This window comes from Diaphorina citri, unplaced genomic scaffold, assembly GCF_000475195.1.
Source record: "Diaphorina citri unplaced genomic scaffold, Diaci psyllid genome assembly version 1.1 scaffold682, whole genome shotgun sequence".
Taxonomy (NCBI): Eukaryota; Metazoa; Arthropoda; class Insecta; order Hemiptera; family Psyllidae; genus Diaphorina; species Diaphorina citri.
Window position 1 is genome coordinate 36,766 of NW_007378115.1, and position 69,366 is coordinate 106,131.

Here is a 69,366-nt window from a genome sequence, read left to right on the forward strand (position 1 = left end):
ACTTCGAGGAGGTCCTGTATTTTCTTTAGAAGGAAGCTTAGTTATTTGTTTTGTCTCTCCTACTTCTGACTGTTTAGCAGGTAGACACTTTGCAATATATTCACTGCTCTTTGTCACAATGTTCAAATCCTTGTTGGAATGATTCACCTTTTGTTTTTTAAACTGATCACTCATTTCATGTGTTGGTTTCCGTTTTATACTTTGAGATGTGATGGTTTTGGCGCAGGAAGATTGGACGGAGGTTAAAGTTGTAGCAGCAGGCAAGCGGATCATCAGGTTGTTAGAATGTCCATCGGATAATCTTCTGTAGTGTCGAACATTTTCATAAGAATGGTTCGCTCTAAGAATACCAGACTGATTCCACTGTCGATTTTGTTTGGATTTGGTATCCAAAATTTGATAAACACGATGGAGTCGTGTTGTCTTGTCTAATGTGCTTAAGCTTTCATTGGTGTCGTGTTTCGGAGGATATTCAGAAGTAACAACATCAACAGAGTTCTGAGTTGACGTTGAAGGCATATTGAGAAGATCATTGGCTTGACCTCGTGTTTCGGAGGATATTCAGAAGTAACAACATCAACAGAGTTCTGAGTTGACGTTGAAGGCATATTGAGAAGATCATTGGCTTGACATGACGCTTCTAGTTGAGATGAAATGGTTTCAATGGAGGAGGCAGCGGTAGCAGTATCCGGCAAAACTAAACTGTCCAAAGGGTTACTCGCCAAGATATCTTTGGGTATTTGAAAGTACTCATCTAGTACCCAATCCGTTAACGCTTGAAACTCTGCTCCTGCATAATTTCCATCAATGAGAGATTCTTGCTTTTCAGTTTTATTACTGGCTGAAGCTTGATTTAAAGAACTTTCTAAAGTTTGTCCTGAGAACGTAGAGTAGTTATACAGGTTCTCATTTTTGTTATCAGGAGCCGTTGGGATGCTGGGTGAAGGAACAGGTATGTTGAATTTCGCTGTGTTAATTGACATTTGAATGGGGGTTGCAGGAATAATATTAATATCATTGTTACTGGGTACTTGAAACACTGGCAAAGTGGAATTTAAACTCTGAATAGGCGGCAAAGGACTCAACTTAATCCGCTGTGTTAATTGACATTTGAATGGGAGTTGCAGGACTAATATTAATATCATTGTTACTGGGTACTTGAAACACTGGCAAGGTGGAATTTAAACTCTGAATAGGCGGCAAAGGACTCAACTTAATTTTATCGACGCTAGGACAATATTCATTGGGAATGTTTGGACTGAAATTATTTGAATACGTGGATATAACACTATTGATAGCAGAACTGTAACAGCTCGATGATACACATGGTGATTTTCTTTTCTGAGCTTTACGTGGAGATTTTGGACTAGTCTTGTTACTTGGGGATGCTTTATTAAGATCACTTGTTTGTTGAGATACCAAACTATCAGGAAATGAATCCATAGGTTGAAGAAAACTATGATTGACTTGTTGTGTGGAATATTGTGTTTCTTTCTGACGGGATTCAAACGTGTTGTACGTAATGACATGAGAGGTTCCATAGTTGTCTTGAGAGGAAATATTTGATCCAAACTTTATAGCATTAGATTCGGTAAGAGTGATTGCAGGAGCTGTACTATTCAAACTATTGGCTTCCATATTGGGCACAAGCAAAGAGTTTTCCATGTTTAAACATTGTTCATTTGAATTGAAAGACATCATCGGGTTGGGCTCTTGGGGGACAATGGTCATATAAGATGTGGAAGAACTAGGAGCCATGTTGTTAAAAGATGTAGCACAACTACTCACTGGAGTAATATTGAGAATATGTGAAGTGTTGGAAGTAGAAGCTACTTGTAAAGGAGAGTTAGGACTTTTTTGTTCTGAAACAACACTTAGAGAAGATGTTGAAGGGCTACCTACTATATTAATGTTGAAAAAAGTTATGGGAATGTTAGGTTCTGGTGTAGAATTTACAAGAGATATGGAGGGGATAGGGTTTGAGTTAATGTTTACGAAAGTTTTAGAAGGACAAGATAATGAAGCATAACTTGTGGAAAGGCTACTGGGCACCAGAAAAGATGTAGAAGAGTTAGATGGTGGAGTAGCATTTACATCAGGTTTAGGGTTAACAGCTGGTGATGATGGAATGGAATCATGAAAATTGATGTCAAACATATTGGATGAAACTTTAACATCATATTGAGATTGATTTGAATTAGAATTCAAACTCTCACTCGAGGATAATGGTTCATCAAGTGTAGCTTGTTTCGAGCTTTCAATACTAGATGTACCATCCTCTTTAGTAAGAGCTGTCGAAGATGTTTTATTTTGTGAAGAACCCTGAAAAGGTCTTAGAGCTCTTAACTTTTGCGTAAGGAGCTTGGGGGACTTTGTGTTAGAAGGATCAGAGTTCATCTGGTGAGATTTTACAGGAGGCTCAAGAACTACATTGTTAAACAAAGAATCAGGTGGGTGAGGCGTCGCAACAAAAGTATTTATGTTCGTCTGAGCCTGTGACTGGTAAGTAGGAAAAGCAATACTCGTGTCTGTAACTGTTGAGGTCACTTGACTGTCAACCTTGGAAACTTCTTGTAAATTCAATAAAAGCTCGGATGATGTAGCCTGGGGAAAAAGTTCTGTGGTATTCAGAACACTATCAGGAAACAAATCTTCCAGAGCATCGGCTTCTACGTAAGGAAAAGTATCTTGAAGAGTTGAGTCACTGATGTCAAGTTGCAAGTTTGGGTTGGAACATGAACTTTGCAAGGAAGTGGAAAAAGTTCTGTGGTATTCAGAACACTATCAGGAAACAAATCTTCCAGAGCATCTGCTTCTACGTAAGGAAAAGTATCTTGAAGAGTTGAGTCACTGATGTCAAGTTGCAAGTTTGGGTTGGAACATGAACTTTGCAAGGAAGGTTTTGATGGAGTAGGAAAACTATGGTCAAAATCAACAGAAAGTTCATTCAGATTGGTCATCTCTGAATATTTGGCGACAGATATACCATTACTCTCAGGTTTATAATTTTCATTTTGGGCTTTGACTTGACAGGTTTTCTCAAAGTGCTGAGGGGGTGTTGATCCACAGGGCGCTGTCGTTTGATGTTGAGTCAACATACATTTGACTGATGGCTCTTGTAAGATTTCATTATCTTTAGTAGAAGTCTCTGAGATTTTTGTCTCGTCAGTTTTTTTGTTTTGGCTGGGATACATATCTGAAAGTTTTCTATCAGTTGCCGGACCCTTTTCTTTCTTATTAAGATGTTCCACGATTACTTTTTTAATTTGAGGTCGAATCAATTTCACACGGGGTTTTCCTTTGACAACATTGGTAGTTGAAATAGCTGAGACATTGGTTTTACTACACGATGTGTTCTTGGGAACTGTTTTTGTTAGTGTGACATTTTTGAAAGGTGGAATTAATTTTCTTGGCCTCCCGAGCTTTATAGGAATAGTGTTCAACTGTTTGGATGGAGTGCTTGTTTGACAATTAGAAACACAAGAAACTGCATTAACTGAAGTGGCATTTTGAATGCTCTGTTGCAAGGAAGGTTTTGATGGAGTAGGAAAACTATGGTCAAAATCAACAGAAAGTTCATTCAGATTGGTCATCTCTGAATATTTGGCGACAGATATACCATTACTCTCAGGTTTATAATTTTCATTTTGGGCTTTGACTTGACAGGTTTTCTCAAAGTGCTGAGGGGGTGTTGATCCACAGGGCGCTGTCGTTTGATGTTGAGTCAACATACATTTGACTGATGGCTCTTGTAAGATTTCATTATCTTTAGTAGAAGTCTCTGAGATTTTTGTCTCGTCAGTTTTTTTGTTTTGGCTGGGATACATATCTGAAAGTTTTCTATCAGTTGCCGGACCCTTTTCTTTCTTATTAAGATGTTCCACGATTACTTTTTTAATTTGAGGTCGAATCAATTTCACACGGGGTTTTCCTTTGACAACATTGGTAGTTGAAATAGCTGAGACATTGGTTTTACTACACGATGTGTTCTTGGGAACTGTTTTTGTTAGTGTGACATTTTTGAAAGGTGGAATTAATTTTCTTGGCCTCCCGAGCTTTATAGGAATAGTGTTCAACTGTTTGGATGGAGTGCTTGTTTGACAATTAGAAACACAAGAAACTGCATTAACTGAAGTGGCATTTTGAATGCTCTGTTTCGCTGTAATCGTTGATGTTTCAACTGTCTTTAAGTTTATTTTTGAGACAGGCATTTTTGGGACACTTTTACCCGACTTAACTTGTCCACTTACGACATCTGTTGAAGTTTTACTTGATTCTTTGATGCTAATGTTTACATATTTGGGGTTGTTTTCAAACCTCGTCAAAATATCTTGGCAACCTGAGGGTTTATTTTTAGTTGGTACAATGCTCTTGGTATTGAATTCCATTGTTTTACAAATGCTTTGAGTAGATGGAGAAAGAGTTGTTTTGATGTGTTTAGACAAAAAGTTTGTCCTATTAATAAATTGTTTTTTCTGTGGACAAATTTGATTGGGAGCTCCAAATTTGTCAGATACACAATTCAAAGATAGCGGACCAACTTTTTTAGTGGAATTACTGGTACAAATTTCTTTACTGGGCGTTTTAGAACAAACATTCCTATTCTGAGTTTTAATTTGGATCAGCTTCTTACCTTTACTAGGAATATTAATAATTTTGCATAAACCATTGGTAAAACTTTCAAATTCAGATTCAAATGCATTTTTTGGCAAACTGTTTTTAGTATTACATAAATTTGTATTTGGACCTATTTTTGTGGAAGTGTTAATACATTCCGATACAATGTCATTGTTCCGAATATTACCATTACCTGAAGTCTTAATATCTTTCGAATGAGGAGTTTTCAATAGATGTTGAACACTTTTAGGACTTTCTTTGTTTTCAGATCCGCTATACTTCTTTTCCAGATCAACGTGTAGGGTTGATTTTCTTTTATGATCAAAAGGAACTTCTGTTTCCGAACTAACTAAACGTACATTTGTATCTTTTCTCAAAAACATTTCGATTTCTTTATCTAGTGCCTTCCTTTTCTCCTCAAACTCTAAAGTCTTAATTACTTTAGGGTCATGTTGAATAGCTTCACAAGGCGGATTTACAATAGGATGAAATCTTTCATTTTGACATTTAGAACGTACTTTCTTGATGGTTAATTTAGGATGTATTTTTTGTTTGACTGTATTTTCTTTAGAAGGAAGCTTGGTTATTTGTTTTGTCTCTCCTACTTCTGACTGTTTAGCAGGTAGAGACTTTGCAATATATTCACTGCTCTTGGTCACAATGTTCAAATCCTTGTTGGAATGATTCACCTTTTGTTTTTTGCTGTATTTTCTTTAGAAGGAAGCTTGGTTATTTGTTTTGTCTCTCCTACTTCTGACCGTTTAGCAGGTAGAGACTTTGCAATATATTCACTGCTCTTGGTCACAATGTTCAAATCCTTGTTGGAATGATTCACCTTTTGTTTTTTAAACTGATCACTCATTTCATGTGTTGATTTCCGTTTTATACTTTGAGATGTGATGGTTTTGGTGCAGGAAGATTGGACGGGGGTTAAAGTTGTAGCAGCAGGCAAGCGGATCATCAGGTTGTTAGAATGTCCATCGGATAATCTTCTGTAGTGTCGAACATTTTCATAATAGGCGGATTTACAATAGGATGAAATCTTTCATTTTGACATTTAGAACGTACTTTCTTGATGGTTAATTTAGGATGTATTTTTTGTTTGAATTCGTCCATAGAGTTGTTTAACATTTCGCTAGGTTTATCGGATTGTGAGCAGAGCTGATTTTCTTTATTTGCAACTTGAATACCTTTATTGATCAACTCTTTACGTTTTACTTTACAAGCCAGTTCTTTCAGAATTTTTGGGTTTAATTTTATCGAATTATTTTGAGCTAATAAATGATCTATTGGTTCCAACATGACTCGAACATTTTTAATATCCAAGTTTTGCGTAGATTTTGTATCCCTCGTGTCGATTTCATTCTCTTCACTTTCACTATCTGGCTCATTAGATAAAGGACCATCACTACATAGTGAATAATTATCATCACTTTCCTCACTGTCACTGCTGCTACAATTTAAATATTTGATCACTTCTTTGTTTCTCAGGGATACAACAGTGAAAAATTTACCCTTTTGTTCATGTCTTTGTCTCTTGTAATTTTCAACAGGTTCTTCATCGCTAAAAACATAGTCATCATCAGATAATACGTCTGGTTTTATAGACTGATTTCTGTTGAGTTCTCGTTTCAACTTGGCTCGTTGGCAAATAATTCTTTTTTCTTGTTTATTCCTGCATTTCTTCAATAATTTTTCCAATAATGTTCCCGACACAGTATTTCCTTCAATGTGGATGGTATCTAAATTGACATAACAATGCTGGATGCCATATCTGTCTAAATAGTTCACTTTTTCTTCAGGCGCTTCATTTAATGCACATGTATCTCCTCTATTCGAATTTGATTCATTGTTGGATTCCTCATTTGCATGATTCACTATTGACATCTTTTTCAAATCAATTTTGCTTGTCAATCTATTCTGATGACTTAACATTTTCTCTACTCCACTGAGATCAGTAGACGTAGGAGATATTGTTCCCCTGTTGTCTTCGTGTTGTTCAGGAATAAAATTTTTACTATCTAAAGCTGTTTCAAAGGTTCCAGTAGAACTACTTTCAGTAATTTCCAAAGAGTTTTGTGATCTAATTCCTGTGTCAATAACTGGCGCATTTCCTGAATCAACGGTTTTGGAATCAGTTTCAACCTTTCCATAATCCATAATGTTTTCTGTGATAATCTTTTCAGAAGCAGTAGGGATAGGCAATTCAGTATTGTCAAATTTATTTTCCATTTCTTGAGAATTCTCAGGAATGTTTGGCTCTCTGCTAAAGTTTTTTGAAGACGTCAGAGTTTCCACTTTCGTGTTTTCCAATACTTTTTCAATGCTTTTAGGAATATTTATAGTTTCTCCCTCAATGTTTTCAAGAATATTTACAGTATTGTCGATATTTTCAGGATTTGGGTTAGATTCTTCAATATTTTTTTTCGTGTTTTCCAATACTTTTTCAATGCTTTTAGGGATATTTATAGTTTCTCCCTCAATGTTTTCAAGAATATTTACAGTATTGTCGATATTTTCAGGATTTGGGTTAGATTCTTCAATATTTTTATGAATTGGTTCGCACTTTTCAATATTCTCAGGAATTGGCACAAATGCTTTGGTCTTTTCTAAAATAAGAACAATTTCTTCAGTGTTTTTAGGTATTTCCAGAGAATCTTCAATGTTTTCAATAATTTTTAAAGATTCTTCAATGGTTTCAATATATTTCAAAGATTCTTCAAGATTTTCAGGAATTGTATCACATTCTTCAGTGTTTTTAGGAATTTCCATAGCTTCTTCAATGTTCTCAGAAGTTGCTACAGACTCTTTCAAGTTCTTAGATTTTGCTACAGATGCTTCAATGTGTCTAGGAACTTGCTTAGATTTTTTAATGTAGTCAGAAATGGACAGAAATTTTGCAACGTTTGTGGGAATTGCTGTGGAAGCTTCAACATTTTTAGGAATTTGAACAAATTCTTGAATGGTTTTAGGGACTGCCACAGATTTTCCAACATTTCCGGGGATTATCAAAGAGTCGTCAGTGCTTTCAGAGATTATGTCAGACTCTTCACTGGTTACTTCAACATTTTTAGGAATTTGAACAAATTCTTGAATGGTTTCAGGGACTGCCACAGATTTTCCAACATTTCCGGGGATTATCAAAGAGTCGTCAGTGCTTTCAGAGATTATGTCAGACTCTTCACTGGTTTTATGAATTGCCACAGACTCTTCAACTTTTTCAGGAATTGGCTCAGAACCATCAGTGTTTGCAAGAACTGGCACATATTCCTCAGTGTTTGCAGGAATTGGCACATATTCCTCAGTGTTTGCAGGAATTGACATAGATTCTTCAATATTTACAAGAATTGGAATAGATTCCTCAGTGCTTTCAGGAATTGGCATAGAATCTTCAACTATTTCAGATATGATCTTAAATTCTTCAGTATTTGCAGGAATTGGCTCAGATTTCTTAGTGATTTCAGGACTTGGGACAGATTGATCAGTGTTTTCAGGAATTATCACAGAGTCTTCAACTTTTTCAGAAATCGTCTTAGATTCTTCAGAGTTGTCAGGAATTGGCTCAGATTCCTCAATGTTTTCAAGAATTGGCACAAATTCCTCAGTACTTTGAGGATTTGGCATAGCCTTTTCAATGTTGTCCGAAATTGGTACAGATTCTTCCGTGCTTTCAGGAATCACCACAGAGTCTTCAACCTTTTCTGGATTTGGTACAGATTTTTCGATATGCTCATGAATTACCACTGATTCTTTAACGTTTTCAGGAATGGCCAGCGGTTCTGTATCAATAGAAAGCTTGGGATGAATTCCAATGTTAGAATCGTTATTTAGTTCTTTTTCAGTATCCCTTTCAATAGTAATGTTTTCAAGAATGGGTACAGATTTTGTGTCTGCGGATTTAGAATCTATAATTCCGATTCCCGAGTCAATCGTTTCCGAAGAGTGTAAAATATCTTTTGTAAAATCTTTCGACTTTTTTCCAGTTTCTTTTGAGCTTTTCGGAAGGTTTAGAATTTTAGAAGCACTATCGAGATAATTTTCACCATCTTTTTCAGACTCTTGTTCACAAAATTCGGGAGATTTTTGACATTCTCCCCCTTGTTCTGGCATAATTTCCAAATCACCGACTTTTTTCCAGTTTCTTTTGAGCTTTTCGGAAGGTTTAGAATTTTAGAAGCACTATCGAGATGATTTTCACCATCTTTTTCAGACTCTTGTTCACAAAATTCGGGAGATTTTTGACATTCTCCCCCTTGTTCTGGCATAATTTCCAAATCATTCTCTGCTAACACTTCACTACTTTGAACCTCATTTTTCTCTGCACACACTTCACTATTTTGTACCTCATCTTTCTCTGCTAACACTTCACTATTTTGAACCTCATCTTTCTCTGCTAAAACTTCACTACTTTGTACCTCATTTTTCTCTGTTAACACTTCACTACTTTGTTCCACATCTTTCTCTGCTAACACTTCACTACTTTGTACCTCATCTTTCTCTGTTAACACTTCACTACTTTGTTCCACATCTTTCTCTGCTAACACTTCACTACTTTGTACCTCATTTTCCTCTGCTAACACTTCACTACTTTGTACCACATTTTCCTCTGCTAAAACTTCACTATTTTGTACCTCATCTTTCTCTGTTAACACTTCACTACTTTGAGCCACATCTTCCTCTGCTAACACTTCACTACTTTGTACCTCATCTTTCTCTGATGACACTTCACTACTTTGAACCTCATCTTTCTCTGCTAACACTTCATCTCCTTGCTTATAAATACTAGTATTTTCGGAATTAGAGATCAAGTCTTTTTTATGGCATCCTTTGTTTACTTTTTCTTCCTTGAAACTTTTTAGGATTTCCATTTGCCCTTGTTGATTTTCCTGATTTTTCATAATATTGAAAAGATTACTAGTTTAGAAAAACCCCCAAAAATATTTTTTACAAAAAAATAAATTAAAAATAAACAGAAAAGCAAATTTTTTGCACATTCTTGCACCTGTGCAGTGTCGGAAAATTCCGTTAGTAGCGCTGCCTGCGTTATCTCAGAAAATATACAGGGTAGTGCAAAATCCTGAGCATTTATTTTTTAAGCCTGTTGTGCAATCAATAAACTTTTTAAATCATCACTCACCAAGCATTAATTCATTTATTAATTTTCTGCGATTGTTAATTTGTAGTAAATAAAAAAAAAGTATTAAAAACAGCAACGACTCATTTAGACTGAAACTCATCTGTGAACTCCTCGAGTAGAGAAAACATTGATAAACAAAAAACAACAGTTATTTCTAGAAGTGCAAGGGTAACATTACTAACATTCAAAATTCAAAGTGAGACGACCGTATATGGTCCGACTGGTCCGTAAGATCGCGGTTTGTCAGGTGGTCTGAGCGTGAGTGGCTGGCCTAATCGTTCAATAGCCTGCAGTGGTTTTGGTTTGATTACTTTATGCCCGCCACTCATGCTCAGACAGTCTGACCGCGGTCTCATGGACCTAGGTCTGTCAGACCGTCTGAAAGACGTGGGTATCGAGCTTTTACCACTTCACACGTTCCGACGTATAGACCATGGTCTGTCAGAAGGTATGAGTGTGAGTGGTGGGCATTAAGCATTGGTTATTTGCCATAAAAGAGCTACGTGCGAAACGCTACATTGAAAATGGAGGACAGAAAGTACAAAGCCACTGATTTTACACCTCCATGGGCTCCAGAGTAGTGCAAGTTTTATTCACTAGTGTCGCTGTGTCGCTAAGAATCAGCTGATCAAAGTAAACAAAAACAAATTTCATTCCCATTTCTGGGGATCTGGCACAGGGGAGCGTGTTGAGGACGAGATTTTTGTGGGAATTTTGCTATAAATCCCACCATTAAAAAAAATACCCTGATAATTTTAGAAGCACTATCGAGATGATTTTTACCATCTTTTTCAGACTCTTGTTCACAAAATTCGGGAGATTTTTGACATTCTCCCCCTTGTTCTGGCATAATTTCCAAATCATTACTATCTTCACTCATTAATATGGACTCTTTCTTACTGATTGGTAGACAGTTTGTAGGAACTTCTTGTGAATTCTCTTTTAAAGTTAGGTTAGATGCACAGCTTTCCTTGGTCTCCGTAACATTAAAAACAAATTTCTTACTTTTGGGGCACAGTTTTCTTACTTTCACTGAAGATACTCATTAATATGGATTCTTTCTTACTGATTGGTAGACAGTTTGTAGGAACTTCTTGTGAATTCTCTTTTAAAGTTGGGTTAGATGCACAGCTTTCCTTGGTCTCCGAAACATTAAAAACAAATTTCTTACTTTTGGGGCACAGTTTTCTTACTTTCACTGAAGATCTAGTGCAAGACTTTTCAACAACACTAGAATCAGATACTTTTACTCCGGTTTGGGTTGAATCTTGATCTTTTTTGAGTGTGCAATCTTTTGTATTTTCACTGATGTGAACTGATAAGTCTGCCATATTTTTTGTGTATGATTTGTTTCCTTCAAATTCACATGTTGCTGAAAGTTGTGAGTTATCTTGATCAAAATGGGTCAATTCTGTTTCATTTTCGAGAGATTGTTTTGCCTTACTTTTTGGACATGGTTTCCTTTTATTTGGAGAACTTTGATCAGACGATAACTCGGTTTTATCAAGCTCAGTGCAGGTATCAGTTTTAGTTTTTGGGCCTAGTTTCCTTATAATGACTTCAGATTCGGTTGGAGATCCAAGTGGCGACTGTGATCTATTCAAATCGATAGTCCCTAATGTTTCCGTTCTACTTTTTGGGCCAGGTTTCCTTACGTTGCCAGATTTTTAGTTTTTGGACCTAGTTTCCTTACAATGACTTCAGATTCGGTTGGAGATTCAAGTGGCGACTGTGATCTATTCAAATCGATAGTCCCTAATGTTTCCGTTCTACTTTTTGGGCCAGGTTTCCTTACGTTGCCAGATTTGTGACTAGTTGACATTTTTTCTGATTGAGCTACTTCACTACGTTGTAATACATTGTTGTCATCTAATACCTCACTGTTTTTCAACTCGTCTTTGACACTGTTTTCTATATTCCTCTGTGATTCTTCTTTTTGTTGATCCGAATCTGAGTTTTCAGATTGTTTTAGACTTTCACCTGTTGGAATTTTGTTGAGATCCGATGATTCATTGTCTACATTTTTCTGCCTAGTATCTGATGTTGTTTTCAAATTTTTACTGGGAGGATTGTTTAATTTGATTGTTCCTTCTGTACTGACAAGTTTTATATCTGATAAATTTATCTGATTACTTGATTGATCTATAACTTCTGTCTCTAGTATTCCTAGAGACTTTTTCTCTAGATTCAGTTCTTCTGACAAACCAATGTCCAAATGTTTCTCTGGCATATTATCTCTGGGTACTCTTTCCAATTCTTCACATTTGTTTTTTACCTCACATTTGCTTTTTCTTTCCAATTTCTCTACAGAACTGTTGCATTCCTTTACAGTTTTCTCAACACTTTCTTGTTCACTTCTGGTTAAGTCTTTTTCCTTAGATGATGTTTCTTCTACTTCTCTACTCTCTTCCTCTGGTAACACTGGTTCAACTAAAACTTCACTACTTTGTACCCTTTCTTTATCAGCCATAATTTCAGTACTTTTTATTACATTTTGGTTATTTATCATATTATCATTAGGTTGACCACTCTCACACTCTACTTGTGTGGGTTGTTCTGCATTGGTATTTTTCAACAAATCCACATGATTTTTGATACATAATCTTAGAGCTTCAGTCCTTTCTAATACAGGGTCTATTTTATCTGACTTTCTTCTTTCCTTCTTTCTTGATTCAGGCAAAGTTCGATTTGATTTCTTACTATTAGATGGCACTTGGTTATTTTCAATCCTAACACTAGGAGTAACATGTTTTGGGGATTTGCTACGTTTATCTTGTGAGATCTTAGCACTACTATCAATCTGTACATTGTTTATACATGGTTCAGTCTTTGGTGTTTCTTCCTCAGTCAATTGAATCACAGGTTTGATATTTACTGGTGGTACTCTCGTCTCCTTATCTTGATTTGCTATTTGGCTGCTCACTGATGTTGATGTGAAAGAAGCTAATGCTGGTAACGATGGTCGAAAGATACGAAACCCTTTCAACAGTTCAATATTAGCAGATAAGATAGGAGGAGGTTTGGATATGAGATTCCCCTTTGTGTCTAATATTTTGATAGGATAGTTTGAAGGTAAAATAACTTTCACACAACTCCCTTGAACAGACTTCTGGACTGGTAACTTGTTGGAAATTATTAGACTTTTGTTTGTACAAAGTTGAGCATCACTTGGTAAGTTCTTAGGTTCTTGCCTAGGAATTACAAGTTTAGATTGTACTTGATCATTAGAATCATCTGGAGACTGTTTCTTTTTAACAGTATTCTCTTTCTTTTTGCCAGAATATGTTTTCAACCAATGTTTGCTGATGGGTTTTAAACCAGTTATTGTAGCTGTTTCTTTTTAACAGTATTCTCTTTCTTTTTGCCGGAATATGTTTTCAACCAATGTTTGCTGATGGGTTTTAAACCAGTTATTGTATGTGATGTTGAACAGTCAGCATCTCTTTGATCAAATGCTTGTGTATCTATTTTTCCAGATGCTTCCAGACAGTGTTGGTCAAACAACTGATCCAAAATATCCCCTTCAGTGACTGTACTATCTAATTCATTTGACTTGGCAACAGATGCTTTATCACTTTTCTCTATATTACTTTTAGCAGTTGAATTACATTTATCAGAACACTGAGATGGTGCATTCATTGTAACTTTACAAGTAAAGACAAATAGAAAAGCTCACTTTTAAAAAGAATGGGGGACAAAAGGCAAGAACTGTGGTATGCTAGAGTGTGAAATATCAATAAACTATTTGGAAATTCTCATTTTTTCCCCACTGGTTAATCACTCTAATTCATTGTAACTTTACAAGTAAAGACAAATACAAAAGCTCACTTTAAAAAGAATGGGGGAAAAAGGCAAGAACTGTGGTATGCTAGAGTGTGAAATATCAATAAACTATTTGGAAATTCTCATTTTTTCCCCACTGGTTAATCACTCTACAAAACCTATACTAAGATTTATACTTACAATGACTAATATCATAAACTGATATAAACAATGATGTTAGTTAAAATAAAATAAAAAATAAATATCTTGTTTCCAAGTGAGGTTAGTTCACAATCTGTTTCCAATATGTAGCATTCCTCCTTGATATTGCACTTGTATGGCTATATCTCCTCTTCTAGTTGTAAATGGTATACTGTCAGTTCATGTTATCTCCATTATTTTATCAAGTCTGCTAAATTTTCTGTAGAAAAAAGGAAATATGACCAAATGTTAAAATAAAAAGTTAATCATTATTTTCTTTCTCTCTTGTTCACACAGGCCCATCCAATAAAACTATGCTACCTACAACAAATAATCATTATAGTAAACAAAGCAGCCTCTTCCTTGAATCTTATTATTACATTAAGGTTTTGCTTACCAACTTCATCACAAAATTTTGAAATTCATGAGAATATTCTTACCATTTCTATTGTGCAAGAAAAAAGGAAATATGACCAAACGTTAAAATAAAAAGTTAATCAGGGGTATTTTATTTATGTGAAATGGAAATTTTTCCTAATCCAAAATATTCCACTGTGGTCACTTTTTTTATCCCCACAATTTTCTGTTGAAAAAAGGAAATGTGACCAAACGTTAAAATAAAAAGTTACATCATTATTTCCTTTCTCTCTTGTTCACACAGGCCCATCCAATAAAACTATGCTACCTACAACAAACAATCATTATAGTAAATAAAGCAGCCTCTTCCTTGACGGTGTGTTTATGTAACGGGCTAGGATGAGCTCGGACGACGTGAGATAGCTGTCCCGGCGGCAATTTTTAAAATTCATTTTATATTTATTTTTGTTTGCTTTGTAATTTGCTTGTTTTTATAGCTAATATAAATGAAAAGTATAATATAAACGTGCAAACTAAAGATAAAAAAGGAATTCAGATTGTACAAGTTGCGGAAAAAAAATCAAAAATTCGAATTTCCCGCCAACTTTACACGCAAAAAAGTCCGATGATGGCCTATCTCAGCCCTGTACATAAACACAGCCTGAATCTTATTATTACATTAAGGTTTTGCTTACCAACTTCATCAGAAAATTTTGAAATCCATGAGAATATTCTTACCATTTCTATTGTGCAATCCTTTGGAGGATAAAAAGCTTGTTCTTGTCAAACTATAGAGGCAATACTTTACACATCAGCCTTGTGCATTTCAGAGTTTTGGTATGAATGGTCTATCTGCAATAGTTCACCATCATTGACATTGGATGGAATTGTCTGAGTGTGAATTATTTGTTTTTCCAATCCAAGTGTAAAAATTTAAGAATCCATTGCTTGTCACTGAAACAGACAAAATGCATATTTTTTGAGACAAGATGATAATTTTTTTTCATGTTGTTAGTAACATAACTTACATGACCGAGTAGATACAAATGGGTAGATTTGTAGTAGCTTAACTCATCCTTTATGGCTGTTTGCCCCCACACCTAAGCCTCAGAGTGGTCTTTTTGTGTAATCTAAGTTGTGTAATGCTGTGATAAACACATACCTAGATCTGATTTTCTGGAGAGGCATTTGTTTCTTTACATATCTTTGGTGGAGTCGAAAGAAGTACCCAGTTACTTACTTCTAAATATACCAGCATCATCCGAGTTGATTTAGCAGAGATTATCTCACAGCCTTTGGTAACACAATCTTATCAGACCAGATCTGCTGATTCTGTTGCCTGCAAGTTCCTTCGGCTAGTGATTTTGGTCAAAGGGGTAATGTTAGGTCCTTGGATGTTCAAGTGATTCACTAGCTATCCTTTTCCATTTTGTCTGAAACTTCTGTTTTACTATTGGGACCTTGTTTACTAACTTCAAATTTAGATTTAGTGGGACATTCTATATTTTGATCCGATTTTTGTGTCAACTCTAAATTCTTTGGACCCGGTCTCCTTAATTTGACTCTGGATTTAGTAGGAGCTATGTTTTGATCAAATTTACGTTTGGGTGACAACTCTGATTCATCAAGTTCAATTTGAACTGAGGTATCCGTTTTACTTTTTGGGCCTGGTTTCCTTACAATAGCTGCAGATTTGGTTGGAGATCCGGTTTTTTGATCAATTTTAGTTGCCGGCTCTGATTTATCAAGTTCAATGCAAGTTATGCTATCTTTTTTACTTTTTGGGCCAATTTTTCTTACGTTGGGTCCAGTTTTTTGGTCTATTCCAAGTGGTGATTGTGTTCTATCCGTTTCATTTTTTACTAAAGAATCTGTCTTACTTTTTGGACCCGGTCTCCTTAATTTGACTCTGGATTTAGTAGGAGCTATGTTTTGATCAAATTTACGTTGCGCCTGTGTTTTATCTTCTTCAATGTTTACTGAAGTTTTGGTCTTACTGTTTGTACATTCTTTACTTACTTGGACTAGAGGTTTATTGATGTTATCTTTTTTACTTTTTGGGCCAATTTTTCTTACGTTGGATCCAGTTTTTTGGTCTATTCCAAGTGGTGATTGTGTTCTATCCGTTTCATTTTTTACTAAAGAATCTGTCTTACTTTTTGGACCCGGTCTCCTTAATTTGACTCTGGATTTATTTTACTAAAGAATCTGTCTTACTTTTTGGGCCAGGTTTCCTCACGTTGACGCCAGATTTTGTAGGAGATGCTATTTTTTGACCAACTTGAAGTGGTGATTCTAATAATGGATCCTTTTCCATTTTGTCTGAAACTTCTGTTTTACTATTGGGACCTTGTTTACTAACTTCGAATTTAGATTTAGTGGGAAATTCTATATTTTGATCCAATTTTTGTGTCAACTCTAAATTCTTTGGACCCGGTCTCCTTAATTTGACTCTGGATTTAGTAGGAGCTATGTTTTGATCAAATTTACGTGGCGCCTGTGTTTTATCTTCTTCAATGTTTACTGAAGTTTTGGTCTTACTGTTTGTACATTCTTTACTTACTTGGACTAGAGGTTTATTTTGATTAAATTCGAACAATTCCTTTTCTTCTTGTTCAATCGAGATTGAGGTGTCGGTATTATGTTCTGGATTCGACATTTCAAAATTGTTTGATTCACTATTGTCACCGTTCGTCTTTTCTAAAGATTTTGGTACAAGATGTTCAGGATTGGTTGAGCTATCCGGTTTTCTAATTTGTTTGGTCATTTGCAAGTCAGTAGTACCGTCGTCGATGGAAGTTTTAGATCCAACTCCAGCTAGGTCGATAACTTGTGCCTTTTCAGGCGAATTAAAATCATCCATGAATTTCTTTATGGCAATCATTTGCAAGTCAGTAGTACCGTCGTTGATGGAAGTTTTAGATCCAACTCCAGCTAGGTCGATAACTTGTGCCTTTTCAGGCGAATTAAAATCATCCATGAATTTCTTTATGGCATCTACAGATTCAATCATGTCGTCTGTTTCACCCAGTTTACTAACATGAGTGCTTTCTGATGTTATCTTTTTAGACAGGTTATCTAATTCGAGAAATTCCAGTAGGTCACGATTTGGGTTGAGTTCTTCATGGTCAACGGATTTTGTCGGATGATTTTTATTCACTTCAGTTTTTGTTGCAACTACTTGATGTACTTCTAGATTCTTCCGCGGGGATTCCAAATCTTCATGTTCATTGATGACAACCGTAACTGGTTTTTCGTTTTTGGCGACTATTGGAGTTTTTTTCAGTTTTTGTCGCAATTACTTGATGTACTCCTATATTCTTCCGCGGGGATTCCAAATCTTCATGTTCATTGATGACAATCGTAACTGGTTTTTCGTTTTTGGCGACTATTGGAGTTTTTTCCGAGTTCAGTTCGGGTGCGATATGAGATTCGGTTTCATCATAGTTTTGTTTTTGGCGACTATTGGAGTTTTTTCCAAGTTCAGTTCGGGTGCGATATGAGATTCGGTTTCATCATAGTTTAAACATATTTTCGTACTGTCTGTTTTGTCACTCACGATAGTTACACTTTCATTGTGCACAGTAGAATCCTTTTTTACATCTGTAGCTGGTGTATCTGTATGTTTATTCTGGACTAGAAGTTTTGTTTCCATACGATCAGTGTTCACAGGTTCCTCTTCATTTCTTTCTGTACTATCCCGGATTCCTTCGTTATGTATGAGCAATCTCTTTGATTCAGACGGAACGAGACTTTTAGTTTTAAGGTTTTCAGGAGAAAAATCTCCTATTTCTGATCGTGCTTCAAGGGCACATGCACTCAGACGGAACGAGACTTTTAGTTTTAAGGTTTTCAGGAGAAAAATCTCCTATTTCTGATCGTGCTTCAAGGGCACATGCACGCAGACGGAACGAGACTTTTAGTTTTAAGGTTTTCAGGAGAAAAATCTCCTACTTCTGATCGTGCTTCAAGGGCACATGCACTTTTCCTCTTTTTTCTTTCTATAGAATCTTCACCACCTGATTCTTTTCGTTTACGTGTTCCTATATTGGCATCTCGACCAAGTGTTACATGACTACTTTCCAAGGAAACCATGTTGCTGACTTCATTCTCATCTTCTTTCGTGCTTTCTAGTTCGATGGGTTCTGCTTTCTCTTCTAATTTATCACAGCCGTCAAGTCTCTCTGAGGGATTATTTTTTTCTTCTTCAGTATTGTTTGTGCCCATTAGATCTTGTACATTTAATATCTGTGCACATGCACTTTTCCTCTTTTTTCTTTCTATAGAATCTTCTCCACCTGATTCTTTTCGTTTACGTGTTCCTATATTGGCATCTCGACCAAGTGTTACATGACTACTTTCCAAGGAAACCATATTGCTGACTTCATTCTCATCTTCTTTCGTGCTTTCTAGTTCGATGGGTTCTGCTTTCTGTTCTAATTTATCACAGCCGTCAAGTCTCTCTGAGGGATTATTTTTTTCTTCATCAGTATTGTTTCATTCTCATCTTCTTTCGTGCTTTCTAGTTCGATGGGTTCTGCTTTCTGTTCTAATTCATCACAGCCGTCAAGTCTCTCTGAGGGATTATTTTTTTCTTCTTCAGTATTGTTTGTGCCCATTAGATCTTGTACATTTAATATCTGTTTTGTCAAACTATAGAGGCAATACTTTACACATCAGCATTGTGCATTTTAGAGTTTTGGTATGAATGGTCTATCTGCAATAGTTCACCATCATTGACATTGGATGGAATTGTCTGAGTGTGAATTATTTGTTTTTCCTTCAGTATTGTTTGTGCCCATTAGATCCTGTACATTTAATATCTGTGCACCTTCTTCTTTGATGTCTGTTTCTTTAAGTGGACTTTTCCCTACTAACACTTCACTACTTTGTACCTCATTTTTCTCTGATAACACTTCACTACTTTGTACCACATCTTTCTCTGCTAACACTTCACTACTTTGTACTACATCTTTCTCTGCTAACACTTCACTACTTTGTTCCACAACTTTCTCTGCTAACACTTCACTACTTTGTACCACATCTTTCTCTGCTAACACTTCACTACTTTGTACCTCATCTTTCTCTGCTAACACTTCAATCAGTATTGTTTGTGCCCATTAGATCTTGTACATTTAATATCTGTGCACCTTCTTCTTTGATGTCTGTTTCTTTAAGTGGACTTTTCTCTACTAACACTTCACTACTTTGTACCTCATTTTTCTCTGATAACACTTCACTACTTTGTACCACATCTTTCTCTGCTAACACTTCACTACTTTGTACCACATCTTTCTCTGCTAACACTTCACTACTTTGTTCTACATCTTTCTCTGCTAACACTTCACTACTTTGTACCACATCTTTCTCTGCTAACACTTCACTACTTTGTACCGCATCTTTCTCTGCTAACACTTCACTACTTTGTACCTCATCTTTCTCTGCTAACACTTCACTACTTTGTACCTCATCTTTCTCTACTAACACTTCACTATTTTGTACCTCATCTTTCTCTACTAACACTTCACTACTTTGTACCTCATCTTCCTCTGCTAACACTTCACTACTTTGTACCACATCTTTCTCTGCTAACACTTCACTACTTTGTACCTCATCTTCCTCTGCTAACACTTTACTACTTTGTACCACATCTTTCTCTGCTAACACTTCACTACTTTGTACCTCATCTTTCTCTGCTAATACTTCACTACTTTGTACCTCATCTTCCTCTGCTAACACTTCACTACTTTGTACCTCATCTTTCTCTGCTAACACTTCACTATTTTGAACCTCATCATTCTCTGCTAACACTTCACTACTTTGTACCTCATCTTTCTCTGCTAATACTTCACTACTTTTTACCTCATCTTCCTCTGCTAACACTTCACTACTTTGTACCTCATCTTCCTCTGCTAACACTTCACTATTTTGTACCTCATCTTTCTCTGCTAATACTTCACTACTTTTTACCTCATCTTCCTCTGCTAACACTTCACTACTTTGTACCTCATCTTCCTCTGCTAACACTTCACAACTTTGTACCACACCTTTCTCTGCTAATACTTCACTACTTTGTACCTCATCTTCCTCTGCTAACACAACACTTCATTACTTTGAACCTCATTTTTCTCTGCTAACACTTCACTATTTTGTACCTCATCTTTCTCTGCCAACACTTCACTATTTTGTACCTCATCTTTCTCTGCTAAAACTTCACTACTTTGTTCCACATCTTTCTCTGCTAACACTTCACTACTTTGTACCTCATTTTCCTCTGCTAACACTTCACTACTTTGTACCACATTTTCCTCTGCTAAAACTTCACTATTTTGTACCTCATCTTTCTCTGTTAACACTTCACCACTTTGTTCCACATCTTTCTCTGCTAACACTTCACTACTTTGTACCTCATCTTTCTCTGTTAACACTTCACTACTTTGAACCACATCTTCCTCTGATAACACTTCACTACTTTGTATTACTTCTTTCTTTGCTGACACTTCACTACTTTGTACCTCATCTTTCTCTGATAACACTTCACTACTTTGAACCTCATCTTTCTCTGCTAACACTTCACTATTTTGTACCTCATCTTTCTCTGCTAACACTTCACTACTTTGTACCTCATCTTTCTCTGCCAACACTTCACTACTTTGAACCACATCTTCCTCTGCTAACACTTCACTACTTTGTATCGCTTCTTTCTTTGCTGACACTTCACTACTTTGTACCTCATCTTTCTCTGATAACACTTCACTACTTTGAACCTCATCTTTCTCTGCTAACACTTCATCTCCTTGCTTATAAATACTAGTATTTTCGGAATTAGAGATCAATTCTTTTTTATGGCATCCTTTGTTTACTTTTTCTTCCTTGAAACTTTTTAGGATTTCCATTTGCCCTTGTTGATTTTCCTTCTCTGCTAACACTTCACTACTTTGTACCTCATCTTTCTCTGCTAACGCTTCACTACTTTGTACCTCATCTTTCTCTGCCAACACTTCATCTCCTTGCTTATAAATACTAGTATTTTCGGAATTGGAGATCAATTCTTTTTTATGGCATCCTTTGTTTACTTTTTCTTCCTTGAAACTTTTTAGGATTTCCATTTGCCCTTGTTGATTTTCCTCTCTGCTAACACTTCACTACTTTGAACCTCATCTTTCTCTGCTAACACTTCACTACTTTGTACCTCATCTTTCTCTGCTAACACTTCACTACTTTGTACCACATCTTTCTCTGCTAACACTTCACTACTTTGTACCACATCTTTCTCTGCTAACGCTTCACTACTTTGTACCTCATCTTTCTCTGCTGACACTTCATCTCCTTGCTTATAAATACTAGTATTTACGGAATTAGAGATCAATTCTTTTTTATGGCATCCTTTGTTTACTTTTTCTTCCCTGAAACTTTTTAGGATTTCCATTTGCCCTTGTTGATTTTCCTGATTTTTCACGACCAATTCTTTTTCTGGAAGGTCATCTGCAGAATTAGTCAACATTTCTTTTTGGTGTTCTTTTTGATCGCGTGTGGATTTTGAACCTATTTGGGCCTTCATTACTTTTTCCCCACCATCTTTACTCGATTTCTTTTCGAGGGTCTTACTTGTCGATTTTTCCGTTTGTTGTTTCATTTTCGTGTTTCTTTCTGATTTTAGAGGTTCAGTTTTATTTACACTTTTCCTTTTCCTTCTCCTTAACAGCGTTGACTGTGATCTATTCAAATCGATAGTTCCTAATGTTTCCGTTCTACTTTTTGGGCCAGGTTTCCTTACGTTGCCAGATTTCGTATTGATTAACAGCGTTGGTTGTTTTTTCACATGATCATCTTTCGTTCCCGTTACTTTTGATGTCTTTTTTGGTATTTTCTCTGTATGACTAGTTGACATTTTTTCTGATTTAGCTACTTCACTACGTTGTAATACATTGTTGTCATGTAACAGCGTTGGTTGTTTTTTCACATGATCATCTTTCGTTCCCGTTACTTTCGATGTCTTTTTTGGTATTTTCTCTGTATGACTAGTTGACATTTTTTCTGATTTAGCTACTTCACTACGTTGTAATACATTGTTGTCATCTAATACCTCACTGTTTTTCAACTCGTCTTTGACACTGTTTTCTATATTCCTCGTGAGACGGTCTGACAGGTCCGTAAGATCGCGGTTTGTCAGGTGGTCTGAGCGTGTGTGGCTGGCCTAATCGTTCAATAGCCTGCAGTGTTTCGGATTGATTACTTTATGCCCGCCACTCATGCTCAGACAGTCTGACCGCGGTCTCATGGACCTAGGTCTGTCAGACCGTCTGAAAGACGTGGGTATCGAGCTTTTACCACTTCACACGTTCCGACGTATAGACCATGGTCTGTCAGACGGTATGAGTGTGAGCATTATAAGCATTGGTTATTTGCCATAAAAGAGCTACGTGCGAAACGCTACATTGAAAATGGAGGACAGAAAGTACAAAGCCACTGATCTTTCACCTCCATGGGCTCCAGAGTAGTGCAAGTTTTATCCACTAGTGTCGCTGTGTCGCTAAGAATCAGCTGATCAAAGTAAACAAAAACAAATTTCATTATTTTTATTTTCATTCCCATTTCTGGAATCTGGAGCTGGATTTCTGGAGTTTCTGTAGATTTTTGATTTTTGGGAATTTGGGAAAGAAGAGGAACTATAATTCCGACACTGGGAGGATTGTTTAATTTGATTGTTCCTTCTGTGCTGACAAGTTTTATATCTGATAAATTTATCTGATTACTTGATTGATCTATAACTTCTGTCTCTAGTATTCCTAGAGACTTTTTCTCTAAAGCATTGGTTATTTGCCATAAAAGAGCTACGTGCGAAACGCTACATTGAAAATGGAGGACAGAAAGTTAAGCATTGGTTATTTGCCATAAAAGAGCTACGTGCGAAACGCTACATTGAAAATGGAGGACAGAAAGTAGAAAGCCACTGATTTTACACCTCCATGGGCTCCAGAGTAGTGCAAGTTTTATCCACTAGTGTCGCTGTGTCGCTAAGAATCAGCTGATCAAAGTAAACAAAAACAAATTTCATATTTCATTCCCATTTCTGGAATCTGGAGAGTGGAGCTGGATTTCTGGAGTTTCTGTAGATTTTTGATTTTTGGGAATTTGGGAAAGAAGAGGAACTATAATTCCCAGGTTTTTTGCCGTATTTTTATTTTCATTCCCATTTCTGGAATCTGGAGCTGGATTTCTGGAGTTTCTGTAGATTTTTGATTTTTGGGAATTTGGGAAAGAAGAGGAACTATAATTTCACCTCCATGGGCTCCAGAGTAGTGCAAGTTTTATCCACTAGTGTCGCTGTGTCGCTAAGAATCAGCTGATCAATCAAAGTAAACAAAAACAAATTTCATTCCCATTTCTGGAATCTGGAGCTGGAGTTTCTGTAGATTTTTGATTTTTGGGAATTTGGGAAAGAAGAGGAACTATAATTCCCAGGTATTTTGCCGAAGTACAACCATGAGCGAAATAAAATGCAGAGGATAGCACTAGATGGGTTAGTTTCCAATAAATTCTGAATGACAAACTATGCTGTATTTGGGGGTAAGTTTTTTGCGTAACATGGTGGTCAAGACATCATAGCTTATCTCATGAAGTTATGACTATGACTAATTAATTCAATGAACGAGATAAAAACACATTAAATTACCTATCATACCAACTTGATAATGTCATTTAATTTGTTAATGAGAACATGATAAAGCTAAATGGCCCCCAGATCTACAGTTTGACTGTTAATGGTGAAAGATCATTAGGGCTCTTAATCATGACTGACTAATTAATTCAATGAACGTGATAAAAACACATTAAATTACCTATTATACCAACTTGATAATGTGATTTACCCCCGTATGTATGAAATCTTAAGATAAACTTAAGTTTAACTTGAAATGAAAATCTTGCCAAATTTCATGAAATCTAGCCAGTTATCTCAAGAAATGACATGAAATTGGCAACATTGTTCGTCTTAAGTTAAACTTAAGTTTATCTTTGGATTTCATACATACGAGGGTGAATTTGTTAATGAGAACATGATAAAGCTAAATGGCCCCCAGATCTACAGTTTGACTGTTAATGGTGAAAGATCATTAGGGCTCTTAATGCATGAAAAACATCCGAAAGTAAATTTAATAAGTTAATAAGTATTGGGAACCTGTACTGTGTACCTAAGGAGAAAGCAAAGCAATTTGTCCAAATGAGGAAATGGGTGGAAATATACATTTTGGTGTCCCCCGGGTAAAAAAAAAGTGATTTTCAGTTGATGGTCTGTACACATGTTTTTTGTTTCATTTCAGAACTCCGAAACACACTTCTATCAGCATGAAGTATGAACAATTCCCAATTCCTATCCGTTCTGAAAGAGACTTACATAATAAATGCTGTGGTGGAATGGTTTGGTGCATCAAAGACATCTGTGGAGTGATATGTGCCATTCTAACATGGCTATTAATATTGTATGCCGAGTTTGTGGTCATGGCGGTGATGCTTATTCCCAATCCACACCCCATGTATAGGTTTTTCAACATGGCACTGTTTCAAACATTTGCCTTTCTGGCATTTGCTTCTCACCTAAGGGCAATGCTAACAGATCCCGTAAGTTTCATGCTGTCAATAGTTTATAGATGACTGAATGTCACTTTCGGCTAGTGAGTCAGTTAAAATGGGGGTTTAAAGGGCCAGCCCCATTTGAAGAAGCACTTCACACCCAGCTACATTTTATGGTCTTTGGTATTTGTCAGTAGAAACCAGGTATAAATTGCAGTTATTTATTGAAATTTGTAAAAAAAAAAAACTGGTCCCTAGCCAAAGGCAGATGATATATATAAAAAAAACCTAACTAACAAATTTGGTACATCTGTTTATGTATTACTGATTAAAATAAATTTCATAAATATGTATATTATTTGAGAAATATTATTTGAAAAAAATGTTAACACAGATGAAAGTCCATAACGTTGGGGTATATTCACTAAAATACAATTCACAATGTCATAATATATTCTTATTAAATTGTAATGTTATTTGATGTCATTGTGAAGAACAAAATAAAATTACATCCTTTGAAAAAAAAAAAAAAAAAAAAAAAAAAAAAAAAAAAAAAACACCCATTTTATAAATTTATAGGAATCATTCTTAAACAATGTATATTTTAATAATTATTTAACTTGGTTTTTCGTCCAGGGTGCTGTTCCAAAAGGCAATGCAACAACAGAAATTATTCAGCAGATGGGCTTCCGAGAAGGTCAAGTCATATTCAAGTGTCCCAAATGTTGCTGCATAAAACCAGAACGTGCACATCACTGTTCGGTGTGTCAACGGTGCATACGCAAAATGGACCATCACTGTCCCTGGGTGAACAACTGTGTCGGTGAAAACAATCAGAAATATTTTGTGTTATTTACTGTGAGTTAATGTCCATGTGGAAAATAATAATTTATCCATGATTGACTGGAAAAGGAAATCTTGTATCTCAACTTTATGAAAAAAATAATAAATAAATAAATAATAATAATAAAAAAATAAATAAATAGAGGGAGCTTCAACAACAGAGGTCTGATCTTTCTGAATTAGACAAAAGGAAAGGAGAAAACCTGTTCCAAGGACAAAGTAGGACAGTGGTTCCCAAACCTTTTCTTTGTGGCCCCCTTTTTTTTCAATTCTGAAGATGCTGCAGCCTCTTTACTATATTTCATGTGACTCAACTTTAAAGATAAAGTTTGCCCTGGGTGGGAATCGAACCCGCGACCTAGCGCTTATGAGACAGACGCGCTATCCTCCAACCTAACAAGGATGGTAATAAATATATCAAATCAAATCGCTAATTTGTTTGTGTAAAAGCAGAGCCTTTTTACAAGTGGGTATCACAGCGTTACTAAATGCTTCCTTAGCAAACAATTTCCATAATCTTTTTACACTGGCAATGCCGCCACTGGTCGCTACTAAATTAAAGTAGTTACTCAATTGACCTCACGAGGCTGAGTGCACCCCGAATTCCAAACACAGAGTCGAAAAAAATCCGACCCCGCCGGGAATTGAACCCAGGACCTCCGGAGTGCAAGCCTAGTGTGATACCCACTCGGGCACAGAGGTTGTTTTGGTAATAAATATATTTATTTATGTTTCAGTTTTACATAGCTACCATATCTATTCACTCGTTATTCCTGGCAGTCAATCAGTTTCTAATGTGCGTGCGTAACGAATGGCGTGAGTGTTCCTCTTATTCACCCCCCGCCACAGTGGTATTCCTTGTGTTCCTAGTCTTCGAAGCTCTTCTCTTTGCTATCTTCACCACGGTCATGTTACTCTCACAGCTGCAAGCTATTTGGAATGACGAGACGGTAAGTTCTCTTTGCTATCTTCACCACGGTCATGTTACTCTCACAGCTGCAAGCTATTTGGAATGACGAGACGGTAAGTTCTCTTTGCTATCTTTACCACGGTCATGTTACTCTCACAGCTGCAAGCTATTTGGAATGACGAGACGGTAAGTTCTCTTTGCTATCTTTACCACGGTCATGTTACTCTCACAGCTGCAAGCTATTTGGAATGACGAGACGGTACGTTCTCTTTGCTATCTTTACCACGTCATGTTACTCTCACAGCTGCAAGCTATTTGGAATGACGAGACTGTAAGTTCTCTTTGCTAAACGAAACAAATTCTATGTAGTTTTTTTTTATCTCTACTAAGGTCACGTTTGCCAGTTTAGTTAGCTTGGAGGGTTGCGCTAGGTTTCGGCTCTGTGATTGGAGTTTGGGGTGCACTCAGCCTTGTGAGGACAATAGATCAGTTGCGCTTACTTGGGTGACGTTTCAAAGTCATAGAGCAGGAAAAATGAGGACCAACGGAATTTTTCCTTTTCTTCTACGACTTCTAGATACCGAGATAAATCGATTTTTTTCCTTTTCTTCTACGACTTCTAGATACCGAGATAAATCGATTTAAAAAATACCGGTAAATTGTGAACTTTGACGTCACGGCATACGCTCCCATAGACGATGACGTCATAATTCATGACTCCCGCTTTGTTTGTGCGCAAGCGTTTCTGCGCATTTTGACGTGGCAGCATTACCAGTGTAAAAAGATTTTTGAAATATGGAAATTGATTGCATTGCGAAGGAGGCACTTAGTAGTGCTGTGATATCCACAAAAGTTGTGGAAAAGATCTGCTTTAAAACAAATAATTTGAGATATGATTTGATGCTCGCCTGGTAAATAGGAGGGCGTGGGTTCGATCCCCGCCGAGGCATGGAATTTTATCGATGAATTTGATGGCACATTCGTTTTCTTTTGACAAAATTTTTGATGGCAAATTCGAGGAAATCAGGCTGTATGTTGTAAATTAGTGGTGTAAAAAAAAGTGGATATCTTTCGAAATTTTTTGATATTGGCTTATTACAAGCGCATATTTCGTGAACCATCATTCCTAGAACCCTTACATGTACTCCGATTGATTTGTCGTGAAAAGTTACATAGGAAAGACTCCTTGGTCATCTTAAATACTCTAATGGAAACTCTTGTTGAAAAAAAAAATCATGTTGAAATATTTGGAGATATCACAGAGAGGAGAGAGGGAGCAGAGAGAACCTTCCAGTCTGAAAGCAGAAGAGAGAATGAGCTCTGACAAAAATCTAGGTCTGAAGAAACCTCCCCTTGACCCCCTACTACCAAAAACCATGTAGGGGGTCAGGGGAAATGTAGGGGGTTGAGGGGAGGATTCTCCTACATTTTGACCATAGGTTTGAAGTTTGGACTTAATTTACTCATTTCCCCTTCATTTTCATAAGTGGAAGGTCCTCATCGATTCTTCTGTAATAAGTCACCTATTCGCGGTTTGCTCGTGGTATTCGCGGTTGGCTCGCGGTATCTGCGGTTGTTCGCGGTATTCGCGGATTGTTCGCGGTATCCGCGGTTTGTTCGCGGTATCCGCGGTTTGTTCGCGGTATCCGCGGTTTGTTCGCGGTATCCGCGGTTTGTTCGCGGTATCCGCGGTTTGTTCGCGGTATCCGCGGTTTGTTCGCGGTATCCGCGGTTTGTTCGCGGTATCCGCGGTTTGAAAAATGCGGCGCAGTTATTTCATGTGCAAATGGAGGACTTAAGCCCTTACCCTAGTGGGATGAAAAAAGATTGGAGAATTATGTTGAAGAGGCTTGGGAACATTGCTTGAAGGGGGGAAAAAAATCTGTTGTGACGCAGTGGGAATAGGGTGGAAAATCTTGAAAAAGTAGACTGGAAATTTGGAAAAAAACATTGCTTGGAGGAAAAAAAAATCTTTTGTGACGCAGTGGGAATAGGGTGGAAAATCTTGAAAAAGTAGACTGGAAATTTGGAAAAAATGGACTGGAAAACCGAGAAAAGTGAGGGGATTTTGTTTTTCCATTTGGGTAGACACCCTGTTTATCCTCCTTTATTTAAGAATTTGACCACATAATAATGGAGCTAGACCGCCTAGTGGTTACCTTCCACTCAAGAGTATTATTATTTTTTCAGGGCATTGAACAACTCAAGAAGGAGGAGGCCAAGTGGGCGCGGAAGTCTCGTTGGAAAAGCATCCAGGCAGTGTTTGGTAGATTTTCCCTCGCCTGGTTTTCACCTTTCACTCAGCCTCCTTCCAGATCCAAGTTCGAGAGCTATCTGTACCCGGTGTGAAGTGGCTTACCTTCTTCCCTCGCCAAACCTCCTGTGATTAACCTTTACCTGGTTCTCGTTGAACCTCGTTCCTTAAAAATCCTCGCACTTTGCATTACACACTTCGCGAAATTTTGTGACGTAACACTGAAGAAATGTAAAGGCAGTACAATAGTCCTAAACTAAAATGGACGTGGCATATAAAAGATCAAGAAGAGACCGCCTTAACATAATAACACTGAAGAAACGAGAAACCCGTTTACAAACATTACACAACCAACATAATAGTAACTGTTTGACGTCAGAATTTTTGTGAAATGCAATGTGAGTGCAAAGATGTACACACTTCGCGAAATTTTGTGACGTAACACTGAAGAAATGTAAAAGCAGTGCAATAGTCCTAAACTAAAATGGACGTGGCATATAAGGGATCAAGAAGAGACCGCCTTAACATAATAACACTGAAAAAACCCCTTTACAAACATTACACAACCAACATAATAGTAACTGTTTGACGTCAGAATTTTTGTGAAATGCAATGTGAGTGCAAAGATAGTTTCAGAAACGGGTATCCCTGTAGCCTGCACCACGAAAGTATGGACTAATGAAAATCATTATCGTAGGGCAGCTATCTTATAAACAACTTTGTGTACCTATCAGTTTTACGCTTGTAACTTTTTATTCAACATTACACAACCAACATAATAGTAACTGTTTGACGTCAGAATTTTTGTGAAATGCAATGTGAGTGCAAAGATGATTTCAGAAACGCGTATCCCTGTAGCCTGCACCACGAAAGTATGGACTAATGAAAATCATTATCGTAGGGCAGCTATCTTATAAGTCTTTTTTGAGACAGGTAATTTGAGACTCCTTTGAACTTAAATCCAATTGGTTGTAATCTGACCGGTTAATGCTTTTGATCAGTCAATCAGATTGTCTAATCCATATGGACTAATGAAAATCATTATCGTAGGGCAGCTATCTTATAAACAACTTTGTGTACCTATCAGTTTTACGCTTGTAACTTTTTATTTTTCCATACTTTCGAGGAACAGGATACTGTAGTTCTTTTCCCCAACTCAGAATCGCTTTTTTTCTGAGACAGGTAATTTGAGACTCCTTTGAACTTAAATCCAATTGGTTGTAATCTGACCGGTTAATGCTTTTGATCAACTAATCAGATTGTCTAATCCAACTGGTTTAATAATCTCAAGCTGTGATCCTGACCTTACCCACATGCTGAAGCAGACATGTGAAAGGTATGTCTTCTGACGCGTTTTGAGACTGCTAATTTGAGACTCCTTTGAACTTAAATCCAATTGGTTGTAATCTGACCGGTTAATGCTTTTGATCAGTCAATCAGATTGTCTAATCCAACTGGTTTAATAATCTCAAGCTGTGATCCTGACCTTACCCACATGCTGAAGCAGACATGTGAAAGTTATCACTATAGCATCCTTTCCCTCCCTTTCCCAAAGACAATTCCCTTTCGCAATACTTCCCTTGTACTGTGATCACAGACAAAATGAATTTGACAAATGAAAGACACGATCTATTGTGCAATGAGCTCCAGAAAAAATTCATAAACATATTTAATATTTATCTACTATCATTTCTCTTATTCTCATTTCTTTCCCAAAGACAACTCCCTTTCGCAATACTTCCCTTGTACTGTGATCAGACAAAATGAATTTGACAAATCAAAGACACGATCTATTGTGCAATGAGCTCCAGAAAAAATTCATAAACATATTTAATATTTATCTACTATCATTTCTCTTATTCTCATTTACTTCAATTATGGCAACTTCTGAAAAGTCTTTCTTAAATTTTCCTCACGGAAACTTGAAGGACTTTTTTTTCCTTGAAAATATGTACATTGTCAACTTGGGGTAAGCCCGTCAATTTGTTAATCAAAACAATTAAGGATTCTCATGTAAAAGATAATGACTCCCCGATAATTTAATCATAGAGATTAGAAAAAATTAACCGTAATTTTGTCCTTCTATATTATTTGAGAATTTGATAGGAAAGAGATCTAAAGTCAATCTGCCTCGAGTGTAGTTTAATAAGCTACAGATTTTTTTCGAAAAAGAATCCTGGTTTAAAAATCAAAATTCAGAAATAAACGTACCTAGGTCGATGCGGGTGGATTCTTAAAAATAAATAAAAGTTATACGAGTAGGTACATACTTCCTTACTATGGATTTTGTGTTTAATTGTTATGGTACCTATGGAATTTATTTTTTCTAATTATGTTGTTGTAGCGGCTTTAGCTTTCGCCGAATGGTGTTGGCAGAGTAAAGAAAAGACATCTTTGTATCTGCCATACACCGGGGTGATGGTCTCTAGCCATGTATAATTAGCTCGTCGTGAACCGCAGTCAACCATCGTGAGGACTTGTGCTTATTCTTTAAAAGCAGGGAGAACCCTTTGAAACTGCCAGCTAGCTAGGCTGGTTAATGTTAACACAGATGAAAGTCCATAACATTGGGGTATATTCACTAAAATACAATTCACAATGTCATAATATATTCTTATTAAATTGTAATGTTAGTTGATGTCATTGTGAAGAACAAAATAAAATTACATTCTTTGGAAAAAAAAAATATCTAGCTATGTAATATGTAGGTACCTAATTTGATCATTTATAGGAATTATTCTTAAACAATGTATATTTTAATAATTATTTAACTTGGTTTTTCGTCCAGGGTGCTGTTCCAAAAGGCAATGCAACAACAGAAATTATTCAGCAGATGGGCTTCCGAGAAGGTCAAGTCATATTCAAGTGTCCCAAATGTTGCTGCATAAAACCAGAACGTGCACATCACTGTTCGGTGTGTCAACGGTGCATACGCAAAATGGACCATCACTGTCCCTGGGTGAACAACTGTGTCGGTGAAAACAATCAGAAATATTTTGTGTTATTTACTGTGAGTTAATGTCCATGTGGAAAATAATAATTTATCCATGATTGACTGGAAAAGGAAATCTTGTATCTCAACTTTATGAAAAAATAATAAATAAATAAATAATAATAATAATAATAATAATAAAATAAATAAATAGAGGGAGCTTTATGTGTACTCCCTTTCGCAATACTTCCCTTGTACTGTGATCACAGACAAAATGAATTTGACAAATCAAAGACACGATCTATTGTGCAATGAGCTCCAGAAAAAATTCATAAACATAATATTTAATATTTATCTACTATCATTTCTCTTATTCTCATTTACTTCAATTATGGCAACTTCTGAAAAGTCTTTCTTAAATTTTCCTCACGGAAACTTGAAGGACTTTTTTTCCTTGAAAATATGTACATTGTCAACTTGGGGTAAGCCCGTCAATTTGTTAATCAAAACAATTGTTCCCAAGAAGAAGGGCCTATGTTAGTAGCAAAAATTGTCACAAAAGATCTAACCAGGTCGCAGTGACCAAGGGCGTTTATTAAAGCCGATGGCCCTACCTTTACCAATACCAATAGTAGCCCTTGAAAATATGTACATTGTCAACTTGGGGTAAGCCCGTCGATTTGTTAATCAAAACAATTGTTCCCAAGAAGAAGGGCCTATGTTAGTAGCAAAAATAACTTAGGCCCTTCCACTGGAAACGATTTAAAACTTTTCGACTCGCTCTACTTTGTACAACTCCATTTTGCACGTTTCCTCATCTCATTTTGAAAAAATCTACAATTTGTCACAATCTCCCTATCTTTGATCTCTATATTCATAAATCATAACTGGTAACTCCATAAGAAGTATCATAGTGATAAGTTACTTAATATAGCAAAAATAACTTAGGCCCTACTTCCTGGAAACGATTTAAAACTTTTCGACTCGCTCTACTTTGTACAACTCCATTTTGCACGTTTCCTCATCTCATTTTGCAAAAATCTACAATTTATCACAATCTCCCTATCTTTGATCTCTATATTCATAAATCATAACTGGTAACTCCATAAGAAGTATCATAGTGATAAGTTACTTAATATTGAGATTCAAATGTTAATACATAAAGACCTCTTTTTCGGTTTTGTTTTTAGAAAGATAAAATCTGTATACTCTATATCTATATTATTACGTACGTATACGTACTTTATTACGTATGTATACGTACTGCTCGTTTTGGCATTGTATATGTGCTTTTTAAAATAAATCTTTGCATAGATTTATGACCGGGGCCACAATCATATTTTAAGTTAGAAATCTGACTGTGGTCCCATTAATCCATAACTCTACCTGTAAATTGTTCAAACCACAATCATATTTTAAGTTAGAAATCTGACTGTGGTTCCATTAATCCATAACTCTACCTGTAAATTGTTCAAACGAACAATATGAAGGGAAGAAGCTCTGAGCCTGAGAGCGGGTAAACCTAGGATTTCCCGGTGAAACCTAGAATAAGGGAGAACATGTCTCTTTTCTGTAACTTTTCTCCCAAGAAGAAGGGCCTATCTTAGTAGCAAAAATAACTTAGGCCCTACTTCCTGGAAACGATTTAAAACGTTTCGACTCGCTCTACTTTGTACAACTCCACTTTGCACGTTTCCTCATCTCATTTTGCAAAAATCTACAATTTGTCACAATCTCCCTATCTTTGATCTCTATATTCATAAATCAACTGGTAACTCCATAAGAAGTATCATAGTGATAAGTTACTTAATATTGAGATTCAAATGTTAATACATAAAGACCTCTTTTTCGGTTTTGTTTTTAGAAAGATAAAATCTGTATACTCTATATCTATACTATTACGTACGTATACGTACTGCTCGTTTTGGCATTGTATATGTGCTTTTTAAAATAAATCTTTGTATAGATTTATGACCGGGGCCACAATCATATTTTAAGGAAATCTGACTGTGGTCCCATTAATCCATAACTCTACCTGTAAATTGTTCAAACGAACAATATGAAGGGAATAAGCTCTGAGCCTGAGAGCGGGTAAACCTAGGATTTCCCGGTGAAACCTAGAATAAGGGAGAACATGTCTCTTTTCTGTAACTTTTCTCGGTAATAGTACAAAGGTTTCTCTAGGTTTTACCGGGAAATCCGGGGGGCTACCCGCTTTTCCGGCTCATCCCGAAATAAAAATCTAAAAAGACATTTTCTTTAGTTGTTCGTTTACAAATCAGAACTCTGTTTATTCTTACTATGTTTAATACTGTTTTATTTTCTTTTTGGACCAAAGTACCTTCTTATCTTATTTATATTTTATTTTTTAAGCTACCTACTTTTTTTGTTCTACCCACTTTTCTGGCTCATCCCGAAATGAAAATCTAAAAAGACATTTTCTTTAGCTGTTCGTTTACAAATCAGAACTCTGTTTATTCTTACTTTGTTTAATACTGTTTTATTTTCTTTTTGGACCAAAGTACCTTCTTATCTTATTTATATTTTATTTTTTAAGCTACCTACTTTTTTTGTCTATTTTTTAAGCTACCTACTTTTTTTGTCTAGAATTATTTATTGTTTATAATTTCAAGTTGTTATTGTTTAATGACAAAATGTTCTACCTTACTGTGGTGCTCTTTGAATTTGAAATCGAGCTGCCTCGGTGATATATCGGTCAAGACGCTTGACTGGTAAAGAGAAGGGCGTGGGTTCAATCCCAGGAGAGGTATGAAATTTTGTCCTTCTATATTATTTGAGAATTTGATAGGAAAGAGATCTAAAGTCAATCTGCCTTGAGTGTAGTTTAATAAGCTACAGAATTTTTCGAAAAAGAATCCTGGTTTAAAAATCAAAATTCAGAAATAAACGTAGGTCGATGCGGGTGGAAAAAGAATCCTGGTTCAAAAATCAAAATTCAGAAATAAACGTAGGTCGATGCGGGTGGATTCTTAAAAATAAATAAAAGTTATACGAGTAGGTACATACTTCCTTACTATGGATTTTGTGTTTAATTGTTATGGTACCTTTGGAATTTATTTTTTCTGATTATGTTGTTGTTGTTGTTGTTGTAGCAGCGGCTTTAGCTTTCGCCGAATGGTGTTGGCAGAGTAAAGAAAAGACATCTTTTTGTATCTGCCATACACCGGGGTGATGGTCTCTAGCCATGTATAATTAGCTCGTCCTGAACCGCAGTCAACCATCGTGAGGACTTGTGCTTATTCTTTAAAAGCAGGGAGAACCCTTTGAAATTGTTATGATACCTATGGAATTTATTTTTTCTAATTATGTTGTTGTTGTAGCAGCGGCTTTAGCTTTCGCCGAATGGTGGTGGCAGAGTAAAGAAAAGACATCTTTTTGTATCTGCCATACACCGGGGTGATGGTCTCTAGCCATGTTTCATTAGCTCGTCCTGAACCGCAGTCAACCATCGTGAGGACTTGTGCTTATTCTTTAAAAGCAGGGAGAACCCTTTGAAACTGCCAGCTAGCTAGGCTGGTTAGGGTTAGTATTATTGGGATAAGGGATTATTTATTATAGAAAATGTTACAGAAAAAAAATTAATAAAAATAATGATTGTTTGTTTGAAGAAATGAATTTTTATATTCTCCTACTTATTTTGTATAATTATTTATATTTCAACGTTTTATTTTTATCTTTTACTTGTACAAATAAAATGTAGAAAAGCGTCTGGTATTTTACCATTTAAAAAACTGGAGTAATTATTTTCTTCTTTTCATCATCTTTTTCTGATAGGAAAGGGGCTCTTACGTAGCTCCCAACAGGTCCGATTTTTTCCAAAATTGAAAGAGAAAATTCCTTTTATACTTCGTAATCTGGTAAACCTATTGAATATTTTGTTCGAAGTTCATAAATCGGCCACAACATTCGAGTGGGTATACCTAAAAAACTGATTACACAAAATTCAACTGATTGGCCATAAGGAGTGCGAAAATTAGCTGACTGACCATAAGGCAATATGCAAAACGGCGGTTTACATCGTTTGGCGAAAGAAAATTTCGGAAAAGTCGTACCATTTTCCAGTAGTACAGGAAAAACCACTTTCGGGATCATAAAACTCAACTGATTGGCAATAAGGAGTACGAAAATTAGCTGACTGACTTCCAGGCAATATGCAAAACAGCGGTTTACATCGTTTGGTGAAAGAAAATTTCGAAAAAGTCGTACCATTTTCCAGTAGTACAGGAATCGTACTCCTTATTGCCAATCAGTTGAGTTTTATGATCCCGAAAGTGGTTTTTCCTGTATTACTGGAAAATGGTACGACTTTTCCGAAATTTTCTTTCGCCAAACGATGTGAACCGCCGTTTTGCATATTACCTTATGGTCAGTCAGCTAATTTTCGCACCCCTTATGGCCAATCAGTTGAATTTTTTGTAATCAGTTTTTTAGGTATACCCCATTCGAGTTATGGTCAAACAGCCTAAAGGAAAAAAATGTAAAATCGCCGAGAAAAAACCTGGAACTTCGTTGTAAGAATCTTCAACAACAATAAGTTTCAAGCATATACACATGATTATGTCCACTGTAGTTTTAACCCACGCACTCGCTCGTATATTCTGTGTTCGATTGAGATATGCCTGAGGCATTTCTTCACTTTCACAATTCCATGTATAACATGGGTACCTAAAACTACAGTGGACATAATCATGTGTATATGCTTGAAACTTATTGTTGTTGAAGATTCTTACAACGAAGTTCCAGTTTTTTTCTCGACGATTTTACAATTTTTCCTTTAGGCTGTTTGACCATAACTCGAATGTTGTGGCCGATTTATGAACTTCGAACAAAATATTCAATAGGTTTACCAGATTAACGATTTTACAATTTTTCCTTTAGTCTGTTTGACCATAACTCGAATGTTGTGGCCGATTTATGAACTTCGAACAAAATATTCAATAGGTTTACCAGATTACGAAGTATAAAAGGAATTTTCTCTAAATGTAGTTTGTAAGAGTGTTCTGTAACAAAACGAAGGTCTTATTGTACCGAAATCGAGGATGTAGAAGAAAGCCAGCCGTTCGGAGAAGGAACCTTATCTGTTTTGGAGCTTGCCCCGGCCGGCCCCGGGTGGGAATCGAACCCGCGACCTAGCGCTTGCAACTTGTACAAGGCTAACTAGGCTGACTCATTTTGACTTAGCTTGAAGAATCGAACGATATAATACACAATAGTGTTAAATGTAGTTTGTAAGAGTGTTCTGTAACAAAACAAAGGTCTTATTGTATCGAAATCGAAGAGAAATCGAGGATGTAGAAGAAAGCCAGCCGTTCGGAGAAGGAACCTTATCTGTTTTAGAGCTAGCCCCGGCCGGCCCCGGGTGGGAATCGAACCCGCGACCTAGCGCTTGCAACTTGTACAAGGCTAACTAGGCTGACTCATTTTGACTTAGTAACCTACCCCCCCGCGGTTTAATAGGATCATTTTTGTTTTATTTGACGTTTCGGTCTGACATCCTGACATGAATTTTGACATATCAAGAGAAAAGTTCAATTTCATTGTTCAACTTCAGAGAGAAAAGTTCATGGTTCAACTTCAAAGTTAGTTGAACATGACTATAAAAATGGTACAAGGTACCTACAATTTAATCCTCTACCAATTGCAAACCCGTCCTTACAATTCTTTACCTAGAAGCAATAACCGCGGATGATTGAATGCCAAAATGTTTCACAAATCTTACAATACAAGATATTTTAATTCAAATACTCGTACACGTTAGGAATCTAGTAAACAGTAGTGTTCCAACTGTTACGCGAACAACACGGAAGTACTGTGATACGAAGAGAGGTGTAAACAAAAATGATCACAAAGTTGGTAAGTTTCTCGTTTTGTAGCCACCTAGCGAACAAGAGAGGTTATATATATTTGGGTCGTCGTCTTATGGTGTGTTGTGTAGGTACTGTTGTGTATGATGGTGGTTTCGAACCAGTGTATTTCGGTTTTCCAATATCCAATATTGGCTAGAGTGAATTGATTCAATGCAGGCGAGCGCCTTGACCACACCACCGAGGCAGGTTCGCTCTCGGAACGAGTGGCTTTCTGTCCACTCTCTAAGATTTCGGGACAATAAGACCTTAGCACTTACAGTTCCCTCTATTACCCCCCTCTTCGCTCGCGCTTAAAAGTCTTTTTCGGACCTGTAAATTTGATCCACCTTTCCGACAGATACTCCTTATGTTACTTCTGGGCCCCGCCCTCTGTGATCAAGCTCATAAGACCTTAGCACCTACAGTTCCCTCTATTCCCCCCTCTTCGCTCGCGCTTAAAACAGTCTTTTTCGGACCTATAAATTTGATCCACCTTTCCGACAGATACTCCTCATGTTACTTCTGGGCCCCGCCCTCTGTGATCAAGCTCCAGACAAGGATGATACCGAAGATGACGTCACGACAACTCCGGCCTCCGAGTTCGAAGCATTCTACCCTCGCGAGGCCTACGGTATTCCCAACAGTGTTGTCAGAGCACCTCACGGCCACGGAAGCTTCTATAAGTATCGCAACCCTGCTCTGGTCGACACGAAAAATGCTGCGGCCTACGGGTTTCGATTTGATGGAAAACGGAGGTTTAACTTTGACTAGGAAAATACGTTTTTGGACACTTTTGGACTTTGGTCATGGCCCCGCTTTCCGTTAGACCTTCGTTTTTCGTCGGTATCTCACGTATTGGAACAGTTTATTTTTTAAACCAAATTTGGGAGATATAAACGAGCATTTTTGTCTGGTCTAACCTTTTCAAAATTATACCTTGGCCGTTCGCATTCATGAAAATATAATCGAGGTTTTATAATAGTAGCCTGCTGGAGTAAAGGGACTTTACAGTCCTATGCGAGCAGTATAAATAAGCACTATTATTATTATATACTAAGCACATAAGTGACATAAGGTTCGTTCTCGGAACGAGTGGCTTTCTGTCCACTCTCTAAGATTTCGGGACAATAAAACCTTAGCACCTACAGTTCCCTCTATTACCCCCCTCTTCGCTCGCGCTTAAAACAGTCTTTTTCGGACCTATAAATTTGATCCACCTTTCCGACAGATACTCCTTATGTTACTTCTGGGCCCCGCCCTCTGTGATCAAGCTCCAGACAAGGATGATACCGAAGATGACGTCACGACAACTCCGGCCTCCGAGTTCGAAGCATTCTACCCTCGCGAGGCCTACGGTATTCCCAACAGTGTTGTCAGAGCACCTCACGGCCACGGAAGCTTCTATAAGTATCGCAACCCTGCTCTGGTCGACACGAAAAATGCTGCGGCCTACGGGTTCCGATTTGATGGAAAACGGAGGTTTAACTTCGACTAGGAAAATACGTTTTTGGACACTTTTGGACTTTGGTTATGGCCCCGCTTTCCGTTAGACCTTCCTCCTTTTTCGTCGGTATCTCACGTATTGGAACAGTTTATTTTTTAAACCAAATTTGGGATATATAAACGAGCATTTTTGTCTGGTCTAACCTTTTCAAAATTATATCTTGGCCGTTCGCATTCATGAAAATATAATCGAGGTTTTATAATTCAAATAGAAAAAGTGTTTTATTTTTACAAACTGGACATATTTATTTACAGAACATTTTGTACAGTTACAAAATTAGAAAGAAGTTCTACAGGTTTAGAAATATTGGGAAAATACTAAGCACATAAGGTTCGTTCTCGGAACGAGTGGCTTTCTGTCCACTCTCTAAGATTTCGGGACAATAAGACCTTAGCACTTACAGTTCCCTCTATTACCCTCCTCTTCGCTCGCGCTTAAAACAGTCTTTTTCGGACCTGTAAATTTGATCCACCTTTCCGACAGATACTCCTTATGTTACTTCTGGGCCCCGCCCTCTGTGATCAAGCTCATGTGTCAGTGGAGGCGCACTCCATTCAGTCAGATCAGAACAATAGTATTGTTGATAAATATAACGATGTTTTCAGTGGTGTCGGAGTATCTCACGTATTGGAACAGTTTTATTTTTTAAACCAAATTTGGGAGATATAAGCGAGCATTTTCGGCTGGTCTAACCTTTTCAAAATTATACCTTGGCCGTTCGCATTCATGAAAATATAATCGAGGTTTTATAATTCAAATAGAAAAAGTGTTTTATTATTACAAACTGGACATATTTATTTACAGAACATTTTGTACAGTTACAAAATTAGAAAGAAGTTCTACAGGTTTAGAAATATTGGGAAAAGTGTCAAGGCTCCTTGACATAACAAAAATTGTGCAACTTTTCGCCATCTATAGGACTTTAATTTAGGACTTTCTGTATGGCGAGCAAACGCTAGGAACAGCGTATTTCTGTTTCTTTCTCCATTTCAAGAGTCTCTAACTATTTCTTCCTCTCAAACTTCCACTTGTACACGGGCGCTGAATCAGGCGTTCCGGGCTTCACCAGCTTTGGTTTCTCACTCAGAAATCTCTGCACAAACAGTTTCCTCTCCACCACTCCCAAATTCCGTTTTATAATTCAAATAGAAAAAGTGTTTTATTATTACAAACTGGACATTATTATTTACAGAACATTTTGTACAGTAACAAAATTAGAAAGAAGTTCTACAGGTTTAGAAATATTGGGAAAAGTGTCAAGGCTCCTTGACATAACAAAAATTGTGAACCTTTTCGCCATCTTTAGGAATTTAACCTCGGACCTTCTGTATGGCAAGCAAACGCGAAACGCTAGGATAAAACAGCGTATTCCTTTCACCAATTCATACTATTTCTTCCTCTCAAACTTCCACTTGTACACGGGCGCCGAATCAGGCGTTCCGGGCTTCACCAGCTTTGGTTTCTCACTCAGAAATCGCTGCACAAACAGTTTCCTCTCCACCACTCCCAAATTCCTTTCCCTCTCCAGTCTCTTGCCTAACTTCTCCGCCTGTCTGGCTTTCACCAGCTTCATCTTGGACTTGACGTGTTGCGCCACGCTCATCTCCGCGATATCTTCGACTTTCAGTCGGTTCGTTTTTCTTGGCAGTAACTCCGGGAGGGTTTTCAGCTGTTTAACCACATCGAACTTTTTCGCTTCCGCTTCATTGTCGACGAAGAACACGTGTGTGTTTTCAATCTGATTAGCGGCGTCTATCATATGATTCCCCGCTTTGATCTTCTCGATTTTCCTCTTCTCCATCACGCGTCTGGAGGAGACATACTTAGCGTCCTGCGTGTCCATGAGAAGTTTCTGTTCCTCGCTGTCCTCAGCTTCGGGTTTGGGGTTCTCAAAATGTTCTCCATCCACCAGCCTCGCGTTTATCATATGCGTGTGAAACTCATCTTCATTCTTCTCAAGCGCCTTCTTCTTCAGAATCTGCAGGGTTTTCTTCTTCTTGTTGAAATGGTCGGCACGCACCCGGTAGTCCTTTTTCTTCTCGAGAAGGCCGAGTTTGCGTCGGTCCTCGGGTTGGTGACGCTCGCGATGTGTTTTCTGATTCACTTTAGCCGCTTTGACCCAGGACGACATGGTTCCCCCGCGTTTTCTTTTCTCTGAAAACAAGAGAGAAAACACGGGAGCGGATTAAAATTTTGAATCTGCTTTTCGTACAACTAGGGATTAGAAATCTAGGGTTCTAAATGATTTTGTTTGGCTTTAAAGATTCAAAGTTTGAAGTAATCGTTTTATTGAACCAATACTTTCGCCATTTTAAGGCAAGGTCTTAAAGCTACAACGAGTTAACCATGTATCTTTTTGTACATGTTGAAATCGTCATGGGTCAAAGGTGGGGAAAAAATCAGTAAATATAAAAGTAAGTTCAATCAATTTGTCCAAGGTTGAAGAGGAAACTTATGGGTCATTAAACGGAGCAGAGTTGGATGAGTTATTATATCGATTTTCTTTGTACACAAGTCCAAGATTTACTTCATCCACGACTCACCGTTTTAAGGCAAGGTCTTAAAGCTACGAGTTAACCATGTATCTTTTTGTACATGTTGAAATCGTCATGGGTCAAAGGTGGGGAAAAATCAGTAAATATAAAATGAAGTTCAATCAATTTGTCCAAGGTTGAAGAGGAAACGTATGGGTCATTAAAAGGAGCAGAGTTAGAAGAGTTATTATATCGATTTTCTTTGTACACAAGTCCAAGATTTACTTCATCCACGACTCGATGTAGGTACTGAGCATGGAGACGTGCTTTTCGTACAACTAGGGACTAGAAATCTAGGGTTCTAAATGATTTTGTTTGGCTTTAAAGATTCAAAGTTTGAAGTAATCGTTCTATTGAACCAATACTTTCACCATTTTAAGGCAAGGTCTTAAAGCTACAACGAGTATGGTTGTACATGTTGAAATCGTCATGGGTCAAAGGTGGGGAAAAAATCAGTAAATATAAAAGCAAGTTCAATCAATTTGTCCAAGGTTGAAGAGGAAATGTATGGGTCATTAAACGGAGCAGAGTTAGAAGAGTTATTATATCGATTTTCTTTGTACACAAGTCCAAGATTTACTTCATCCACGACTCGATGTAGGTACTGAGGCCATTTTAAGGCAAGGTCTTAAAGCTACAACGAGTTAACCATGTATCTTTTTGTACATGTTGAAATCGTCATGGGTCAAAGGTGGGGAAAAAAATCAGTAAATATAAAATTAAGTTCAATCAATTTGTCAAAGGTTGAAGAGGAAACGTATGGGTCATTAAACGGAGCAGAGTTGGATGAGTTATTATATCGATTTTCTTTGTACACAAGTCCAAGATTTACTTCATCCACGACTCGATGTAGGTACTGAGATCATTGTATCCACTGGAACATGGCCTCCTTACAGAATACTGATAGGTTCCGGTAAGAAACCAAACACCTTCAAGTTGCCACAGTCTTGCTTCCTATCATACTTATCATCACACGCATAGGCCAGGAGGTATTGCTTCGGATGCCAGGCCACAGTGAATGTTGCTGCCTGGATACAAATATCATACACCTTCTTGCCACTCTCCACATGGGCAATATCAATCGTCAAATCCTCACTGCCTGACGCTATCAACGCGCCATCATGTGAGAAGCTGATCGCCCGTACAGGCCAGTCTAATCTCTGGAATGTTCGGATACAGGTGAGTTCAGCCGCGTCCCATAGTGATACCAGAGCGTCCTTGGAACCCACGGCGAAATACTTCCCAGTAGGATCAAACTCAATACAGATACAAGTGACAGGGTGAGCTTTGAGAATGTTCTGCTCTTCCAGCTCTGGATAACTCAGGACGTAGATATAACCATCGCCATTGGTGAGGAAGAACAAATCACTCGAGTTATTCCACGAGATCTCATTCATTTAATTTATTTATATTTTAAGCTACCTACTTTTTTTGTCTAGAATTATTTAAGTATTGTTTATAATTTCAAGTTGTTATTGTTCAATGACAAAATGTTCCACCTTACTGTGGTGCTCTTTGAATTTGAAATCGAGCTGTTTCGGTGATATATCGGTCAAGACGCTTGACTGGTAAAGAGAAGGGCGTGGGTTCAATCCCAGGAGAGGTATGAAATTTTGTCCTTCCATATTATTTGAGAATTTGATAGGAAAGAGATCTAAAGTCAATCTGCCTTGAGTGTAGTGGGGTGAGCTTTGAGAATGTTCTGCTCTTCTAGCTCAGGATAACTGAGGACGTAGATATAACCATCGCCATTGGTGAGGAAGAACAGATCACTCGAGTTATTCCACGAGATCTCATTCACTTCAAAGTTAAACTGTTTCTCCGTGGTTATCTTGTTCATTCGTACATCTATGAAGTGAGTGTAGTTTAATAAGCTACAGAATTTTTCGAAAAAGAATCCTGGTTTAAAAATCAAAATTCAGAAATAAACGTAGGTCGATGCGGGTGGATTCTTAAAAATAAATAAAAGTTATACGAGTAGGTATACATACTTCCTTACTATGGATTTTGTGTTTAATTGTTATGGTACCTATGGTAGCGGCTTTAGCTTTCGCCGAATGGTGTTGGCAGAGTAAAGAAAAGACATCTTTTTGTATCTGCCATACACCGGGGTGATGGTCTCATCTCATTCACTTCAAAGTTAAACTGTTTCTCCGTGGTTATCTTGTTCATTCGTACATCTATGAAGGTCACTAAGTCCTCTTTGTTCCCCACAGCGATCGTGTTTCCATTAGGTGCCCACGTGATGTTAATGTTCTCTCCCTTGGTGGCAATGATTTGACCACATCTATGAAGGTGACCAAGTCCTCTTTGTTCCCCACAGCGATCGTGTTTCCATTAGGTGCCCACGTGATGTTAATGTTCTCTCCCTTGGTGGCAATGATTTGACTCTTCTGTGTACGCGCATCCCAGATCCGTACGGTTTTATCTCCGCTCGCTGTACTCAGAAGGTCTGGATTAGTCGCATGCCAGCATAACTGATCCACACTCCCTGTGTGGCCACGGTAGACCACTTCCTTGTTTAGATCACCTTTCTTGTCCAGTGCGAAGATAGCCACTGACTTGTCGAATGAGCCAGACGCTAACCTACGCCCATCACATGATTTGACTCTTCTGTGTACGCGCATCCCAGATCCGTACGGTTTTATCTCCGCTCGCTGTACTCAGAAGGTCTGGATTAGTCGCATGCCAGCATAACTGATCTACACTCCCTGTGTGGCCACGGTACACTACTTCCTTGTTTAGATCACCTTTCTTGTCCAGTGCGAAGATAGCCACTGACTTGTCGAATGAGCCAGACGCTAACCTACGCCCATCACAGCTCCACGCGACAGAATGCACTTTAGAGCCATGTGCCTGATATTCCTTGATATCATTGTGTGTGTTGAAATGCTTCACATAGTCGTCTATCTTACATCTGTTCCAATTATAGGAGATCATTATACTTACACGAGGTGGAACTGGGAGCCGCTAGGGAGCAATCTGAAACAATACAAACAAACAATATGTTACATTCTGAACTTGAGGAAGCGGACGCGTATAAAAATAACAATATTATTAAAGTCATAAAATTCCGAGAGGTAACCAGTGTAGCCACCGAGTTAGATTTGGTTTAGCAGGATTATGACTTGCAGTAATTCTTGGGGTAAAACTTCAGCATACATACTCAAATGCTTCAAAAGACATACTATAAAAGTTCTACAACAGTTTTCAGTCTACAAGCCCCCGAGAGGTAACCAGTGTAGCCACCGAGTTAGATTTGGTTTAGCAGGATTATGACTTACATCGATTCTTGGGGTAAAAATTCAGCATACATACTCAAATGCTTTAAAAGACATACTATAAAAGTTATACAACAGTTTTCAGTCTACAAGCCTTAGCACTTATCTTCAAAAATTAAATTAAAAATAAAAAGTTAAAAGCCATGCAATTACATGCATCCGAGAGGTAACCAGTTTAGCCACCGAGTTAGATTTGGTTTAGCAGGATTATGACTTGCAGTGATTCTTGGGGTAAAACTTCAGCATACATACTCAAATGCTTCAAAAGACATACTAAAAAAGTTCTACAACAGTTTTCAGTCTACAAGCCTTAGCACTTATCTTCAAAAATTAAATTAAAAATAAAAAGTTAAAAGCCATGCAATTACATGCAATAAAAAGAGATCTAGGAATTTAACATAATGAGGAAAATTACCTGTGTTGAAGAAATCTAAAACCTACTTGTACTCGGGACTCTTGGGAGTGTGGAATTGGATAACGGGACAAACGTTTCTGATAAATGATTGGACAACACACAGGAGAATAATATGGACCTTGTGAAGAATTTGGACCAGAAGGTTCTGTACTCTTAGGGAGAATCTATAATTATTGGAGAATCTATATAATTATTGTATAGGTAACATATTATTTATTTATTTATTTTTTTCAAGTAAACTATTTCAATTTAGAGACCGGCATTCTGATGATATCTTGAATAATAAAAAATTAATGATTATTGAAAATTAAAGACTTATTAAAAAAAATATTGATGAAGAACATGAGAAAATAACGCAGACTGGTACGGCTGGTACCTAATTCAAAAAATACAAACAACGAATCTCAAGAATTAATTATTATAATCAACATTTTGTATAATTTACAAACCTTTTCCATTTCTTTACATGGTGTACTAGGTACTAACAAGCTAACAACTACTGACTGTTCATTGTATATAGTTGGTACTTAATAATAGTTTAAAGTTAACTAAACTTTCCTTTAGTGAATCTTGTGAAATCTTAAAACTACTTGAAACTATCATTTATGGAGTAAGAGAATGATTGATATACGTTTTTTTTAAAGAGGTGAAATAAATGAATTATTATCTTCCTTAATAAATAGAATGCAAACAAAAAAAAGGTCAAATAAGTAGGTACAAGACTAGAAAAAAATTAAATAAAAATTTCACTTATTAAAAAATCGAAAATAGGATAGGTAATGTAAACAAAACGAAACAACATAAAAAAATAACTCTGACTGAATATGTACAAAATATAAAAAGGCTACTATCTGTAATATGTACTTCTACAAGTGAAAAGTTAATTAATGTAGACTTCTAAAGTCTCTGATAAAATCTAACATAAAAAAAAAACGGAAGAAATTAACAGATATTCAAAGATCAGCTTGTGGTTCTGATAAACTTGTGGATTTATTGCACATTACATTATTGGTATCACTTCACATTCCTTTTATACATTTGTTATTAATGTTGTTATCTTCTTCGTAGTTTCTGAATTAAATTGACTTGGTTTCAGTCTTGAATATTAGTTTTTCATTCATTTCTATTATTTTCAATTCCCCAGACCAGTTTGCAAAAGTCTCTCCACTTGTATCTACCTTCAGTTATATGTAGGTATGTAGGCTGAATTTTCTCAAGTTGTCACAGTCACTATATTCTGTTTTGCTGGAATAGGTATACAAATCGTTTCATGTCAATTTTTCAATAAAAATTTAAAATTTCAACCAGGGCACATTCCTTTTATACATTTATTAATGTTGTTATCTTCTTCGTAGTTTCTGAATTAAATTGACTTGGTTTCAGTCTTGAATATTAGTTTTTCATTAATTTCTATTATTTTCAATCCCCCAGACCAGTTTGCAAAAGTCTCTCCACTTGTATCTACCTTCAGTTATATGTAGGTATCTAGGTTGAATTTTCTCAAGGTTTCACAGTCACTATATTCTGTTTTGCTGGAATAGGTATACAAATCGTTTCATGTCAATTTTTCAATAAAAATTTAAAATTTCAACCAGGCATACTTAATAAAATATTTTAGAAATAACTGCATCAGCATACCAACTTCACATATTACCTCTCTCTGGTACCAACAGAAAGTGAAAGAATTAATGACCAAATATTTCTTGATTGAATTACCATTTCTTATGTTTCTTGAACTAGCTTTTCCCATATCTTTTGTGAAACCTTGAATGAAGTTGATCTTTGGAGCCTGGTTTTAATAGCTTAATTTTCACCACTGGCAACAGATTGCCTATTGGGATCTTATTCATTTAGCTGTCATAGCCAAAAGAGAATGATTGAATGATGCTCATGCAACATTACACTGGTGGTAATGGTTTATGTGTCTTGAATGAAACTTGTAGAAGTCTGTCACCAAGTGCATATCCATTTAATGATTGGATAGCAAATACTGCTTCATCATAGTTGGTCATACATACAAAACCAAAACCTTTACATTTATAGGTTTGAGGGTCTCTGACGACTTTCACATTTTGAACAGCACCAAAAGGTCCAAATAACTGCCACAGAACATTGTCTTCAGTCTCAGGAGCTAGATTGTAAACAAAAATGCACCAACCTGATCCATGCAATGACTTTGGTGGTAGCATGGAATTGTTGAGAAGATCAGCAGTGAGAGGTGCAAACTTGAAACGAGCAGAATGATGCAGGGGATTACCAAAGTGTCTCATAGCAGCTGCTTGAGCATTGAGATTTGCAGCAAGAGCTTTAGCTCTACCAGCAGGACTAAATGATGCAGGGGATTACCAAAGTGTCTCATAGCAGCTGCTTGAGCATTGAGATTTGCAGCAAGAGCTTTAGCTCTACCAGCAGGACTATTGGCAAATTTAACAGTAATGGGCTCACTAGCTCCTTCAGGGATTGTACCGTTCAGCTCCTGCATTGCGTGTTCAGCTTCAATGTGTTGATTAAATCTAACAAACCCAATACCTTTAGAAATCTGAGGGATCTCAGGAGTTCCAGAAACAAAAGAACGCACATTTTCACTGGCCATTTTGTCACACAATATTCTGGAAGTTATGATTGTACCATACGGACGGAAGAGATTTTCTAAATCTTCTTGTGTCATATGCTTGGGCAGTCCACTCACATATAAATTTGCCCGCTTTATTGCTTCACTGCTAGGTCTTGCATAGGACACTTTGATGGATTTATTTTGAAGCTTTAGTCCATTCAATTCAATGATGGCTCTTTCAGCATCTTCTGTTCTGTAGTAGTTGACAAATCCATACCCCAAACTTTGAGCTGTTGTCTTGTCTCTGATAAGCTTGCAGCTTTCAACTTCACCTACAGATGAGAACAAGTGCTGCAATTCTTCTTGAGTCATAGTTTGTGGCACATAATTTACGATCAAGTTTGAATTCTGTTCATTGACATCTGACTGATATGTAGATCTGTGTGATTGTGTTGTATTATACATCTCTTCGTGCTTCATCATTTTGAAAATTAATTTCTGTCAACCATCAACAATGAATGATCTGAAATAGCACAAAATGCTGAAGACTTTTAATAAAGTAGAAACCAAGTGAAACCAAGAAATCAAGTGACCATGTTTATACATATCAGTATAAAATGTCCCCCACATTGAAAATAAAAAAAGGTATGTACCTACTTGTGCAGAAGTCACGTTAGTGGAAGATTGCTACCAAAGGAACTGGCACAAACAAGCAGTGACCAGTGTTATTATAGGGTTAGGTTAAACGCAAAAAGGAATTTTCACAATTAGAGCAGTGATTAGTGTTACTATAGGGTTAGATTAAATACAAATAGGAGCTTTCTTTTCCACTGTCATGGCTTCTGCATTAAAAAAAATCTAAACCTTTAAGTGCTGATAAAATATTTTTGGTTCTAGAATGATTTGAAAGAAAAAAGGTGAATAAGTAGGAGTTAATTGATAGAATAGTTAGAAATAAATGCAAGACTACCATGTTAAATTGAGTACAAATAGAAATCTAGTGTTACTGCCTTTTACCATGCCAAAAATACTCCAAGTGTGCTGGAAATTGCTAGTTTTAGAAGACACACCAAAAAATGCCTTACCCACCCAAATAGGCTAAGGGGAGAGTCACTAGAAAAATCTCATACCAAAGATCTATGTTAGTGGAATAACTACAAATGGCCGAGACTACAATCACAGTTAATTTTGAATATCTTCCAAGTTCTACTCTTGGGTTAGGCAATTTAATTGGTTAAAGAGTTTGAAAAAACCAATCACATTGTTTAGTCCAAGAGTTGCACCAAGTTTAATCAGATTGTGGTCCCGTCCATAAGGCCTCCGTTCCATCTTACAACTACAATAGTTCATTCTCAAGAGGTCTTTCCAGAAGCTCCTCTTATCCAACACCTCCCTAGGTTAGTCTAGCATGATAAATTATCAACTTACGATCCAAATGAGTGGATGAGCAGTGATTCTTGTCCACGAAACAATGCCAATGAGTGTTCCAACTCTCCGATTACTTTTTAGCTACACACGTGAGCGGGTATACTGCTTGACTTTTGGTCTGATTTTCGCAGAGATTAACGGGTAGAGCTATGTAGTCCGATCGCACAAGAGTTGGTATTGTGTCAAAATGTACAGAAATCCAATGATTTATTAATTCTACTAAGCTCCTTGATTCTACTAGATTCACAAGCTACAAATGCACCAAAAATACAAGACAAGACTTTTGTAAATTTTAAATTTTCGTACCTACTTTTCGAGTTTCGCTTGCGCGTTGCGCGTTTTTCTGTACAGCAGTGTTGCAACATTGTCAGTTACAAGTATACAGGATCCACCAAAATCCGATCGAGCATAACTTTCCCCGTTAAAGGGCATAAATTTTCCCGTTTATAATTTTTTAACCTAAAAAAAGCCCAGCGGTAATGCGTTTGCTTGTCAATGTCCCGGGTTCGAATTCCGCCATTGACAAAAGTTTTTTTTTATTTAAATTGATTTTCCAACGGATTTACTTTCTGCTGACCCAGCACCTAAAAATAAGCCTCCTTTTTCTCTATCTGTTATATTAAATTACATTACGAAGTGAGAAATCTACAGTGCGAATTTTTTTGGATGCCTCTGGAACGGGGCTTTCGTTACCTACCTACATAGAGCTTGAAAAAAAAAAAAAAAAAAAAAAAGCCCCCAGAGGTTTGATAGGGGAGGGAACTCTTTTCGTCCCAAAACGTTATCATAAATAGATAAGGTTTTGTTTTCAGAACGGCTGGCTTTCTCCTTATTACCTACACCTTCTGTGTAATAATTTTCTTCTTCCCATTTTCTATTCAGATATCATCAAGTGTTTGACCTAGAAGGCGAGTCTGGCATTGTGGTGCGAGGTATCGGCACTGCAGTCACCCTAGCGCGTAACCTAGATCAAAATCAACCCCCTGGAGCTCCTCCCCAGATCAATTTGCCCCCTTATGCTGCCCCTGCACCCTCAGTTCATGACGAGTAAGTTATCTTTCAGATTGATGAAAAAAAAAAAAGGAAAAACTACACATGTTCTACATATTATTATGTACGTACAGAGCAGAGACAATGGGCTAAAAAAATCCACTTTTTTGGACTCAGGGGACCTTAAAACTAATATTTACTCCTATTTTCCGATTTTGAAAATTTGGACTGATTGTAATACTTTCGCATTACATGAATGCAATCGAAAGTAAAAAAGAGCGTTTCATCTCTTCTTACATATGTCAAAAGTAAATAATTAAAAATATTTCGTAGTAATGAAAGTAATGATAATCGAAAGTAAAAAAGAGCGTTTCATCTCTTCTTACATATGTCAAAAGTAAATAATTAAAAATATTTCGTAGTAATGAAAGTAATGAAACAAGGAAAACATATTATGTGTCCTGTGCTACATTTGATCGAACAAACCGAGTTCTAAGTTTTAACTCGACGATTTTTTTTCCTTCGGTTTGTCTGTCTTGTCTGTTGTTTCCTCATTTTAAAATTTACCCAAATATTTTCCGTTGAATGCTCAACATCTACCCCAAAACTTGTTATAAATTTATAATTTAAGCTTTACCAAGTGGTTATGGTTTAATATTAATTTATGTTAATTAATTTTCTTCTATTCTCTGTTTCTTTGTCTTAATCATCCCGTCTTCCTCATCTATGTTTGATTCTAACATTGTGTTAACTATCAATTAACGTTGTTTGTTCATAACAAAACATAATAATTGTTATTTTACCGTTTGAATACATGATTTTCGTGTGAACTTCCATTGTATTTTTGTTCATTTCCCTTAACTTCCCCATCTTGTTAACTATCAATTGACGTTGTTTGTTCATAACAAAAAATAATAATTGTTATTTTACCGTTTGGATACATGATTTTCGTGTGAACTTCCATTGTATTTTTGTTCATTTCCCTTAACTTCCCCATCTCCCCCTCTTGATTATTGTAACAAATTGATATTGATTGTGTTACAAAATGTTACTAAATGTTTCTACGTACTGAATGACATGTGCTTTACCATGTGTGTTTAACTTGAACATGCTATGACAATGAATTCCATTCAATTGATTAATGTCGTGTTTATATTTACCAACCTATTGTTTCATATTCTGTAATATTTGTGTGCACCTCCTTTCTAATGTGAAAAAAAAAAAAAAAACCTATGACTGAAACAATATTCTTCTAAAATTGATATTGATTTTCTTACAAAATGTGCAAACAAAATGTTACTAAATGTTTCTACGTACTGAATGACATGTGCTTTACCATGTGTGTTTAACTTGAACATGCTTGTCCCCCACATTGAAAATAAAAAAAAAAGGTATGTACCTACTTGTGCAGAAGTCACGTTAGTGGAAGATTGCTACCAAAGGAACTGGCACAAACAAGCAGTGAGCAGAACATATCAGTATAAAATGTCCCCCACATTGAAAATAAAAAAAAAGGTATGTACCTACTTGTGCAGAAGTCACGTTAGTGGAAGATTGCTACCAAAGGAACTGGCACAAACAAGCAGTGAGCAGTGTTATTATAGGGTTAGGTTAAACGCAAAAAGGAATTTTCACAATTAGAGCAGTGATTAGTGTTACTATAGGGTTAGATTAAATACAAATAGGAGCTTTCTTTTCCACTGTCATGGCTTCTGCATTAAAAAAAATCTAAACCTTTAAGTGCTGATAAAATATTTTTGGTTCTAGAATGATTTGAAAGAAAAGAGGTGAATAAGTAGGAGTTAATTTCTAAACCTTTAAGTGCTGATAAAATATTTTTGGTTCTAGAATGATTTGAAAGAAAAGAGGTGAATAAGTAGGAGTTAATTGATAGAATAGTTAGAAATAAATGCAAGACTACCATGTTAAATTGAGTGCAAATAGAAATCTAGTGTTACTGCCTTTTATACCATGCCAAAAATACTTCAAGTGTGCTGGAAATTGCTAGTTTTAGAAGACACACCAAAAAATGCCTTACCCACCCAAATAGGATAAGGGGAGAGGCACTAGAAAAATCTCACACCAAATATCAATGTTAATGGAATGACTACAAATGGCTGAGACTACAATCACAGTTAATTTTGAACATCTTCCAAGTTCAACTCTTGGGTTAGGCAATTTAATTGGCTAAAGAGATTGAAATCAACCAATCACATTGTTTAGTCCAAGAGTTGCACCAAGTTTAAAATGGGGTTGTGGTCTCGTCCATAAGGCTTCCACTCCGTCTTACAACTACAATACCTAGTTCATTCTCAAAAGGTCTTTCCAGAAGCTCCTCTTATCCAACACCTCCCTAGGTTAGTCTAGCACCTTCTGTGTAATAATTTTCTTCTTCCCATTTTCTATTCAGGTATCATCAAGTTTTTGACCTAGAAGGCGAGTCTGGTATTGTGGTGCGAGGTATCGGCACTGCGGTCACCCTAGCGCGTAACCTAGATCAAAATCAACCCCCTGGAGCTCCTCCCCAGATCAATTTGCCCCCTTATGCTGCCCCTGCGCCCTCAGTTCATGACGAGTAAGTTATCTTTCAGATTGATAAAAAAAAAGAGGAAAAACTACACATGTTCTACATATTATTATGTGCGTCCAGAGCAGAGACAATGGGCTAAAAAAAAATCACTTTTTTGGACTCAGGGGACCTTAACACTAATATTTACTCCTATTTTCCGATTTTGAAAATTTGGACTGATTGTAATACTTTCGCATTACATGAATGCAATCGAAAGTAAAAAAGGGCGTTTCATCTCTTTTTACATAAATATGTCAAAAGTAAATAATTAAAAATATTTCGTAGTAATGAAACAATTAAAACATACCTATTATGTGACCTGTGCTACATTTGATCGAACAAACCGAGTTCCAAGTTTTAACTTGACGATTTTTTTTCCTTCGGTTTGTCTGTCTTGTCTGTTGTTTCCTCATTTTAAAATTTACCCAAATATTTTCCGTTGAATGCTCAACAATCACTTTTTTGGACTCAGGGGACCTTAAAACTAATATTTACTTCTATTTTCCGATTTTGAAAATTTGGACTGATTGTAATAGTTTCGCATTACATTAATGCAATCGAAAGTAAAAAAAAAGGCGTTTCATCTCTTTTTACATATGTCAAAAGTAAATAATTAAAAATATTTCGTAGTAATGAAACAATTAAAACATATTATGTGTCCTGTGCTACATTTGATCGAACAAACCGAGTTCTAAGTTTTACTCGACGATTTTTTTCCTTCGGTTTGTCTGTCTTGTCTGTTGTTTCCTCATTGTAAAATTTACCCAAATATTTTCCGTTGAATGCTCAAAATCTACCCCAAAACTTGTTATTGATTTATGAAAATTCATGTTTTACCAAGTGTTTATGGTTTAATATTAATTCATGTTCATTAATTTTCTTCTATTCTCTGTTTCTCTGTCTTAATCATTTTATGGTTTAATATTAATTCATGTTCATTAATTTTCTTCTATTCTCTGTTTCTCTGTCTTAATCATCCCGTCTTCCTCATCTATGTTTGATTCTAACATTATGTTAACTATCAATTGACGTTGTTTGTTCATAACAAAAAATAATAATTGTTATTTTACCGTTTGAATACATGATTTTCGTGTGAACTTCCATTGTATTTTTGTTCATTTCCCTTAACTTCCCCATCTGGTGTTATATCAATTGACGTTGTTTGTTCATAACAAAAAATAATAATTTTTATTTTACCGTTTGAATACACGATTTTCGTGTGAACTTCCATTGTATTTTTGTTCATTTCCCTTAACTTCCCTATCTTCCCCTCTTGATTATGTTAAAATTGATATTGATTTTGTTACAAAATGTGCAAACAAAATGTTACTAAATGTTTCTACGTACTGAATGACATGTGCTTTACCATGTGTGTTTAACTTAAACTTCATGCTTTGACAATGAATTCCATTCAACTGATTTATGTCGTGTTTATATTTACCAACCTATTGTTTCATATCATGTAACATTTGTGTGCACCTCCTTTCTAATGTAAAAAAAAACACCTATGACTGAAACATATTCTTCTAATATGATAAAATCTAATATGAAAAACAACAACAATAACTGAAACATACCGCCTTGTTACAAAATGTGCAAACAAAATGTTACTGAATGTTTCTACGTACTGAATGACATGTGCTTTACCATGTGTGTTTAACTTGAACTTCATGCTATGACAATGAATTCCATTCAACTGATTTATGTCGTGTTTATATTTACCAACCTGTTGTTTCATATTATGTAACATTTGTGTGCACCTCCTTTCTAATGTAAAAAAAAAACACCTATGACTGAAACATATTCTTCTAATATGATAAAATCTAATATGAAAAACAACAACAATAACTGAAACATACCGCCACAGTCAACGTACCCCGTCGTTCTTGACCCTGCCCAAACTCAACCTCTCTCGCCTCTCCCCCACCAAGAACATTCTGCATCCCTTATCCCGTCTCAGTCCACGCCTCAAACGCAAGTTCAACCCGGACAATCCCGAGAGTACCGGCAAGCTCAAACCCAAAGGTTCCAGTCCTGTCGATCTGAGAAAGCAAAGCTCGGACTCGAGTGAGGTCAAACTGGATTCGGACATACCGGCAAGCTCAAACCCAAAGGTTCCAGTCCTGTCGATCTGAGAAAGCAAAGCTCGGACTCGAGTGAGGTCAAACTGGATTCGGACTGTGTTTATATTTACCAACCTATTGTTTCATATTATGTAACATTTGTGTGTGCTTTTCTATTTCTAATATGGACAAAAAAAAACTTATGACTGAAACATGTGTGATTTTCTAATATGAAAAACAACAACAATAACTGAAACATACCGCCACAGTCAACGTACCCCGTCGTTCTTGACCCTGCCTAAACTCAACCTCTCTCGCCTCTCCCCCACCAAGAACATTCTGCACCCCTTATCCCGTCTCAGTCCACGCCTCAAACGCAAGTTCAACCCGGACAATCCCGAGAGTACCGGCAAGGTTAAGTCTAAAGGACAATCCAGTCCTGTCGATCTGAGAAAGCAAAGCTCCGACTCGAGTGAGGTCAAACTGGATTCGGACGAACCAGACTTCAACTACTCCATGAACATCCTCCTCCAGCAGGAAGATGGACGGAAGCATTCACACTCCCGCAAAGGTCGCTTTATGAAGGCAATCACCTCCATCCCGCGGTCCTCACGCAAGATATACAAGAAGTTCTCCAGTTCAGACGATAACGTGTCGCTCGCCTCCAAGATATCCATTGAGACGACCGAGGCCATGTTGAGTCACGTGATTGAAGATGGAGAGGATAGCGTTACGGTGGATGATAGCTTTGAAATATCCTCTTCCTCCTCTTCCACTACATCCTCTAGCTCCTACTCTTCCTCTACCCTGCCCACGTTCGAGCCCATCATCTACAACTATGAGCCTGTGGTGGACTTGTCCAACATCAAATACTTCCCGCGTCGGAACTCGGACTTTTCCGATCAAGTGAATTTGATACTGAGTGAGAAATATCCAGGTGACTCCTTGGTACTTTGGGCTGACATTTGGTTTTGGCTACAAGTTTTACGAGTGGAACCCCTTCGCACTCAACCTTTGCTTCGCACTCGACCTTTTTCCTTAGGAAAATTCAGGCTGGTATACTCCCTGTTTAAAGTCCCCAGCCAGATTAAGCTGGTCTACTACCTGTTTAACGTCTCCCAGCCACACATCTTGTTAGAAAACAATACTATTGCTTCTTTTTACCGCTTCAATCTACTGTAATTAGTTCAATATACTTGGCGTTTCTCGTTAAACTACAGTAATAAATTAATATTTGACTTTGTTCCAGGAAAGGCAAAGTTCCGGACCTGATCTTCGCCACGATAGATCCTCCAGACAATCTGCCCATCACAGGAAGCACCTGTTTTATCCAGGCCTTCGTATCCCGGAGTAAACGGGACTGCAAGGGAGAACTCAATGCTAAGGAGATATCAGATGGACTGCCATTCCTAGAATATGAACTGCACAGACAACTCATGAACAAGCTGCATGTCAAAGGCATGAATGCTTTGTTTGGCCTCAAAGTAAGTGAATAAATATGAGTTTGGTTATACTCGTAATGCTAAGGAGATATCAGATGGACTGCCATTCCTAGAATATGAACTGCACAGACAACTCATGAACAAGCTGCATGTCAAAGGCATGAGAGTTTAGAGTGTGTGAATTTCTTTGAACTTATTAGCAAAACTTTTGTACATATTATATCTGCTTCATAAAAGCCTATGCTTTCTTTTTGAGCTTGGCTTACTTTAACTCTACAAAATACTAATGCACCACCTACTTTCACCACTATTAAACAAAGCTAAAAGTTCTAATAACCTCTTCAGCGCCGATTTTTCAAGATCGATTTTTGAGCGATTTCGCCTGCGGCGCAAATAAAGTCGACGAAGTGCAGAGTGTATGAATTTCTTTGATCTCATTAGCAATACTTTTGTACATATTGTATCTGCTTCATAAAAGCCTATGCTTTCTTTTTGAGCTTGGCTTACTTTAACTCTACAAAAAACTAATGCACCACCTACTTTCACCACTAACCGAAGCTAAAAGTTCTAATAACCTCTTCAGCGCCGATTTTTCAAGATCGATTTTTGAGCGATTTCGCCTGCGGCGCAAATAAAGTCGACGCGTGAGTCGTCTTCGCGCAGACTTTTGCAATTTTTTGAGTGCCAGCATTCTTCTTCTTCGCCTTTTCCCGTGTACAGACGGGGTTGGCGTTTTTCGTCAGCCTCTCAATCAGCCCTGGGGTGATTGCTTTGGGCTGACATTTGGTTTTGGCTACAAAAGTTTAAACTCAATTTGTGGCCCCGGGGGGTGAGTCTCATATTTGCACTTCCTGGGTCCCCTTTGCAGGTGTGGAGATCCCGTGTGCCCAGTACAACCTCCGTGAACAAGCATTTCCAACGCCTCCTCCAGACCATGTACTACAAGCTGCGTCGTATGACCCCTTGCGCTATAGCCAAGCTTAGCTTTCATATAGATATCCCCGAGCCTGAAGAAGTACAACTGTCCGTAGTAGGTAAGAAAATAAGGGGTACATATTTTTTTTTTTTTTTTGCCTGACTCTATTGAATTTTTAGTGTAACCGGAGCTATGACTTTTTAGGTTTTCAATAGATAAGTTGCCCTTACTTAGGTGAGGTTTTAAATTTGAAGAGCCGAAGAAATGAGAAACTAGGGAAATTTTCTTTTTCTTATAAGACTTCAAGATCTCGGTATAAATCGATTCGAAAAATACCGGTAAATCTTGTATCTTGACGTCACAACACACGCCCTCGTGCACGATGACGTCACATCAAATGTACCGAGCCAAGCTCGGAGAAACTAGGGAATTTTTCTTTTTCTTATAAGACTTCAAGATCTCGGTATAAATCGGTTAGAAAAATACCGGTAAATCTTGTATCTTGACGTCACAACACACGCCCTCGTGCACGATGACGTCACATCAAATGTACCGAGCCAAGCTCCCTTGCAGGCAACACAATGTGTAATGTATTAGTGCGCATGCGTTTCTGCGCATTTCTTATTTACTGACGTCACAACTCTTTGAATTTTTTCATTAGAACCGCAAATAAAAATTGAATTTTCTACCTTCAAGTTACTTTTTCGGTGTTTTGATTTTTCACAACTTTTTACGTAGGAATCGACCTTTTCTTAATTTTTACCCAAATGTAACAGTTCTATTATGAGAGTTATTTCAACACTTTGTTGTTTGTTGACAGGAATGGCGTTGGGATTAGGTGAAGTAGACAAGACTGCAAAGACCTATCGTAGAAGACTTCTGTCATCTCATAGCAAAGAACTGACCAAAGGTAAGTGATCAATCTTTACTCCGTACACAAAAAGCCCACTTTGAGGCTTAGGTGGGGTGTAAAGATCGTGGAACATACCACAGGATCAAATTGATCCATGCAAATATGTGAATGATGAGGGCTCTGTGACACTGTGACAATGGAGGTCTTAACGTCACGAAATCGAAGAGAGGAGGACAGGACAGTAGAAAGGCGACTGTTCCGAGAACGAGCCTCTTACCTGTTAAGGATGAAGATCGCCCTGGGCGGGAATCGAACCCACAACCTAGTGAGATCGTCGTAGTACCTTCTAAAAGACCTGAGGAACTTTGCTGTCCCAAGGTAAAAACTACCTTAACTACCTTCTAAGCTGGTATTTATTTGATTTTAAAAAGGGAAGGAAATAGGTTCTTTCCCAAGGAGTTAAAAATGCTTTCTTTTTTACTTACAGCTAGCGTCATCCCTCAAGGCTACACTGCCCAGATAATTCACGGCTTCGTAGAAGAATTAGTCGTAAGTGATGATCCGGAATATCAATGGATTGAGAAGATACGAACTCCACGTGCCTCCAATGAGGCAAGACAGACGACGTTCTTCAAGCTGTCCGGAGAAGTGCAGAGGAAGATTGGACTCAAAGTATTGGAGCTTGGAGGCAACTGTGTCATTGGGTAAGTGTAGATGTTGACTCTGATGTGAATACCCTGTTTATACTGCCAGCATAGGACTGAAAAGTCCTTTTACTCTCGCAGTCTAAACAAGGTCTTATAGATTTGATGATAAATCATAGTAGACATGTTTTTTTTTATTTATTTTTTAAGAGGTTTTCTACTTTGCAATCTGCCTTTGTAGGTCAGTGGTCAAGTGCTTGCCTGCTAATCAGGAAGTTATGGGTTTAATTTCCCACCAGGGCATATAATATTTTCCTTAACAGTAGCTTACTGCTGGGCTAAAAAGACTCTTTGGTCTCATTAAACACCTATACTTAAATTTCATCTGAAACTATTTGCTTTATTGTTTGTTTAATTTTTTACTTTCTATTATTTTTTTAGCCTAAGCTGACAATATAAATGAGATAATAAAAACCTTTTACCTAAAGGGCATAAATTTTCCCGTTAATAATTTTTTAACCTAAAAAAAAGCCCAGCGGTAATGCGTTTGCTTGTCAATGTCCCGGGTTCGAATTCCGCCATTGACAAAAGTTTGTATTTTTTTTTTTAAATTGATTTTTCAACGGATTTACTTTCTGCTGTTCTCGTGTTGACCCAGCACCTAAAAATAAGCCTCCTTTTTCTCTATCTGTTGTATTAAATTACATTACGAAGTGAGAAATCTACAGTGCGAATTTTTTTTGGATGCCTCTGGAACGGTGCTTTCGTTACCTACATAGAGCTTAAAAAAAAACAGAGAGCATAATATTTAAAGCATAACTTTTCTTGTTGAGTTTTGGCAACATCGCACTGCCGGGATGAGGAACTAGTTGGAGGGGAAAGAGGAGAAGTCCCATTGCACAGTGGCGAAGCCGAAGTGCTGATCTGCTGATTTTGGATTTTTTTTTTATCTTGAATCTTGATAAGAAATAAATTTTAACTTTAAACATTTTGTGAAATTGTAAATGATTTTTTTTTAGAATTTCCCTGTGTCTTATATGAAAGTTCACCTATTAATTGACAGAGAATGTGCCACCAAATCCGCATTTTAAAACCATTTACGAACATTTGCTTGTAAAATGATCCGTTTTGGCAACATCGCACTGTCGGGGTGAGGAACTAGTTGGAGGGGAAAGAGGAGAAGTCCCATTGCACAGTGGCGACTGGCGACTGGCGAAGCCGCGAAGCGCGAAGCCGAAGTGCTGAATGCTGATCTGCTGGTTTTGATTTTGGACTTTTTAATCTTGAATCTTGATAAGAAATAAATTTTAACTTTAAACATTTTGTGAAATTGTAAATGATTTTTTTTTAGAATTCCCCTGTGTCTTAAATGAAAGTTCACCTATTAATTGACAGAGAATGTGCCACCAAATCCGCATTTTAAAACCATTTACGAACATTTGCTTGTAAAATGATCCTGTGTTTGTAAAACTCTACCACATCAAATACCAATACCAACAAACTGTAGGTATGCCTGTAAGTACCCAATGCACATTTTATTTTTAGTTCAAAGATAAACTTCAACGTTTCTTCATATCATCTATTTTATGTCCACTGAATGCTGAATGGTTTTGGCTGTTTCTCACTGTATCTGTGTTAATTTTCCTTGGCCCTTGTCCAAAAATCTTTTCCATCCATTTTTTCTTCAAAAAATGTATTTTTGCACATTTTGGATATAAATTCTTGTGTGTGACTTACTCCCTTCTTGTTTGTTATGCCTGTAACCTGTAAGTACCCAATGCACATTTTATTTTTAGTTCAAAGATAAACGTTCAACGTTTCTTCATATCATCTATTTTATGTCCACTGAATGGTTTTGGCTGTTTTCTCACTGTATCTGTGTTAATTTTCCTTGGCCCTTGTCCAAAAATCTTTTCCATCCATTTTTTTTTTCTTCAAAAAATGTATTTTTGCACATTTTGGATATAAATTCTTGTGTGTGACTTACTCCCTCCTTGTTTGTTAACATCTTACAGTTGCCTCAATCTAATCTTGATTCACAGAATATGACAAAATAGGCCAAGTAAAGGTATGCATGACTTGAGAGTTCAAATTGTGTTTCACATAACATAGTTGCGATTGGTACCTTCTAACTATGTGTTTTTGGTTTTTTACTTGAAGGGGTATGAATTATTAACAGACCATGTAAGTGTGACAATATTTTAGCCAATGAAATTGAGGTTTAATTTAATGATACCCGTTAATGAACTTTTAATTACTTAATTAGCCAATCACACAATACTTTGTGTCCAATTTTACATCATCCTCAAACAGCCCATATTACCAGGTATTCTTGTTGAATGGCTTAAAAATAATAAATAGGTATATTCTTTATTGCAGGAACTCTAATTTTTAGCCAGAATGCCAGGAAAAGTGAAAGTCAAGATTCTGTCCGGCAGGAATTATTCTTTATTGCAGGAACTCTAATTTTTAGCCAGAATGCCAGGAAAAGTGAAAGTCAAGATTCTGTCCGGCAGGAATCTTCCTGTGAAGATATCCATTGAGACAACCGAGGCCATGTTGAGTCACGTGATTGAAGATGGAGAAGATAGTGTCACGGTGGATGATAGCTTTGAAATATCCTCTTCCTCCTCTTCCACTACATCCTCTAGCTCCTCCTCTTCCTCTACCTTGCCCACGTTCGAGCCCATCATCTACAATTATGAGCCTGTGGTGGACTTGTCTAACATCAAATACTTCCCGCGTCGGAACTCGGACTTTTCCGATCAAGTGAATTTGATACTGAGTGAGAAATATCCAGGTGACTCCTTGGAACAGATTGATCAGAAGCGAGAACAGGAAGAGCAGAAGAGACGGAGGAGGGAGGAGGAGAGGGAGAAATTGATTGAGGAGAAGACGAGATTTGACTATCGCGTGTGTGAGGGGACACAGAGGGACAATGGAGATAAAGGCTTTGCGTACAGAGGGAACGAAGATAAAAGTTCTCCCTTCTTGTTTGTTAACATCTTACAGTTGCCTCAATCTAATCTTGATTCACGGAATATGACAAAATAGGCCAAGTATAGGTATGCATGACTTGAGAGTTCAAATTGTGTTTCACATAACATATAGTTGCGATTGGTACCTTCTAATTATGTGTTTTTGATTTTTACTTGAAGGGTGGTTATGAATTATTAATGGACCATGTAAGTGTGAAATTATTTTGGCCAAGAAGTTTAAATTCATATTTGTAATGAACTTTTTTACTTCATCATCCAAGAATATGTGTGTCCAATTTCACACCATCCCTCAAAACATTCCATATTATCAGGTATTCTTGTTGAATGGCCTAAAAAATAATAAGTAGGTATATTCTTTATTGCAGGAACTCTAATTTTTAGCCAGAATGCCAGGAAAAGTGAAAGTCAAGATTCTGTCCGGCAGGAATCTTCCTGTGATGGACAGATCAAGTGACACAACCGATGCTTATGTTGAAGTCAAACTTGGGAATACAACTTTCAAAACAGATGTGTGCAGGAAATCTCTGAATCCTCAGTGGAATTCTGAATGGTACAGATTTGAGGTAAGGAGGAGGAGGAGGAGGAGGAGGAGGAGGAAAAATGATAAAAAAGGAGAAGAATGGCTTAGCTCTCAGTCTTCTCTACCTATCCCCATGATCTCTGTATCATTGATAGAAGCATTTCAAGGGTTACTGGCAGGAATCTTCCTGTGATGGACAGATCAAGTGACACAACTGATGCATATGTTGAAGTCAAACTTGGGAATACAACTTTCAAAACAGATGTGTGCAGGAAATCTCTGAACCCTCAGTGGAATTCTGAATGGTACAGATTTGAGGTAAGTCTAGATTAAACTGAGGATAATTGAATTGGATTACATGGATTCTGTGGTAATGTTCTTGTCTGTGATCTAGAAGGTTGCAGGTTCAATGTACAATAACTCATCTGTTGACCCAGCCTTTGTTTGGAGTAGGTGCCATGTATTTTCCCAACCATATACCCTTAAAGTGCAGTAAACAAAAACTTCATCAAACTTAAGCATTGTTGTAGTATTTAAAAAAAAGCTCAACTTCATTTTTTTAGAAGAAGAAGAAGAAGAGGAGGAAAAATGATAAAAAAAAGGAGAAGAATGGCTTAGCTCTCAGTCTTCTCTACCTATCCCCATGATCTCTGTATCATTGATAGAAGCATTTCAAGGGTTACTTACTTAAACTCAGTCATATCTTTTCTATTTATTCCATGTTAACAGTTGGATGATGCTGAACTCCAAGATGAGCCACTCCAAATCAGAATCATGGACCATGATACATATTCTGCCAATGATGCCATCGGGAAGGTGTACATTGATTTGAACCCACTGCTAACACGGGGAGACCAAGGATTTGTGTCCAGATTAAACGGAGCCAAATGCGTTTTTAGGGACATAGCGAGTAACCCCTCCGACAGTATCGAAGTTAAACCCGAGTGTAAACCCGCGGATCTAAATCAGGGAAGTCCCAAGACAAGAAAAGTGTCTATGTTCGAAGGGAATCTGTTGGAACCCAACAGGGATAACGCCTCAGGACGACGCTACTTCAGAGAAAACGGAGCCAAAGGCGTTGCCAGGGACATAGCGAGTAACCCCTCCGACAGTATCGAAGTTAAACCCGAGTGTAAACCCGCGCCAGAGAAAACGGAGCCAAAGGCGTTGCCAGGGACATAGCGAGTAACCCCTCCGACAGTATCGAAGTTAAACCCGAGTGTAAACCCGCGGATCTAAACCAGGGAAGTCCCAAGACAAGAAAAGTGTCTATGTTCGAAGGGAATCTGTTGGAACCCAACAGGGATAACGCCTCAGGACGACGCTACTTACACGAACCTGAAGAATTTAGTAGAAAACTTGTTGGAGATGCGAGTATACAAGACATTTGTCATGAGGAGATGAAACAAGTTCATGCCATAGATACACAAGACACTTGTCATGAGGAGATGAAGCAAGTTCATGCCGTAGACACACAAGACACTTGTCATGAGGAGATGAAGAAAGTTCATGTAATTTTATTATCTATTTCTCTTAAGTACAACTTCAAACTTGCCTCTTGTTTGTGAAAATTCTTTATAAATAATAAAAGTACCCATAAGTTAGGTCATTTGAGGAAAGGTCCTGCTACTGTGGCATTTTAAGGTACGAGTAGGAAGCTTGTAGTTTTGCTATGAGTTTCAGCCTTTTTCTATGACGCAAATGAAGTGGAAAAGGGAATTACTGAAAGTAAAATTGAGAAGGTAGAGGCTACCCCAACCTGTAGGGTAGAGATCAAAGTAGACAAAGTTACCACAGAAAGGAACGCGAAGGAAGAAAATAACAACTATGTCACGCAGCAGATCACTGAAAGTTTCAGTTTTCTAGATAGTCGAGGCACGCCTCCGATGTCAGAAATGGATCACATTGAATACAGTGAAGAACAGAAGAATAGCAAGGATAGTAAGAAAGGGGCGCGACCCTATTTGTCAAACAGAAACCGGATTGCGTACAAGGAAACCATTTTCACCCCGAAGATGGAGATGATCAGTTGGATGATGCTGAACTCCAAGACGAGCCACTCCAAATCAGAATCATGGACCATGATACATATTCTGCCAATGATGCCATCGGGAAGGTGTACATTGATTTGAACCCACTGCTGTTGCCCCAGTCAGCTGGATTGAATAGTGCCAAGAATTCCGATAGTCTGTCATCCATTACAAGTTCTTCGGGAGGTAATACTCTTCTTTCAAGTTCTATGCATTGAATACAGTGAAGATCAGAAGAATAGCAAGGATAGTAAGAAAGGGGCCCGACCCTATTTGTCAAACAGAAACCGGATTGCGTACAAGGAAACCATTTTCACCCCGAAGATGGAGATGATGCTGACTGTGACAGAGCTCAAGTTCTATTAACACTAAGTAAATAGGTATTAACACTTTGTGTGCTATTAACACAGGGGACACAAAAGGTTAATAAGGTGTGTCTATGTTACAATCTACCATTGCAAATAAAGTCATGATCAACCCCTTACCTACTGGGCAATCTGCCTTTGTAGGTCAGTGGTTGTTGTTGTTGTTGTTTTAGCGGCTTTAGCTTTCGCCCAATGGCGATAGCAGAATAAAGATATCTTTTTGTATCTGCTATACACCGGGGTAATGGTTCCTAGCTCTAGCCATGTTAAAGTGGCTGGCTCGTCCTGAACCGCAGTCAACTATCGTGAGGACTTGTGCTTGGTCTTTAGAAGCAGAGAGAACCCTTTGAGAACTGCCAGCTAGCTAGGCTGGTTAGGGTTAGCTGTTCTCTTCCCTGTTTATAGTCCCACAACCAGACGCTAGTCTACTCTCTGTTTAACGTCCCCAAGCCAGACACACGTCCCCTATCCAGGCAATGTCAGTGGTCAAGTGCTTGCCTGCTAATCAGGAGGTTATGGGTTTAATTTCCCATCAGGGCATGTAGTATTTTCCTTAACAGTAGCTCACTGCTGGGCTAAAAAGACTCTTTGGTCTCATTTAAACACCTCTAAATTTCATCTGAAACTGTTTGCTTTATTGTTTGTTTAATTTTTTACTTTCTATTATTTTTTTGGCCTTAGCTGACAATATAAATGAGATAACAAAAACCTTTTACATTAATAAAATAAATACAAATAAAAAACTTTTTACTTAAATGACTGTTTCATCAGGGTAAGGACATGATGATTTGTTTGAATTCCAGGCTCAGTTATGTCAGGATGGTTTCCAGTGTATGACACAATGCATGGGATCAGAGGAGAAGTCAATGTTATAGTCAAAGTGGATCTCGAGAAGAAGAAGAAGTATACTGGATGACGATGTTGGTATGAATATCTATGTACCTCAAGAAGGTAATAGTACACAAGAATATCCTTATAAGTGGATCTGTTCACTGATTTCAACAAATTTCGACAGTCCTCGTGTGGCGTACAATTTTTCAACTGTAAGTTTACCACCTGTTAAGGATGAAGATCACCCTGGGCGGGAATCGAACCCACAACCTAGTGAGATCGTCGTAGTACCTTCTAAAAAGACCTGAGGAAGTACTTTGCTGTCCCAGGGAAAAAAAAGTACCTTCTAAGCTGGTATTTGATTTTAAAAAGGGAAGGAAATAGGTTCTTTCCCAAGGAGTTCAAAATGCTTTCTTTCTTACTTACAGCTAGCGTCATCCCCCAAGGCTACACTGCCCAGGTAATTCACGGCTTCGTTGAAGAATTAGTCGTAAGTGATGATCCGGAATATCAATGGATTGAGAAGATACCGACGCTACTCTGATGTTTGTCAGCTATCTCCCCAGGCGCCAAACCAGGCTAATATGACGAGACGCCATTCATCATCTGATATAGGAGATCACAAGATAAGTTTCGAGAGTGTGTATGGACGGAGACTATCAGACCTGCCTGACTTGGTGATGGTGAAGATGAGCGAGAAGAAACGCGTGCCCAAGAATGAAGAACCCAAGGCGAAACCAGCTGAAAAGCCTGCAAATGAAGTGGAAAAGGGAATTACTGAAAGTAAAATTGAGAAGGTAGAGGCTACCCCAACCTGTAGCGTAGAGATCAAAGTAGACAAAGTTACCACAGAAAGGAACGCGAAGGAAGAAAATAACAACTATGTCACGCAGCAGATCACTGAAAGTTCAAGTTCTATTAACATTTTGTATTAACCCTTTTCAAGTTCCATTAATTTGGTGTTGATGGTAATGGTAATAAGTTTACTTTTATTGGAGAAAATTAACATAAATAACAACTGATAGAGCAAAATATTAAAAGTACAAGTATTAAATGGAGGTACATTAATAGTTCTTCTTTGCTTGTCAATTGTTCATTCTTTTATTTAATGATAAGCATGATAAACCCAATGTGGCAGGGCACGGGTGGGGTTTAATAGATTAACACTTTGTGTGCCTAGCCCAAAACAACATCATCCAAAAGACCAAGGCACAAAATGTTGTCCCTCAATCAAAGAGACAGGGCACAGAAAAGGTGAAGGTGTGTCTATATTACAATCAACCACTGCAAATAAGGTCACAATCACCCCCTTGCCTACTTTGCAACCTGCCTTTGTAGGTCAGTGGTCAAGTGCTTGCCTGCTAATCAGGAGGTTATGGGTTTAATTTCCCACCAGGGCATGTAATATTTTCCTTAACAGTAGCTCACTGCTGGGCTAAAAAGACTCTTTGGTCTCATTTAAACACCTATAAATTTCATCTGAAACTGTTTGCTTTATTGTTTGTTTAATTTTTTACTTTCTATTATTTTTTTAGCCTTAGCTGACAATATAAATGAGATAATAAAAACCTTTTACATTAATAAAATAAATACAAATGAAAAAAACCTTTTACTTAAATGACTGATTCATCAGATAAAGGTCATGATAATTTGCTTGAATTTCAGGCTCAGTTATGTCAGGATGGTTTCCAGTGTATGACACAATGCATGGGATCAGAGGAGAAGTCAATGTTATAGTCAAAGTGGATCTCTTTGATTCCAGCAGCTCCCGCCAGGTATCGTTTGATCACGACACTTCGCATGATGATCTGGTATTGGAGAGTAGCAAAGAGGAAATCGAATTCACGGGATCACACTTCCTTGACCTGAAACCAAAGCTTTCTAAAAGCTACGAGAATCTGAGCAGTCTCAACGACGAAGATTTGAATTCGATTCCAGCAGCTCCCGCCAGGTGTCGTTTGATCACGACACTTCGCATGATGATCTGGTATTGGAGAGTAGCAAAGAGGAAATTGAATTCACGGGATCACACTTCCTTGACCTGAAACCAAAGCTTTCTAAAAGCTACGAGAATCTGAGCAGTCTCAACGACGAAGATTTGAGCCCGGAAAGGTCTTTCACCCTCGCAAATCTATCCGACGAAGGAGACAGTAAAGAGAAGAAGAACGAGGATCGATCCAAGAAGATAAACGTGCTGGAGAGTTTCCCTAGTCCTCCAGTGAAGACACATTACGGTGATCCAGTAGAAGTGTTTGGAAGAACACTGGAGAAACTTTCTGAAGAGGGAGAGTCTAAGAGTCCTTCATTATGTGAAGAAGATGCCAGAGTTCCATCTACTCTCGACAAAGAACCTGGAGATACCTACACGGAAGAGAATACCCACAATGATTCAAAAGATATGAACACTCAATGTGTTACAGAAAATGGTGATACAAACACGACAACCAATGGTAAGAACTTTCCAGAGCAGAGTTCAAATAGTCAAGGAGGAAACACGCAATCACATCAGAATAATGGTTTTGGTAACTCCTATTCAGGTAGTCAAGGGAATGGAGGAGATGATGGCGATGAGAATCCTAATAGAAATCACAAACCAATACCATTAGATAAACCGTACCTACACGGAAGAGAATACCCACAATGATTCAAAAGATATGAACACCCAATGTGTTACAGATAATGGTGACACAAACACGACAACCAATGGTAAGAACTTTCATGAGCAGAGTTCAAATAGTCAGGGAGAAAACACGCAATCACATCAGAATAATGGTTTTGGTCACTCCTATTCAGGTAGTCAAGGGAATGGAGGAGATGATGGCGATGAGACAGAGCAGAGTTCAAATAGTCAAGGAGAAAACACGCAATCACATCAGAATAATGGTTTTGGTCACTCCTATTCAGTTAGTCAAGGAAATGGAGGAGATGATGGCGATGAGAATCCTAATAGAAATCACAAACCAATACCATTAGATAAACCTGTAGATGATGAAGACGAAGAGGAAGAAGAGAAAGAAAAGACTCCACCTCTCTCGCGTATGTCACCCATAGTGTTTGGTGATGAGGAACCAAGTAATCTGGTCAACTTCTTATCCTATAACGTCACCAAGTCAGGAGGTCTCATAGGTGTGGACCGGTTTAATAGCTCTGATTCCCGGTTCCAAATGAGTCTCATGAGAATCGACGATGTTTCTCGATCCAATCCCAACTTATCATCCGACATGAAAGTGCGCTTGGCTCCTCGTGATAAATCCAGATCCATGTTTGATCTTGTGTTGGTTAGTAATGAACCTGACAGGAGTTCTGTAAAGAGCAGAAGAAGCTCCGTCAAGAAGACCAAATCATTTCGAAGACGGGAGAGTAAATCCGCAGAAAATATCACCAGGGTCGCTTCAGAAAGTAAGCTAACTCCAAAGCAACCAGTTCTTAGCGATGAAAACATACCGAAGAACGTCAAATCTATGGAGGACATTCGTAACCCACCTGTATCTTCATTTGGGAGGAAAGATTCTGTATTCGCTCGACGAAAAATTAGTTTGACAAAAAGTGATGATATGAATCGAAGGGAAAGCAGATCGAATGGAAACCTCACGGAGAGTGTGGAGAACTTAGCTAGCACACTGCTTACGCGAAGAGGTTCCATTAATCTGAATAGAAAGAATTCCATCACAAGGAAAATGAGCTTGAGTGGAAATAAGCCGAGAGAAGAACGGGAATCCTATGAAAATGTGTCGGGAGGTGTTCTGATGAGACGTGATTCCGTGAAAAGATTTCCTGATGTGAAACTCAACAAACAAAACTTACAGGGTAATGAGTTGGACAGGAAACATAGTCAGTCCTCTGAGAGTATAACACCCTATACGTTTAGAAGAGATCCATTTGAAGACAGAATTATGAGCAGAAGTTGTTCCGTGACAAGTGTCAGTGAATATCGGGAGACCTTGAGGAAACTACTGAAATCACAAGAGTCTATCGA

General features: G+C 37.4%; 8 protein-coding genes, 5 long non-coding RNA genes and 1 pseudogene across 21 annotated transcripts in view; 5 read left to right on the forward strand and 9 right to left on the reverse strand.

Moving 5' to 3' along the window:
* Window positions 1–1,085, reverse strand: part of LOC103511168 — a 2,723-nt gene extending 1,638 nt beyond the window's left edge. The window contains exons 1-2 of the mRNA XM_008475887.3: window positions 632–1,085; window positions 1–542 (exon numbers count right to left, since the gene is read on the reverse strand). The exon at window positions 1–542 is cut by the window's left edge and continues 1,638 nt beyond it. Coding sequence (XP_008474109.1) covers window positions 1–542; window positions 632–983 — 894 coding nt within the window. The 5' untranslated portion in view covers window positions 984–1,085. The remainder of the gene's footprint in view (window positions 543–631) is intronic.
* A 1-nt stretch (window position 1,086) lies between these two features.
* On the reverse strand, window positions 1,087–7,941 carry LOC113468250 (mucin-17-like). Its single transcript, XM_026825010.1, has 3 exons — window positions 5,709–7,941; window positions 3,529–5,158; window positions 1,087–2,749 (listed from the first exon to the last, which is right to left on the reverse strand). The coding sequence occupies exons 1-3, from the start codon at window positions 7,939–7,941 to the stop codon at window positions 1,087–1,089; spliced, it is 5,526 nt and encodes a 1,841-aa protein (XP_026680811.1).
* A 3,464-nt stretch (window positions 7,942–11,405) lies between these two features.
* Window positions 11,406–13,393, reverse strand: LOC113468251. The gene is made up of 3 exons (XM_026825011.1): window positions 13,186–13,393; window positions 12,701–13,084; window positions 11,406–12,664 (listed from the first exon to the last, which is right to left on the reverse strand). The coding sequence occupies exons 1-3, from the start codon at window positions 13,391–13,393 to the stop codon at window positions 11,406–11,408; spliced, it is 1,851 nt and encodes a 616-aa protein (XP_026680812.1).
* A 152-nt stretch (window positions 13,394–13,545) lies between these two features.
* On the reverse strand, window positions 13,546–15,469 carry LOC108252625. Its single transcript, XR_001809556.2, has 3 exons — window positions 15,315–15,469; window positions 14,813–15,028; window positions 13,546–13,937 (listed from the first exon to the last, which is right to left on the reverse strand). It is a non-coding gene; the product is annotated as an uncharacterized LOC108252625 (long non-coding RNA).
* A 7,694-nt stretch (window positions 15,470–23,163) lies between these two features.
* Window positions 23,164–28,785, forward strand: LOC103511160 (palmitoyltransferase ZDHHC3). Of its 6 annotated transcripts, none has more exons than XM_026825019.1 (6): window positions 23,164–23,239; window positions 23,540–23,597; window positions 24,397–24,694; window positions 25,283–25,504; window positions 26,227–26,439; window positions 28,590–28,785. In XM_026825019.1, the coding sequence occupies exons 2-6, from the start codon at window positions 23,575–23,577 to the stop codon at window positions 28,746–28,748; spliced, it is 915 nt and encodes a 304-aa protein (XP_026680820.1). In that variant the 5' UTR covers window positions 23,164–23,239; window positions 23,540–23,574; the 3' UTR covers window positions 28,749–28,785. The 6 variants fall into 6 exon arrangements, with proteins under 6 accessions (XP_026680820.1, XP_026680822.1, XP_026680821.1 ...); XM_026825021.1 differs by having other exon boundaries at window positions 23,179–23,239; window positions 23,540–23,644; XM_026825020.1 differs by lacking the exon at window positions 23,164–23,239 and adding an exon at window positions 23,245–23,352 and having other exon boundaries at window positions 23,534–23,597.
* Window positions 28,648–29,404, reverse strand: LOC113468257. The gene is made up of 2 exons (XR_003392080.1): window positions 29,074–29,404; window positions 28,648–28,849 (listed from the first exon to the last, which is right to left on the reverse strand). It is a non-coding gene; the product is annotated as an uncharacterized LOC113468257 (long non-coding RNA).
* Window positions 29,405–29,681: 277 nt separating this feature from the next.
* LOC113468260 lies at window positions 29,682–30,304 on the forward strand. Its single transcript, XR_003392083.1, has 2 exons — window positions 29,682–29,989; window positions 30,172–30,304. It is a non-coding gene; the product is annotated as an uncharacterized LOC113468260 (long non-coding RNA).
* A 3,125-nt stretch (window positions 30,305–33,429) lies between these two features.
* Window positions 33,430–34,212, reverse strand: LOC113468259. Its single transcript, XR_003392082.1, has 2 exons — window positions 34,147–34,212; window positions 33,430–33,962 (listed from the first exon to the last, which is right to left on the reverse strand). It is a non-coding gene; the product is annotated as an uncharacterized LOC113468259 (long non-coding RNA).
* A 156-nt stretch (window positions 34,213–34,368) lies between these two features.
* LOC113468258 lies at window positions 34,369–34,744 on the forward strand. Its single transcript, XR_003392081.1, has 2 exons — window positions 34,369–34,498; window positions 34,558–34,744. It is a non-coding gene; the product is annotated as an uncharacterized LOC113468258 (long non-coding RNA).
* A 2,536-nt stretch (window positions 34,745–37,280) lies between these two features.
* LOC103511163 lies at window positions 37,281–38,417 on the forward strand. Of its 2 annotated transcripts, none has more exons than XM_008475880.1 (2): window positions 37,281–37,459; window positions 37,957–38,417. In XM_008475880.1, the coding sequence occupies exons 1-2, from the start codon at window positions 37,445–37,447 to the stop codon at window positions 38,221–38,223; spliced, it is 282 nt and encodes a 93-aa protein (XP_008474102.1). In that variant the 5' UTR covers window positions 37,281–37,444; the 3' UTR covers window positions 38,224–38,417. The 2 variants fall into 2 exon arrangements, 1 of the variants encoding a protein (XP_008474102.1); XR_541457.1 differs by lacking the exon at window positions 37,957–38,417 and adding an exon at window positions 37,811–37,856 and having other exon boundaries at window positions 37,414–37,459.
* Window positions 38,418–39,725: 1,308 nt separating this feature from the next.
* LOC103511165 (ELAV-like protein 3) lies at window positions 39,726–49,457 on the reverse strand. Of its 3 annotated transcripts, XM_026825016.1 has the most exons (4): window positions 49,169–49,453; window positions 44,440–44,472; window positions 40,458–41,110; window positions 39,726–40,073 (listed from the first exon to the last, which is right to left on the reverse strand). In XM_026825016.1, exons 3-4 carry the CDS (start codon window positions 41,085–41,087, stop codon window positions 39,960–39,962), a joined length of 744 nt encoding a protein of 247 aa, XP_026680817.1. In that variant the 5' UTR covers window positions 41,088–41,110; window positions 44,440–44,472; window positions 49,169–49,453; the 3' UTR covers window positions 39,726–39,959. The 3 variants fall into 3 exon arrangements, with proteins under 3 accessions (XP_026680817.1, XP_008474106.1, XP_026680816.1); XM_008475884.3 differs by lacking the exon at window positions 39,726–40,073 and having other exon boundaries at window positions 40,089–41,110; window positions 49,169–49,452; XM_026825015.1 differs by lacking the exons at window positions 39,726–40,073; window positions 40,458–41,110; window positions 44,440–44,472 and adding exons at window positions 46,507–47,503; window positions 47,593–48,263 and having other exon boundaries at window positions 49,169–49,457.
* On the reverse strand, window positions 42,422–42,887 carry LOC113465313 (THO complex subunit 3-like). The gene is made up of 2 exons (XM_026825012.1): window positions 42,468–42,887; window positions 42,422–42,436 (listed from the first exon to the last, which is right to left on the reverse strand). Exons 1-2 carry the CDS (start codon window positions 42,885–42,887, stop codon window positions 42,422–42,424), a joined length of 435 nt encoding a protein of 144 aa, XP_026680813.1.
* LOC113468252 lies at window positions 43,151–44,430 on the reverse strand (annotated as a pseudogene).
* A 7,604-nt stretch (window positions 49,458–57,061) lies between the features above and the next one.
* Window positions 57,062–69,366, forward strand: part of LOC113468255 (C2 domain-containing protein 5-like) — a 43,841-nt gene continuing 31,536 nt past the window's right edge. Inside the window, exons 1-2 of the mRNA XM_026825022.1 lie at window positions 57,062–57,266; window positions 57,969–58,058. Of these exons, the coding sequence (XP_026680823.1) occupies window positions 57,167–57,266; window positions 57,969–58,058 (190 nt within the window). The 5' untranslated portion in view covers window positions 57,062–57,166. The remainder of the gene's footprint in view (window positions 57,267–57,968; window positions 58,059–69,366) is intronic.

Coding starts and splice junctions, on each gene's coding strand:
- LOC113468250 (XM_026825010.1), bottom strand. CDS start 7,941: ATGTCAATTCCTGCAAACACTGAGGAATATGTGCCAATTCCTGCAAAC. Junction 5,159..5,708: donor CGAATTCAAACAAAAAATAC/ATCCTAAATTAA, acceptor AACAAAAAATAC/ATCCTAAATTAACCATCAAG. Junction 2,750..3,528: donor CCTACTCCATCAAAACCTTC/CTTGCAACAGAG, acceptor TTTTTCCACTTC/CTTGCAAAGTTCATGTTCCA.
- LOC103511160 (XM_026825019.1), top strand. CDS start 23,575: ATGCAGAGGATAGCACTAGATGG. Junction 24,695..25,282: donor GGGCAATGCTAACAGATCCC/GTAAGTTTCATG, acceptor TTTTTCGTCCAG/GGTGCTGTTCCAAAAGGCAA. Junction 25,505..26,226: donor AATATTTTGTGTTATTTACT/GTGAGTTAATGT, acceptor TTTATGTTTCAG/TTTTACATAGCTACCATATC.
- LOC103511165 (XM_026825015.1), bottom strand. CDS start 48,223: ATGATGAAGCACGAAGAGATGTATAATACAACACAATCACACAGATCT. Junction 47,504..47,592: donor ATTTGCCAATAGTCCTGCTG/GTAGAGCTAAAG, acceptor TTAGTCCTGCTG/GTAGAGCTAAAGCTCTTGCT.
- LOC113465313 (XM_026825012.1), bottom strand. CDS start 42,887: ATGAATGAGATCTCGTGGAATAACTCGAGTGATTTGTTCTTCCTCACC.
- LOC113468251 (XM_026825011.1), bottom strand. CDS start 13,393: ATGAATGCACCATCTCAGTGTTCTGATAAATGTAATTCAACTGCTAAA. Junction 13,085..13,185: donor TGATCAAAGAGATGCTGACT/GTTCAACATCAC, acceptor AAAAAGAAACAG/CTACAATAACTGGTTTAAAA. Junction 12,665..12,700: donor TCGACCATCGTTACCAGCAT/TAGCTTCTTTCA, acceptor TGAGCAGCCAAA/TAGCAAATCAAGATAAGGAG.